General features: G+C 39.4%; 2 protein-coding genes across 2 annotated transcripts; one reads left to right on the top strand and one right to left on the bottom strand.

The window, feature by feature from the left end:
• Positions 1-1120: 1120 nt before the first annotated feature.
• Positions 1121-9564, bottom strand: LOC120246958 (cytochrome P450 7A1). Its single transcript, XM_039254620.1, has 6 exons — positions 9485-9564; positions 6701-6941; positions 5228-5805; positions 3569-3699; positions 2016-2191; positions 1121-1420 (listed from the first exon to the last, which is right to left on the bottom strand). The coding sequence occupies exons 1-6, from the start codon at positions 9562-9564 to the stop codon at positions 1121-1123; spliced, it is 1506 nt and encodes a 501-aa protein (XP_039110551.1).
• Positions 9565-44549: 34985 nt separating this feature from the next.
• On the top strand, positions 44550-70705 carry LOC120246950 (syndecan binding protein). Its single transcript, XM_039254608.1, has 6 exons — positions 44550-44652; positions 62050-62115; positions 68316-68394; positions 69593-69702; positions 69828-69839; positions 70544-70705. The coding sequence occupies exons 2-6, from the start codon at positions 62065-62067 to the stop codon at positions 70703-70705; spliced, it is 414 nt and encodes a 137-aa protein (XP_039110539.1). The 5' UTR covers positions 44550-44652; positions 62050-62064.
• Positions 70706-72089: the final 1384 nt, after the last annotated feature.

Genomic DNA, 72089 nt, shown 5'->3' with positions numbered 1-72089 from the left:
AAGATAAAAAGGATTTAAATAAAACCCAATGTCGAGCAACATTTAACGAACGCTTTGCATGCTTTATATCCAAAGCTTTTTAAACAGTCATTTTCATACAGTTTTCATTGTAAAAGCTATCACATGAGAGCTGCATTCTCTTCATTGATGGATGTTTAGTAATACCAGAAACATTGCCTTCTCTGAAAACAATCTTCTCATTAATATGAAATCTAATGAAGATATAGATAAAATAGTTGGAACCGGATATAGACATTAGAGTTTCCAGCAAAAATACCTTGAAACATAGAAAATATTAAAACCATCTGTAATGTGCTGAGGACCACAAGGTCATCGTTTAAAAAGCCCTGAATAGTATAGGGAACACTGAAAAAAAAAATTCTTTTTATTAAGAAGCATGATAAAAATCATTTGAAATATGTACATAATATACATCTACATTTGACTGTGGTGGGAGCTTATCAGGTGTGTGCTTGGTCGTATGAGCAGCACATTTACCGTGTGTTAAGATATTCACTTCTACGTGTGCCACTTCCTCTTCCTTTAAAAGGGCTGATGATGCTCTAAACTTCCGGTATCCTTTAGAAAGACATAAAACTGTCACAGGTGCTGGACAAATGAAAGGGTTATATTCTCAAAAAAAACAAACACATCCCATATCTTCCCAAAATATCATGTGGTTTCACTAAAACGTGAATTTGTACCTTATTCTACATAATTGTCGGGTGGTTTTTATAAAAACAAAACTATTTCCTTAGGAAAAAGAAAAAAAACATTGCCAATCAGAATATCTTCATTCTGGGAGAAGAAAAAAAAAAAAAACTTTTTCCTTTGAAAATAATGAACTTCAGTCCCTGGCCCTCTGAACACTCACTGACTTATTCAAATGAAAACAAATTGTTGTGCTTCTAGAAGCTAGTGTTTTGTCGCTAGCTCGGTCTGAGATAGCACCTGGGAACTGTCACCCAAATGTTCAGATTTACAAGCAAGCATCGGTGCGCACAGGTGAACTTCTGGGACAGTGCCGCCACGCCGAACATGACTGTCCCAAGGGACAGATATGTGACGGTGCGCCGCAGGCCAGTCACGTCATCTCATGCCCTCTTTTTCAACCGTATGTTCACAAATGTTTGAATTTATATTTAAACTCGACATCATTCAGCGGCGGTAAAACGCCCAAGCCTGCGCGGGACTGGTCCAAAGGGGGACATTGAACGTGACTGTCCACAAGCTCTAGTTCAAAATAGGAAAGCATCAGAATCAAAAACTGCTTGATTTCCTGCACAGCAAAGAGTCTTCCGGGACACATGGTCGCTCCGGACCCAAAGGGCATGTAGTAATACTTTAACTTGATTCCGTTACTGTAGAAGGCGGTCTTCATCTTCCCATTTTCATCAAGATATCGATCGTGTTTAAAAGTCTGCAATAAAAATACAAAGAAAATAAATCTAGCAGCTAGTTTTAAAGGAATGTATCTCTTTCTTGACCTGGAAGCTCCAAGAAGTAATTTTTGTTTTTAATCCGATCTGTTGGTCATTTAGCAAATTCCCTACCTTGACCCAGGAAGTAATAGGGAACAGGAGCTTAACAAGAACTGATGGGAACAGAAAAAGCTTTATAATACCTTCCATCCTGCCTAGGAGGCTAGTTCCTCTATTAGGCAGAACAAGAAGGGAAAGGTCAGATTAGAAACTAGAAGAGCCAGTGTATATATTAGCCTCTAATTTCCTGGATTCAGGAGCAGTACTGGTTAAGGAAAAAGAAAGGCAGCAGCTCTATTATCATGACTGCAAATGTCACTGAGCAAAGGTGATGTGATGACAAATACCAGGAATTTTAAAATTCAGGCCATCCCCCAGGTTTTCCAAAATACATGAATATCAGACATGACTCAGGGGACAATGCCTATCTGTTGTTTCAGTGGTTAAATCAATTCCGCAATGACAAATTTCCTCCTTATTTCCATGTGGGTGGGCATCAGCTGGATATGGAACTTCAGATGAACAGTCACTTACCAAGGGGTCTGGGTAGATTTCTGGATCTAAATGCATTAACTGCGGATAGAGAGCAATGATGTCGTCTTTGCGGATGTTATAGGAGCCATCTTGAAGATGCAAAGTGAAATCCTCTTTAGCAGTCCGGATGTTTAAGGAGGCACTGGAAAGCCTTAGAGACTCCTTGATGATACTCTCTAAATATTGTTAAAGAAGAAAGAAGGAGAAGGAGGGAAAGAAGGATGAATGGAAGAAGAAATCATGTATTCAAATGCCTCATAATATGGAGCCTGAAATACTGCTCGCAGCCTATTACACAAACCTGAACAAACTAGCCGGCCGGATAAAACTTTCCCAAACTTTATTCTGTTGCCTCTATGCTGTAGCCAGTGATTCACGTGTGTCTGAATGTACTCTTTAATCTGATCACCTGAGTTTATGATAATCATTTGATAAAGATATAATCTTCTTGGTCATCAATGGGAACTGGACTTCTATAATTTTATAGATAAAATCATCTTATCTTCTACATGACACTAGACATCCACTCCAATTGAAAACTCAGTAAATCACTTGTATGTGAATTATTCAAAGTTAATTACTTTTGAGATTTAATATACTACTAACCGTTTATATGGAAATATTTTCCCGGATGGTTAATGCCGCTTTAGTTGAGTGTTTCCAAGAACTCATTGTAATCACTACACTATCTGATGTTGTATGATATGCCCTGCTGCCTGGTAAAGATGTAGAGGGACAGAAAGAACCGCCCTGCAAATAGCTAAAATATGCAGATCTATGAGAAGGTTTAGCCTGATCTTCTAGCCTCTGTCCTTTGAACTGTCATGCTTTAGGTGTTCATCACATGGTTGTATATAAAATCATAGCATATTGGCACTTTACAAATGAGAAAAGCAAGACCCCGTCCCAAAATGAAGTGATATGTCTGGGGTCATCCATGGTGGGCAGAACCCAACATAGAATCTATGCTTCTTGCCTCATGGTCACTTCCACTAAGACTTGTCGCCCCTAATTACGTACGCTGGCTTCTTTCCTCAAGAGAAAAGTAACAAAACCAAGAAGAAAGCTCTTTACCACTGCAAACATAGAATACTTTTGTATTTCCATAAAACACAGAGAAGCAAAAATAAGCAAAGTAAAATCACCTTCAATCCCCTCACTCAACCCATGCAGCTAATTGCGGTTTCTTGATGGTACTTTTTCTTCCTTTGTTTCATGAAAATCAGGAATATGCTCCCATTAATCATAACATTAGTGGTAAGAGTCATAATGAAGAAGACAGAATAGGGCAGGACAGAGAAGCAATGGAGAATGTAGCGAAGTCCCACGTGAACACTGTATCTGGTTCCACCATTCTATCCCAGGTAAGACTTAAATATCAATTTCCTTACTTATTATATAGAAATTAGTCCCCAGTCATTGGATTGCTGTGAGGATCAAATAGGACAACATGTGAGATACTTTGCTTGATGCTTACAAAGTAAGTACATAATGTACATGGACGATTACTGCTTGTGGGACACAGTCAATAAAATATAACATAGTAAACATACCTAGCACGGGCATGTCATTCAGTTGCGTTTGAGTCAGACAAATAGGACTGCCTTCAAAGCTGATTTTTTGGCCCGCACTCTCTAGTGTTTTATTCACTTCTTCAGTAGCTGCTCTCAATGCTTCAGGGCTCCTATCAAAAGTTGAGAAAAAATGTACAGAAAATAAATGTTTTCTATACCAAAAGAGCAGCCAACGGATAGGAGTTTCCCCCTTCTTTGAACGAGGTGGTCAGGATACCAGAGAAGGTGTGGAAGGGGCATTCCTAGTTATTCGTTACTCCATTTTGTAGTTGTGTTTAGGTCCTTGGATATTAGCAAGAATCATTGCCTTACAAGGCCTTGCAACATAGAAGTAAAACTTTGGGCATACGTTTATAAATAAATGATTCTAATAAGGGTTAAATGGTCAAATTGGTCATACACATAGCAATGGAGAAGGAAAATTGCCTGTAAGATAACAGTTATAAAGTATTAGCTAACATGCAAATGGAAATCTAAATTTATTCTTAAAATCCATACCATGATTTCAGGTAGAACAACAGCTTTTCGATTCATAGTATAATGTATTGTTCTCACATGTTGACTTGTGAAATGAATGTTACTTCATTTTAGTGCATGGACATTTAGTAGACCCTCGCTGACATGGGAAAGGATCTATATAACATGATTGCAGTAAATTGAGTCTCAGAAATGTTTGACTCATAAGTATATGTGTGACTATCATAAAATGGCTACTATTACCTTTATGATATTATGTTGATATTGTAACCTTACTGTAAACACATGAATTTATTCTGGACAGAGCTCTCTCAAGTACAAAACTTTGGAAGACATATAACATCTGAGACAGATTTGTAATGGGTTTTTATATCTGAAATTGTTTCTAAGTATTTTTTATATTAAAAGCATAACATAATCAACCGTCAATGGAAATTTGGCATTCCCAATGCTACAGAATAGTAATTTTGTGTCCATGTAACACTAAACACTGAATTTAACTGGAATAATTCAATAAGCCATTGAATGTCAAATTTCTAAAAATACTTGGGAAGAAAATCATGTTATGTAAAGCATATAATACATAGAGTGTTTTTTATTACATAATTTAAAAGGCAAAATCTAGCTAAATCCCATCAGTAATGATGAATAATAATATGATTGATCCATAACTATCAAAGTTGGTCAAATAAACTCTAAGACAGAAGTTATAATGGAGCAAAACAAAACAAAACGAAAACAACAACAAACTGGTAAGCACAAATGATTAAGGCATAGGTACTGCCCTCTTCCTGTCCAGAAGTCAGAAGCACTTACATATATTTTTGTGATTATAAAGACAGAATTCATCAACTTAAGTAGGTGTCATGAGGAGCAGCTTGGGGTTGAAAGCCAGGGTTCTGGGCCCAGGCGGCCTGAACTGACCCTACATCATGTATTCTTTTCCCCGGGAAAGGTCTCTGCTTCCACAAACGCATTTACCAGTCACATTTACTTATGTCATTGTGAGGATTGGATGAGCCGATACATGTTAAGCACGTAAATGTCACACTCTTGATTGAAAGCATGACAAAATACAAGGACTCTTTTTTTTTAAGTGAAAATAGTAGATTGTCTTCTTTCTATTAAAATAAAGAAATAAATGGATACATTGGTAGGTACCTGATCGTTTGAAATAAGCTCCAGAAAGTTGCCGGAATGGTGTTTGCTTGTGACGCCCAGAGGACAGCAAGGTGTGTCTTAGCCTTCTCCACATCGTCTAAGGTGGAAAGCATGTCATTCAGAAACCTGACCAGTTCTGAGATATGGTCTCTCTTTCCCAGGTTCTCGTGGCGCAAGCCCTCTGCCAGTTTCTCCCGAGCATGGTGTGCGGTCTTGAACACGTGAATGGGGAGCCCTGCTACCAGAGCTGGAAAGATTTTGTCAAACTGCTTGAAGTGGTCAAGGTTGTTTAGAATAATCCCTTTTTGTGCATCCTGCCCTGTAAGATCTTTGCCAAAGAGAGTTAAATACCCAGCCTCAAACATCATACGGTAGCAGAAGGAATACATCCCTTCTATCGCCCAGGCAGGCGTTTTTGATTTGGCTACCAGCAGACGTCTCATGACCAGTTGGAGATTCTCCATCATGGTTTCTGTGAGGCAATTCAAGGCATCACCCTGCAGGGTTTTGATGAAAGTCTTATTTATGTTTTCAGTGGTATTTCCGTCACTCGGGTCAATGCTTCTGTGCCCAAATACCTGGCGGATAAATGAAATGTGTGAAAAAAGAGATGAAACTCGATGCAGTGCCAGAAAGTGGCTGAAGAACAGATCAGATACTTTCATAAATCTCTACTTGTTTAAAAAAAAATGGCAGGAGGGAAATTGGCCTTTCCACATTCGGTTTCAGAGCACTTTTCAAATATATGGCCAAATCATACCTTCCTGGAAATTCTACTTCTTAAGTGAAATATTCCTCAAACCACCACAGGTTGTCTATTTCTTACTTGTCTTATGCTACTGCATAGGTTTGAATGTTAATTTGGTACTAAACCATATTTGCTTTAATCGTCAGTTCTCTTTTATATTTTTTGTAGATGTTCTTTAACCAGACTATAATCTACTTAGAGCCAATACTGTGTCTAATAGTTCCTTGCAGAGACTCACTAAATATTGACTAATGCCTTTCTCTATAAAAGAGCCTTTTAGATTACAGCTAAGTGGCACCAAAACGTCTGATCAGTTGCTTAACAAAATTAAATGATCAGTGTGGCGTAAGTATGGTAAAATTGTTGATCAGTGTACGTTTCCACCACATGTGCTCTGGGAGTCACATAGGCATCACTGACATGAGTGAGTCTGTACCTACCTTACTGATGCAGTGCCGTCTGGCTCAGTAAAATATTTCATTTTTATCTCACCCTAGGTGGTTAAGAAATGACAAATCTATACGTATTTTGACTTTTGAAATGATTAGAACCAAGAGGTTATGTCTAATTGGATTTATTATATTTCTAAGAGTCTCCATGTAAGGGTAGCCCTCTTCAGCATCTCTGTTTTTGAAGTCTAAGGACCTCAAAATGCTAAGTAGACTGACACATTCAGAAGCAGAAAACATACGAGCAGAATGCTGTATAAATGGGAAGCTGTTTACCTTTGCAGAAGTAGTGAAGTGAAACTTTTTCCAATCCAAGTATTTTCCATGGCACAACACTCTCTGGTATGACAAGGGATCTGTGAGGAAGTGGACATAGTTTCCCATCAATCTGCAGGTGAAAACAGAACCATGCTTCTTTTGACTTGCTCTTAGGAACTCCAGAGGGTTAGCACCAAATTGGAGAGCACATCCCAGGAATGGAATCAATCCATTCTCCAGAGGCGGTTCACCCATTTTTCTGTAAGACACAAATATATGATAGATATGAGGAATTACACATTGTTTTTTATTTACACCTGGTCTTTAAACTTTTACCACTGACTATCAACTCCAAATCTCTACAGTTCTAGATAGTTTTTTTGTTCACGGGGCCCTCACCTTTAACTAAAATAATGGGTTATATTAACTTAGTAACATGATATCTTGGTGAAAATTGCCGGAGTCGGGCTCTAGCAAGTTCAGGGGTCCCTGAAGGATGGATGGTGTCGGTGAGAGAGAATGAGAGAGCCATGGGATTCTTTCTAGTCACCAGGCAGGCATCTCTGCTCTGACTGAGACTCAACTTTATTTTATAAGTAAGTGTTTGAGGGATGGCACAGAAGTGGCATTTGCCTTAGACAATGATTTTTGATGACAAATTTCTTTGATATGTAAAAATTTCCCAGAACATAGATTTGTAGAAGACTCATGCATACCCTTTATCAATAGTGATGATATAGGTGATTTAGATGCTTTCCTATGGAGAAGAAAGGTATCTTTAGCATTCGAATACAAGACAATGTTTTTAGCATAGCAAAGGCAAAGTTAGTTCTTTGTGAGCAGGGGTCAATAGCCTGTTTGCTTAAGGGGAAGTATAAGGAAAAACAGGTTCCTCAGGAAGCACAATGCTTGCTCCCATAATCACAAAAGAAGAAGTTCCTACAATGAGTTTGTTCACAAGGTGCAATCAGCATATCAAGGCCAGAACAAGTCACTTCAAATACCAATCAACAAAGTGCTTGGGGGGGGGTCTCAGTGCTCAAGCAGAAACAATTAAGTGAAGGTGGATATCAGTCATTATCTGACAAGAGACCTTGAAAACTTGCCTTAACTTCACAAGGACTTTTCTCAACTAGTGAGTTCAGAATAGCTCCCAACAGAAAATGATTTGCTAAATCCATCCATCCATCCATCCATCCATCCATCCATCCATCCATCCATCCCGCAAAGACTCATTGATTGTCCACTGATAGTCATTTTCCCCAGTGATGAGGATAAAAGATTCAACAAGGCCAACGAGGTTCTTGCTCTCAGTACAGACGAAACTACCTACATTTTAGTGTTTATATTTTTTCTAAACATTGTTGGCCTGAGTATCTCAGAATGTTTTCTTTTATTGTTTTCTTTCAAGATACAGAATACTGGATTGCAGAGAAGATGGCAAAATTGAAGGTTTCAAAATCTTCATAATTTAAAGATTTTATATTCTTTAATGATATATGACAATAGGAAGAATCTCATTTTAAAAAATTAGCTGATTATAAGGTGAAATTATGTAAGTATTGACAAGATCATCAATTGTGATTCAACATTCATTCAATTTTTTTTGTGTTTTCTTTTGAAGTATAGTTGACACACAGGTTTTTTTTTTTTTTTTTTTTTTTGAGAGAGTGAGTGCGAGTGAGGGTGGGAGAGAAGGAGAGAGAGAGAGAAAGAATCCCAAGCAGGTCTCATGCCCAGCGCAGAGTCCGATGTAGTGCTCAATCTCACAACCATAAAATCATGACATGAGCCGAAACCAAGAGTCAGATGCCGAACCGACTGAGCCACCCAGGTGTTCCGACACACAGTCTTTCATGCTATTTTAAATGTTTTTCCTAAATAATATAAACATTAATTTCCCAGCATAAATTCCTATCCCTCTTGACAGAATTACTTAGCATAAAATAATTATTGTCATTGTATTAGTTCAAAGATAAGTAAGGTTCACTAAAACTAGAAATTATCAGGCCTGAATTAAAATACCTTAAAGTGCGTGTGTACACGCACACACACAGACACACACACAAACTTGTAAGAGATAGACAACACACAGCACTCTACATAGCTGAAGACATGCTGTGGGTAATTCTTTTGGAGATTGATGTAACAGAATACTTACATGCCCCTCCCCCAAATACTCTTTGAGTCAATCAGAAGATAAAGAAATATGGCTAAGTATGTGACTCTATTTGTATGTCTTGTACTCTTGAACCAATTATAAATAAATGACACACAAATAAAAGTGATAGTATATATATTTAGCAGTTTCCCAATTTAGCATGACTGATTATCATTAATGAGAAGAAAGCAATAGAATGATCAATGCAGGCTCTGTGCTCCTGTCCAAACCTAGGCTGAGTCTATACAATGCACAAGAACTAACAGAGCGTCTGTTTAATCCTTTTGTTAGAAAGATTCTAACCCCTTCCACTGCAGCCCCTTCTTATCACTGGTATCCTTACTAATCCAGACTTAACCTTTACAGACACGCATAAACATACAAAGAGACCTTATAAAATTTGTCGGTTATGTTAAATAAGTTCGTACAGTTTTGCATTACTATACGTGTGTGAAAACTAAAAGGGAAACGCTATCATTCTATCTTTTGTTAGATACAAGACACCACTTGAAATTTAAATGTAATGTTTTTGACTAAAAAAAGAATAAAATGCTAGTGAGTGTACACCACATATTTATATGAAGGTAAAAGAATATTACAGAATGAACTAAAATGCAATTTAAAGGTAAAACTTTCCTTACCTTCTCCTCATTCCAAGAATAAGCCATAAACAACAGCATACTGCTACAACAATCCCCCAGATCAAAGATATGGTCATCATTTTGCAAATGTAATGCAGACTCTGATCTGTTCTCTGATTAGAAAGGGGGGATGTCACTAAACAGAGACTCCAGCTAGACTTTTATATAAGGGGAGATCCCACACTTGAGTGACCAAGGCAAACAATTAACCATTTGTTCATCTTATTAGGAAAAAAAAGCCTGGCCTTGAACTAAGTCCACGGGTATCAGAAGAGGTTCCAAAACAATCAGAGACCTGCAATACTTGATAAGTTGAAGGTCTCTCAAACATACACGGACTTAACATTCAGACCTGGTAACAGCAGCTAATATTGCAAGTTTAGTACGCTCATAAAAGGACAGAATATAAACATGTTCAGGATGAACATATCAAATAGCAATGCAAAATGTAATGATTGAAAGAAAAATAAGTGTACGTTATCATCCAACTAATGAGTGGATCTTGTTACCTTTTGAAGAAGAAATCAATTTAAATGATTTACAAGAGATATTGTGGTCAAGTTCAAAGGAAAGAGAACTGGGTGAAATGTTTCTGCTGCTTTGCATTTCAGTGCTTTCACAAAATCCTAAATATTTTACTATATATTGTAACATGTTACTTACCTAACATTCTCAAGAAATCATCTCACATAAGTCCACCTGCCGATTAAACGGTTTATTTTAAGCATCAAAGTTTTATCAACCATTTTTGCTCATTGAAAATACATTATTACTTTTTCTAATTGTTAAAGTAATGCAATTTCATTTCAAATAATCTAAGACTAACTGAAACATATCTTGGTAGAAAGTGAAAGTCAATTCATAACTAATCTGCCCTATAATTCCCGGCTCAAAGCCAACAACTGTTAACTGTATGGCACGTATCCTTCTAAATTTTATTACAACACACACATATATATTACCTGCACCCCTAGTCTATGCCAAGAATTCCTCAAAAGTATTCTGGTTGTAGGTGTTAACAAGATGGACAGATTTCCTAATCTAATGGAGACTCTCTTTCAGCAGAGAGATACTAAAATCTAAGTGTTATGAATAAAATAAAACATGGCGTAGAGGATACTGAAGATCAGAGTAACTTTAGATATGGTGTTCAGGGATGGGCTCTTGGAGGAAGTGACATTTGAGATCTGAGTGACAGGAAGTGATTCATCAAGTGAGAATCAGAAGGAAGAGACTTTTAACTTTTTTTTTAATGTGTATTTATTTTTGAGAGACAGAGCACACGCAGGTGAGGGGCAGAGAGAGATGGAGACACAGAATTCCAAGCAGGCTCCAGGCTCCAAGCTGTAAGCACAGAGCCAACGCTGGGCTCAAGCCCACAAACTGTGAGATCCTGACCTGAGCTGAAGTTGATGCTTAACCGACTGAGCCACCCACAAGCCCTATAAGGAAAATAATTTTAGGAAGAGTAACACCAAATGCAAAGGTCCTTTGTCAAGGATTGAACTTGGTATGTCTAAGAAGCAGAAACAAACAGAGGCAATAAGGTCAAGAGGCAACTTGGTCAGGATATAAAGAGCTTGACATAGACAAGGGCTAGTTCATATACAGTGATGCTTTAGAGTAGAGAGAGACAGATTTGGGAGGGCAACAGGTCAGAATACAATCTTTAGCTCTATAGATTGCTGTGTGTTGTCAAGTTGACAGTTGAACTTGGAAGAGTCTGAAGCTAGGAAGAAAAAACATGTTGGGAATAGAGACCTCAAGTCTTCAGCATTTGGATGGTATTTAAAGCCAAAAGACCTTATAAGATCACCAAGGGAGACCAGAAAAGCCAGGAAAATAATAGAGTCCAACACCAGGCCACAAAGCATTCCATTTATTGAGGCCAGTCAGAGAGCAGAGGAGGAGATAGGTGAGGAAGTACCAGGAAGAAAATCAAGAGAATATGGTGTCCCAGGAAGCAAGAGGAGAATGCATTTGAAGCAAGGTGGGTGATTAACTATCACATACTACTTTGAGGTTATAAAAAAAATGACAAAGAAACACTGGATTTGACAACATGGAAATGGTGGATGAGTCACACATAAACACACAGAGACGGGTTCTATTGAATGTCACAGCAAGGTATCACAGAGAAATATCTGAACAATTTAACCCTTTAGAAATACCTCTCAAACAAACAAAGGAAAACAAAACACCTAAAGGAGAGGGGGGCGTGGGGCCTCTAAGTGTCATCTTGCAACTTCCTATGGCATCTATAATTATGTCAAAATTAAAGATTTTCAAATGGTGAAGGGGAAATACATTCGCAACCCTAGGCAAACTCTCTTAAGTTCTGTCCTTGCCACCACCTCTTAGAATGCTACCGACTCCTTTCAAATACAGCCTGGTTAGTAATCTCCATTTTCCTTACCCTGATCTATCCTTTTTAGTCCTTTGCTTACTATTCCTCTTCTCAACAATAGCTGCCCCAGAAACACACACACACACACACACTCATACACACCACACTGAGCCCCTACCATTTGTGTCAGGTGCTACATCAAAACTGGGGACACAGCGGTAAACAAGGCAGCTGTGAGCCCTGACCCTGCGGGATCCCCACTGCAGTGGGGGGCAGTAAGTGCCCTGATGCACAGTAAAGGATGTTCTAGGTGCCAGAAGGCCAGGTATGATAAACTGAGTTATCTAAACTTTCTAATCCCTCCATTGCCAATTTCATCTTTCTTTATAGAGAGTGGCGGAGAGCACATGCTTACTGATGTGTAGAGGAAAACCTTGTTCTGAGCCTGAAAAAATATATGGCCTGAGTCCGATACCCCATCACCACCAACAGATGTATACAAAACAAGGAAACTCAGACTAGAGGAACAGAGAGTAAAAAGGACAACTACAGCTATCAACTTCCGTGAACTGGTGACCCATTTAAGTGGCTTCTATTAAGAAATGCAGGAAACCTAGTTTAGGTAGAACTGGCACAGCAGTATGATCGCTTTAAATAAAATGAACTGTGAATGTGGCCAGACAATTGAGTCAAACCAGTGGTTTTCCAGAATTTACAAGTCAGACCAGCTCTCTACGGTGGAACAGAAATTGCTGGAATTAATGCAATGCTTTGCACGTCTTCAAGAGCATCTCATTTCCCACGGATCAAGACTGCACATCAGATTCCTGATTCAGGCTAAGTCAGTGGGAGAGGAAAGTGGAATGAGCCAGTGCAATTTTGTTATGATTAATTCAGGGCTTTTAAAGAAGCATTTAGGAAATATGTCTATGCACATTTGAGCCACATCATCTGTTCTTTTCCAGAAAATAAAAAAAAAAAACAATTTCGTTATGACAGATATGGAGTATCTGATTCTCAAATATTAGTTTTGAATCTTAAACACGTGGTGCTGAGGTTGTAAATGCCTAGTATATCAAAATGCATCCATTGAACAAACACAGTTCCAGGAGACAAGAGAATAAGAAGGTGTTGATCAGTTGTGTTTCAGAAAATCACAACCATTTTTACATTCATTTTGAAGTTTTTACTTTTTTAAAGATTTTTTTAATGTTTTTTATTTATTTGTAAGAGAGAGAGAGAGAGAGAGCTTGAGCAGGGGAGAGTCAGAGAGAGAGACACAGAATCCGATGACAGGCTCCAGGCTCTGAGCTAGCTGTCAGCACAGAGCCCGAGGAGGGGCTCGAACCCATGAACTGTGAGATCATGACTTGAGCCGAAGTCAGACGCTTAACCGATTGAGCTGTCCAGGTGCCCCTGAAGTTTTCACTTTTTAAAAGCTTCTGCCATATCATTTCTCCTTGAACAGAATAATCAGTTCAGGTGGGCAGGGCAAGTATTTTAGCTATTTTAAACATGAGGAAATAGAGGCGTGATGGTTTAGTGGCTAATGTCACACAGCTTGAAATAGTTCAAATACTTCAAAGCCAGCATTAAATCTAGGTTTGCATCTAGACTCTGCCACTAAGTACATACCTTTGAATAAGGCGCTATCCTTTCCAAGCCTTTGCTTTCTTATCTGTAAAATAAGGAGGGTTATAGTGCACAACTCCTAACACAGATGTCAAGGTGAAGTAAGGCAACGTGTGTAAAATGTTTGGCCGACGGCTTGGCACAAACTGTGCTCTCGAATGTTTGTCGTAATTAGTAAGTGGCCAATCTAGGACACGACCCTGGATTTTTCTGCAGTGAAGCTCCACATTCCTCCCTCACAGCTCAGACCCCACAAGAAGTCTGGTACAACCACAGGGCACCTGACCACTCATTGAAGGAAGAGTACCCAATGCACCTACATGTTCAGACATGAAGATGATTCATCCAACATGTTTCGAACCCTGGGTACATAGAAGGTGCTGTTAAGTGAGAAGGGAGAGAGATGAACAGATCATTTAGCAAATACTTGTTTCCTGCATCCATTTGTAATAACTTAGCACCGACTTTGTGCGAGGCACTTTTTAGGTGCTGAAAGTACAGAGTTGGCTAAGACAAGCAAAGTCTCTGGTTTCGAGGGGATATTGCCAATTAGAGGAGTACACATCTGCTGTTTGATTTCCGATAAAGAAAGCATTGTGTCTGTTATCAGAAAAGGTCAGGTGATGCAGTCGTGCTTTGTGCCGAGATCTTCACAGGCTTGCCTCATGTGATCCACGCTATGACATGGATGCTGCTGTCTCCATTTGTAGATGACTCAAAGCTGTGAAGCATTGGCCCCAAGGCCACATGCAGCCCCCCTCTGCGGCACTGTATCACAGGGAGAACTCCTTTCTCTTAAGTTAAAGGCAGGCCTGAGAACCGAGAATCAAAGAAGGCTAGGTGGCTGCCTTGTTTTTGTGATGGGTCTCACCTTAATCAGAACCTTCTGGACAGTGAAAGAAGAGAAGCTGGGGTTCAATGGGGCTCATGGGGCCCAACCAGCCTTGCCAGGAGGTTAAGAGCTCAGAAAGAGAGAGAAAGGAGAATGCAGCCAGAGGAGGGAGAGTGAGCTGAGCCTTCTTCCACTTTTTTTTTTCATCTTTTACTCGTTTTGAATAGTGCTACCATGAAAGTTCATGTTCAACTTTTTGTGTGAATGTATGTTTGCAATTTCCTAGGTATATAACTAAGAGTGGATGTGCTGGGTCTTGGGTACCTACATATTTCACTGTATGAACTACCAGACTGGCTTCCAAAGTGTCTATAGCATTTGACATTCCCACCAGCAATATATGAGAATTCCAATTTTCCTATGTCCTTGTCAATACTTACTACTGTCTTTTTTGTTGTTATTATAGCCATCCTAGTAGGTATGAAGTAATATAATATTATGGTTTTTTTTTAATTTTTTTAAATGTTTTATTTATTTCTAGGAGAGAGAGAGAGAGAGAGACAGCATGAGCAGGGGAGGGTCAGAGAGAGAGGGAGTCACAGACTCTGAAACAGGCTCCAGGCTCCGAGCTGGCAGTCAGCACAGAGCCCGACATGGGGTTTGAACCCACAAACCGCGAGATCATGACCTAAGCGAAAGTCGGATGCTTAACTGACTAAGCCACCCAGGCGCCCCTATCACATGATGGTTTTGATTTACATTTCCCTAGTAACTAATGATGTTGAGCATCTTTTTATGTGATTATTTGCCCTTATCCGTCTTTGGAAAATGTCTGGTTTTTGCTCATTTTTTAACTAGGTTATTTGCCTTTTTATTGCTCAGTTGTTATAATTCCTCCCGTATCTTGATTACTTTACCTTTATCAGATACGATTTTTAAATATTTCTTCTGACCCATGGGTCGTCTTTTCTCTTTCTCAGGTCTTTGGATATACAAATGTTTTTAATTTTGATGAAGTCCTGTTGGGAGCCATCTCTGAACTCATAAATTGAGAAAACAAAACTCCTCGTGAGGTTAAGGTAGGTTGCACGGACTCTTACCGTCAGATGGTGACCGATATCCACCCCCATTCAATTATTTCTGCTTGGGCGTCGACCCCCAAGACACCTTGTTGATTGATATTCAGAGTGACTCATTCTGGCCTTGATATGCTGATCGCACTTTGTGAAGGAACTTACCATAGGAACTTCTTCTTTTGTGATTATTGGAGCAACACTGCATTCCTGAAAGACCTGTTTTTCTTAATACCTCCCATTAAGTGATAAACAGGCTATTGACCCCTGTTCGCAAAGAACTAACTTTTGCCTTTACTATGCTAATGCCACTTCTGGACTGTTCCCCATACACCTGTGCATATCAATGTTCTGGAAAGTTTTTACTGATAAAAGAATTTATCATCAGAATGCCACTTCTGTGCCGTCCCCCAAACACTAAATCATAAAGTTGAGTCTCAGACAGTGAGGAGAGGTCTGGCTGGTGACCAGAAAGAATCTCATGCCTCTCTCATCCCTCCCTCGCTGACACCATCCATCCTTCAGGGACCCCTGGACCCTGCCGAGCGGGACTCCAGCAAAGTCCAGCTTAACCATTTATGTATTGGTTACTTCTACTTTTGGTGTTGTAGCTAATAAACATGGCCTAATTTAAGGTCATAGAGACATAACACCTATGTTTTCTCCTAATGATTTTATACTTCTAGCTCTTCTATTTGGGTTTTCTATCCATTTTGTATTAATTTTTGTATATGATACGAAGAAGGGAGTCCAAATTTTACTTTTTACTCTTTACTCTTTTGATATCCAATTATCCTGTGCAATTTGTGGAAAAGAACGTTCATTCCCGTGGAAATCTCTTGGCACCCTGGTTGAAACCCCTTTGCCCATACATGTAAGGGTTTATTTTCTAGACTCTCAACTCTATATTCCAGGGATCTATATGTCTATCCTGGTGCCAGAACCTTAGAGTCTTGATTATTTTAGGCTTGTAGTAAGTTTTGAAATTGGGAAGAATGAATTATCCCACTTTGTTCTTTTTCAAGATTGTTTTGGATATTCTGGATCTCTTACAATTCCACATAAATTTTAGAATCAGATTGTAAATGTCTGCAAAAAAAGCTACGATTTTGATAGGGATTGAATTCACTCTGTAGATCAATCTGAAGAATATTGTCATCTTAACAGTCTTAAGTCTTTTAATCCATGAACATAGGATGACTTCCCATTTATTTAGGTCTTTAATTTCTTTCAATGATGTTTTATAGTTTTCATTATACAAATCTTACACTTTTTTGTTGTTGTTAAATTTATTCTTGTCATTTTATTCTTATTGGTGCTATTGTATAGGAGGTTGTTCTCTTCATTTCATTAGCAGATTGTGTATTGCTAATGTATAGAAATAAACTAATTTTGAGATGTTGATTTTGCATTCTGTAACTTTGCTAAACTTGTTTACTGGCTCTAAGAAATTTTTTTATGGATTCCTTAGTATTTTCAATATAGAAGATCATGTCTTCTGAGAAGAGAGGTCATTTTCCTTTCAAAAATGAATGTCTTTTATTTCTTTTTCATGCCCAAGTGCTCTGGATATAACTTCTAATACAGTTTGAATGGAAGTGACAAGAGCCGATGTCCTTGTCTTGTTCCTTACCTTTGGGGGAAAGTTTTTAGCCTTTCACCCTTAAGCATGATGTTAGCCGTGTTTTTTTTTTTTAAGATACTTTGTATTGTGTTGAGACAGTGTCCTATTTCTCAGGGATTTTTTAGTGATTTTATCATGAAAGGGTGTTGGACTTTTGTTAAATACTTTTTCTGCATCTATTGAGATGACCATGTCATTTTTGTCCTTATTGCATTAATATGGTGTACTTCATTGATTAATTTCTGTATGTTGAACCATCCTTGCATTCCTAGGATAAATCACATTTGTTAATGGTGTATATGCTTTTCATATGTTGCTGTATTCAGTTTGCTAGTACTTTGTTAAGAATTTTTGCATCCCTATTTTTAAAGAATACTGGTCTGTAGTTTATTTTACCTGTAACGTCTTTATCTGATGTCAGTCCCAGATATTACTAGATTCATTGAATAAATTGGGAAGTGATACCTCCTCTTTTAATTTTTGGAGAATTTGTGAAGAGTTGGTGTTATTTCCTCTTTAAATGTTTGGTAGAACTCACCAGTGAAGTCTCTGGTTCTGGTATTTTCCTTGTAGGAATTTTTACGAATTTTAGTGTCAACCTTCTCTTGTTATTGGTCTATTCAGATTTTTCATTCCTTGAGTTAGCTTTGATAATCTGTGTCTCTCTGGAATACCTCCATTTTACCAAGGTTATCTGATTTGTTTGTATACAGTTGTTCTTAGCATTCCCTTATTTTTCCCCTCCTTTTTACTTCAGTAATGTTAGTAGAAATTTTCCCTCATTTAGTCTTCATTTTAGTAATTTAAGTCCTGTTTCTCTCTTTTTTTTGCCCAGCCTAGCTAAAAGTTTATCAATTTCATTGATCTTTTCAAAGACCAGCTTTTGGTTTTGTTAATTGTACTTATTGTTTTTCCACTCTCTAGTTCATGTATTTCTGCTCTGACTTTTATTATTTCCTTCCTGATGATTGCTTTATGTTTATTTTGTTCTTATTTTTCTAAGTTCATAAGGTGGAAGTTTAGGTTCTTAATTTGAGATCTTTCTTTTTAAAAAAGTATAAGCAGTTATAAGTTTCTAAGAAACTGCTTTTAGTGCATCAATTTTTGGCATGTTGTGTATTTAATTTCATTTGCCTCAAAATATTTTCTACTTTCCTTTGTGTTTTCTTCTTTGATCCATTGGTTATTTAGAAGTTTGTTATTTCATTTCCACACATTTGCAAAGTCCCCAAATTTCTTTTTGTTATTGAATTCTAACTTCATTCCATCATGATTAGAGAATATACCTCACGTGATTTCAATCTTTTAAGTTTTTTAAGACTTATTTTATGGACTAATGCATATCTGTCCAGATAATGTACCATGTGTACTTGAGAAGACTTTGTATTCAGCTGTTCTTGTGTGAGATGTTCTGTATACACCTATTGACTCTAGTTTATTTATAATGTTGTTCAAGTATTTTAGATCCCTTTTGGTCTCTTATCTACTTGTTCTATTTATTATTGGACGTTAAGTATTGAAGCCTCTGTGACCGTTGAATTGCCTATTACTCCCTTAGATTCTGTCAGTTTTACTTCATATATTTTACAACTCTATTGTTGGGTGCATATATGTTTATAATTGTTATGGTTTCTTGATGAGCTAACCCCTCTCTTATATTCTAGAATGTCTCTAAGAATTTTCTCTTACATTTGCTTGATTTCTCCCCCAATTAGTGGGCAATTTTAGAAAATATTCAGTATGTTCCAACCAGAGGTAATATGAAAATAATTTAAATTTTGGTTGTTTTAGAGTTCATTATATTTTCCTTAGTGTACAAACACATTTATGTTAGAAATCTGACTCAATGCCATGTTTAAAGAAGTTAATACTCATATTGCTCTCTAGTGGACAACCACGTACACTGACACTTCCTCTGTAGTGAAGGAAACCAGAAGAAACACCCATAACTCTCATTCTATGGACTACAGTCCTAGGAAGCTTTATAAATCCAACCCATAGAAACAGAGCCCAGTCTCCCACCCCACATTTTGAAGCTAGAAAAACCTGGACTTGGGGAAGCCTCCATTTTGTTATAAGCCAACACCGTGAGATTTACAAAAGCAGTAAGACCACTAGGGGCAGTGTAACCAAAACAACATGAAATTTGCTCCTTTGGTGAACCACAGAAGCTATACCAGGTGAGTTGTCACACAAAGGAAACTTTATTTGCAGCAGATAAGGAGATCATAGGGAATGACTTCCAAAGCCATGATGCCTCAGCAAGGGTGATTGGGTTTCTTTTGTTTACGGTGAAAATGAATGTTTAGATAAGGAAGGCTTGTCATCATACATAGAGGTAGGCATAAGGTCATGCATATGCCTTAAAGAAACATACCTTATATATGTATATAATATTCGTATATATTTCATATTATGTAGATAAGGCTGGCGTTCCCTCCTTGAATGGAGATGTTAGTATTATAATGAGATAAAGGTGATTGTTGGTCATTCCAGAGGTTACTCCATGGCCCCTCTGTGCAGGCGCAAGTCAGGAGTGTAGTCCAAACTGGTCTGGGTGGTCTGGTCCGGCCGAAGGTCTGTCACAACATCACTATTGCCTATGGGGTGCTTTTGCTTTCCATTAGCTTGAGTTAAGAGATAAGCTGGAAAGAAGAGCTTAAGAAAAAAATGGATGACAGAGGTCAATGAATACAAGCAGGTGGGAAGGAAAGGTCAGGTCTTGGGGTCTGGCTGGTGATAGACGGACCCTGGAGAAGCTCCAAACCCAGAGATACTAGAATAAGTCCATGTGGGTTTTCCTGTTTTCATAGCATACAAAGAAGGGAAACCCAGCAGTGGGTCAAATGGTGGGTCACAGCTTCTGCTTGACTCATACTCACCAAACGGTTGTTCGGGGAGACTGTGGTGCCAGGTCTGTATGTAATGTTTTTCCTCATTTGCTTGTCTTCAAGATCTCTTTAATTTTGGTTCTTAGGAGTTTGACAATGATGTTTTAAGGGTTTTTTCTTTAATATGTATTTGGCTTATATTCTTCCATTGACTTTGGAGAATTCTTGGCTATTTATCTCTTCAAGTATCCTTCACACTTTCTCTCACTCTCTTCTGCGACTCCAATTACATGTGTGTTAGTTCATTATCCCACAGTTCCTTTCCCTCCCTCCTCCTCCCCTTCACCTTCCTCTTCCTCCTCACCTTCCTCCTCCTCCTTCTTCTACTTCCTCTTTGTGTTTCGGTTTGTATGATTCCAATTGACTTATTTCCAACTACGCCGATTCTTTCCTCTGTAGTTTCCAGGCTGTTAGTAAGCTTACTGAAGAAATTTTTCACCTCTGATCCCATTTTTTAAAATTTTATTTCTAACATTTCCATTTGACTGATAGTTTTTGTCTTTCTAATGCAATCTGTACCCCATCTGTTAATGCCCATTGTCCATTGGTTCCATTAACTCTTTTAACATTTTAATGGTAGTTCTTTTAAATTCCCTGTCAATCTAACATCTTAGTCATCTCTGAGTCTGAGTCCATTGAATGCCTTATTCCTTGAAGATGGATTGATTTTTCTCACTTTTTGTAGAAGCTATCTGGGATGATATTTAAATTCATCTGTGTTGGCTAACAGGAAATAAAAACTCACTGTAAGAGAAGGGAGAATCTGTACTGGGGACTCCGGTCCAACTGGATGTTTCTGGTCAAGAGCTGAGTCTGGTTGAATACATGACTGAGGCAGAAAGGGCCTCTGAAACCAGGCCTCCACATAAGGCAGCTGGGCTTTGATAAAAATAACTAAGAGTGTGAATATAAACATTTTAAAAGCCACAGAATAAAATATCGAGTCTAAGACATACCCTGCTGCCTGCACAGGGATTCGGATAAGTAGCAACAGGACAGCAGGGATACCTCTGGCTGTATGCAACAAAGTTTGTTTGTTTTTTAACTAATAGGTTTCCATTTTTAAGACAATTTTGGGGCTACCAAAGAAATGAGCAGAAAGTAGAGTTCACATATACCCCCTCCCAGTTTCCCTTATTATTATCTTGCATTGATGTATATTTGTTGTAATTGATGAACCAATGTTGATACACTATTATTAACTAAACTCCTTGCTTTACATTGGGATTCACCCCATGTGTTGTATAGCTCTAGGAGTTTTGATGAATGCATAATGTCATATATCCACCATTAGAGCATCATATGGAATAGTTTCATGGCTCACCTATTCATGACTTCTTCCCTGATAAATCCCTGGCAACCACTGATCTTTTTACTGCCTCTACAGTTTAACCTTTTCCAGAATGTCCTAGAGTTGGAATCATATCATATGTAGCCTTTCAAAACTGGCTTCTTCACTTACAATATACGTTTAAGATTCCTCTGTCTTTGTGTGGCCTGTTAGCTCATTACTCTTTACTGTTGAAAGATATTCCATTGTATGGGTGTTGTGATGGTTGATGTTTATGTGTCAATTTGACTGGGCCATGGAGGGGGGCTGGAGGAGGCAGGGAGATAGTAGGTTAAATGTTATTCTGGGTATGTCTGTGAGGGTGTTCCTGGATGAGATGAACATTTGAAGCGATAGACTGGATAAGGCAGCTGGCCTTCCCTCGTGTGGGCAGGCTTTATCCAACCCACCGAATGCCAGAATAGAACAAAATCTGAGCAAGAGAGAATTGACTCTCTTTGCCTGGAGGTCTTCAAGCTCGGACATCAATCTTCCCACACCTTAGGATCCTGACTGGAACTTACATCGTCAACTCTCCTCATTCTTAGGCCTTTGGACTGCAGATCTTTGAACTTTTTAGTCCCAAATATATATGATATATTTAAGAGAAGAACAGAACAGCCCAGAGAGCCAGACTAGCTTATACTCCTCCATATGGAACAACCTAGAAACCGAATATTTACAAGACCAGGTGAAAGCGGGGCAGATGACAAGAAGTGTCCCTCATCCTTTGGGACTTGGAAAATACCCTCCTGGGACATGTTCTACTTTTGTTCCCAGATACATAATCAAGGTTTCTTCCAATGGTCTAGCTTAGTGCCTGGAACACAGCGTTGGCAGACCCGAAGGGATTTGAGATGTATGTGGAGCTGGGGTGGGTGGTGTTGCAGAATGAAACAGGGTGGAATGTGAAGCAGGGACACACTGTTTTACTATTGTTATTGTTTGCCTACCGAATTCCTAGGCAAGTGTAGCCTGGAGAAACACAGATTATATGTAGAAATGTTGAGAACAATGAAGAAGCACTCCATGCCCATCATCCTACCACATAAACGTAACCATTCTTAGCTTGTAATTTACATGTCATCCTTAATTTACTCAATTTGTTGGACACGTTATTTATCTGAAAGTACTAAACATTGCTAAGGTATTTTCTCCTCCTATTTTCTTCAATAAATGGGAAAGGGAATTTAAAATCCCAGTTTAAAATGCTCATAAAACTTTAAACTAAAAAGCCAAAAGTCTAGGGTGAATCTGTGTTTATAAGGTCATAAGTGTCTAAGAATTGGAGTTATATAAAACGTTTATACTTCTTTTCTCTTTCCCAGTAGTAGGGAGTGGAAGTGGAGGGCCAGGAAGCAAAAGAAAGGTAATCATGATTTCACTTGGCCTTCAGCTGACTAAACCATCAGGTTTTAGTTAGATTCTTTGCTTTTTAAAGTTTATTTTATATTTATTTTTTGAGAGAGAGAGAGAGAAAGATAAGAGAGAGAGGCAGAAAGAGAGAATCCCAAGCAGAGAGAGAGAATCTGTAAGTGCAGAGACCAATGTGGGGCTCGAACCTATGAACGGTTAGATCACGACCTGAGCCGAAACCAAGAGTCGGATGTTCAACCAACTGAGCCACCCAGGCGCCCCATAGTTAGATTCCTAAAGAAGAAGATTTTCAGTAGATAAAATATCTTTCCAAGTCCTTGCCAGTGCTTTATAACACATTACCTTCTACCCTAGCTTGAGGCATAGTTATGCCAATAGGACTTTGAAGTCTCCAACTAATTGCTTAAGTGCCCACATGTCTAAATTAGAGGGATATCTAGTACCTTCTTGTAAGCTCTTCTGATCAAGAAGACGTAAGAGCCCAAGGGACCCACTTAATCCAAAAGGGTCAGTCTTGTTCCCAAACACCACAAAGAGAGGCAAGTACAGAATCCCATCTGTTCACTAGTGGATTCTAGTTTTAAAAGTTGTTGCCACACATTATTGACACTATTAAAAACAGGCTCCTATTGATAACACCAAATGCTGACAATGGTTGCGAAGTAACAGGAACTCCCACACATTGCTGGTGGGAATGCAAAATGGTACCGACACTTTGGAAGACCGTTTGACAATTTATTACAAACATCATCCACCATATAGTCCAATAATGATGTTCCCAGGTGTTTTCCTAAATGAGCTGAAAAATTATGTCCACACAGAAATTTGTACGCAAATGTCTCTAGCAGCTTTGTTCATAATTGCCAAAAATTGGAAACAACCAAGATGTCCTTCAATAAATGAATGAATAAATTAACTGTGGTACAGAGAAACAGCTAATAGAAAGGTATATATACATAACCTTTAGTTTAATGTAGTCAAATTTATCAGTGTTTAAAAACGATTTTTGTACTATTTGCAAGTTGGTTAAATGAATCTATCCTATCCCAACATTATAAAGGTATATCTATAGTACGGATAATATATCCTTTATATTTTCTTTCATAAGCTTTAATATTTGGGGCAATAATTTTTGTCTACTTTAGTTATCACTATATTCAAATGCCTGGAACAGTGTTGGCACAAAAAAGGCAGGCAGTATTTGTTAAAAGAGTAGAATGAGATTGGCATCTGGGTGGCTCAGTTCATTGAGCGACCAACTCCCGCTCAGGTCGTGATCTCGCAGTTTGTGAGGTCAAGCCCCCACATCCAGCTCTGTGCTAACAGTACAGAGCCCACTTCAGATCCCCTGTCACCCCCTCTCTCTGCCCCTCCCTGGCTCATGCTTTCTCTCTGAAAAATAAATAAACATTTATATATATTTAAAAAAAAAAGAGCGGAAGGAGAGGAAATGTAGGGGAAAACAAAGTAAAAATGGAAAATCAGATGGTGGGGGGATCTGGAAGGTCTTTGATTTGTGTGACATACATCAGGGCCACAAGCCATACTTGTCGGGACTTCTGATTGATTGGAAATAAATGGGTGCCCAGGTCGGGAATGATCAATCCTTGTATCTGGCCATTATCCAAGACAAAGTTAAAGACGATAGCTACTGTCTGACTCAGCCACAACGTCAAACCAGGAAATAATGACACACAAAGGCGATCCTGTCACGCACGGGTGGCTTTACCCAGCTGCTTCGAGATCACCATTTACGAGTTCTAAGCTGGTTACTAACTTGACAATGTGTCCACTCTGTTGTTAGGCTTGCTTAATGAATCACTTTATGGTGTCTTTCTATTGTGTTTGCTTTCCATACAGCGTTAGATAACACTGTTTTATTTTGACTTCAAACCGATAATGATAATCTCAGTTTTAAGCTGGTGGACTCAATGATGTTATTTCTGGCTTTCAAAAATTTTAATCCAGACATCAAATTCTCCTCTACAGGTATTCTATTTTCCTTCAGCTACTGAGGAGATACATTCCATAGCCTCATAGGCTATGACCTTCAAAGCAGTATTGATAATGACCTCCATTGCTTTCATTAAATCAACATTCACTGTTCTTTGAGCCAATCAATGTAAGAACTGCCTAGTATTTTCCCACGACTAGCGACTAGCAGTACGATATGGTCCCCGTCGTCTTTAGGTGAAGAACAAAGGCAGATATTTCTCAGAAACTGCAGTGACAGAAATGTGGCTTCCCAGACTGAGCCAGTATAATCTCTTGCTGGATTAGCACCATAGAAAGGGAGGATGTGAATCACCAGGATAAGTTAAAAGTTGACATCTTGTTAGAAGAGAAATAGAGAACTTCTGTGGACGTGAAACTTCTGGGCAGGACTTATATCTTTATGTACCACGGGACTCTTGATAGCATGCCTGAGAACTGAGGTATAGTTTTTGACTCTTATTATCTTTCTTTTATCAATTCTGCTTCCTCTGTGACATACATAGTTAGCATACCATGACTCATTATAAAACATTACTTCCCGATTTATCTGAACATGTGTCACCATGTTACTGGTTGTCTGTATCTGGTCCACAAGGTCTTTGGGTTGGACACAAGTGTCATGGCAGATAACTTATAAGGATAGCTAAATATCGACGGCTCCGACACACGCACTGTGAGCTGTGCCTAGCTGCAACCGTGTCCCCAAATTCCCCCAGTCCCTAGCGCTGCTCCCTACTGCCCCACCCATCTCCCTTTCCTCAGTTCACCTGGATCCCAGCCCCTGTCCTGCCCCACATCCAGTCTGACAGCCAGCTCAGAGTTTATGGTTTTCTATGCTTTCTGATTCCAGTTTGCGTGCTTCTCTTGTTCACAGAGCTTTCAATGATTGGAGGCAGTGAAGCCTCTCCACATGGTATTCCTATTACACCACACAAATATGAAGTTAAAAAAGAAGAATTTCTTTACAAATTATATTACTGTATCAGCGAGCACTTAGTGAATATTTTGCCTTGTGGATGGAAATATTTAACCTATACTCAAATATTGTTGGCTATATTCTGGTATACTTTCTCACTCGGTGCACACGGCAGTCATCTAGATATTACTTTATTATTTTTTTAATTAAAAAAAATTTTTGAGATAGAGTGGGAATATTTTTTAAAATTTTTTATGTTTATTTATTTTTGAGAGAGAGAGAGAGAACAGAATTGGGGGAGGCGCAGAGAGAGAGGGAGACACAGAATCTGAAGCAGGCTCCAGGCTCTGAGCCATCAGCACAGAGCCCGACGTGGGGCTCAAAACTACAGACTGTGACATCATGACCTGACCCAAAGTTGGACACTTAACAGACTGAGCCACCCAGGCACCCCGAGAGAGACAAAGAGAGAGAGAGAGAGAGAGAGAGTCTCAAGCAGGCTCCACACTCAGTACAGAGCCCAACACAGGGCTCAATCCTACAATCCTGGGATCACGACCTGAGCTGAAATCAAAAATCAAACGCTGAACTGACTAAACCACCCAGGTGACCCTAGACGTTGTTTTAAAGTCAAATGTGTAGACCCCGATTATCATTATTTATTTCAATACATTGATTGCTTTCATCAGTTGCTTCAAAGAAGAGCGTGACCACTTCTCCATAATTTGATCTGCTCCTATAGAGCTCAGCCTCTTCCCACAGATCACTCCCAAACATATTACTGGGCATTTTAAATCCCTGAAGTCCTTGGCCAGGTGTCTGAATGGAGGCCACTCCTCAAGAGGACGCTGGGAAGACATATTCAGTCTTCCCTAGATGTCAGGGTTTATCAGATAGTTGTAAGCCATGCCACTTATCAGTACAGGGAAACGTCTCTTGTTCTCGGTGCTTTATGTGCACAGAACTCCAGCTCTAGCATCAAGAGCAACAGGATTGGGGAAAACGTACTGGAAAAGGAGAATAACATTAAAGGATAAACTTAAAAAATGGATGGATCTTAAGTTATATTGTATTTACCGCATATCCTTCTGTCAGTATTGCTTGACTGTGAGCTCTCCACCTGTGGCTTAGTTCCTAGATAGTTCATTTCGACAAAGTTAATCTTCCTTTTTTACCTAAATCCTTTGTGACATTAATAAAGTTGTGGGGGCACCTGGGTGACTCAGTCAGTTAAGTGTCCAACTGTGGTTCAGGCCACGGTCTCACGGTTCGTGGGTTCAAGCCACACATCAGACTCTTTGGCAACAGCCTGGACCCTGCTTAAGGTTCTCTCTCTCTCTCTCTCTCTCTCTCTCTCAAACTAAATAGTCTTTAAAATAAACTTTAAAAATAAAAATAAATAAATAAAGTTGCAAATTCTTATTCTGGTTTGTGCAGTAAATTGCTATCACATTGTTTCCCCAGTGTATGTAAATAGGAACTTATAAAGACTAAGCAAACAAGTAAAGTTTGATTCTTTTTTTAAATTTTTAAATGTTTATTTATTTTTTTGAGAGAGAGACAGAGCATGAGCATGAGCAGAGAAGGGGCAGAGAGAGAGGGAGACACAGAACCCAAAGCAGGCTCCAGGCTCTGAGCTGTGAGCACAGAGCCCAGTGAGAGGTTCGAACCCACGAACTGTGAGATCGTGATGTGAGCCAAAGTCGGATGCTTCACCGACTGAGTCACCCCGGTGCCACAAGGAGAGTTTGATTCTTTTTTTAATTTGTTTTTTAATGTTTTTTAAGTTTATTTCTGAGAGAGAGAGAGAGAGGGAGAGAGAGAACATGAGCACACGAGCAGGGGAGAGTCAGAGAGAGAGGGAGACACAGAATCTGAAGACAGGCTCCAGGTTCTGAGCTAGCTGTCAGCACAGAGCCTGACGCGGGGCTCAAACCCACAAACTGTGAGATCATGACCTAAGCCGAAGTCGGGCACTTAACCGTCAGAGCCACCCAGGCGCCCCAAGTAAAGTTTGATTCTAGTCTGAATAACAAACGATTAAAATCAAGTCTATCAATTCTGCTAAAAATGGTTAGTAACTATCAATATTCGGTATGTGTTTTGTTTTTATATTTAATTGATATAGGAAAAATAATACCCTCAGATAGTTAATTTAGAACTCTTGTTTCTATTTTTTCTTTGCTCATGAGTAATTCAAAAGAGTGATTATACATTTCCAAATGGGAGGAATGTATTTTGTTTTGATTTTTAAATTATTTTGTTGTGAATTTCCACATTTTCTGCATTAGGGTCCAAGAATGTGGTCTTATGTGAATTCTGATTTGGGGACTCTAAAATTCTTCAATGTGGCCTATCATCAGTTTTGGTAAGGATTCCATGTGGATTTCAGTATAGGGCTCTCTATCCTTTCATTAGTAAGAATTGTTAATTACACTAAAATTTTTAAATGTTTACTATTCTCAGTTTGGTATTTTTATTTCTCAGTTATAATTAACCTTCTTACTCTAATTGGAGATTTCTCATTTTCTCCTTGTCATTCCACCAAGGTTTGCTTGCTATATATTTGAAGGTATGTTGATAGGTACATTAGTGGTTCGTGAATAAAGAATGCTTTTCTCACTAATAAAGACTTTTCCATATAGTCCAGTTATTTTTACAGTTAGACCTTTTTAAATTTTTTTAATGTTTATATATTTTTGAGAGAGAGACAGAGCACAAGCAGGGGAGGGGCAGAGAGAGAGGGAAACAGAGTCTGAAGCAGGCTCCAGGCTCTGAGCTGTCAGCACAGAGCCAGATACGGGGCTTGAACTCATGAACCATGAGATCATGACCTGAGCTGAAGTCAGACACTTAACCAACTGAGCCACCCAGGCACCTCAGTTATACTTTTCTTTATATTAGTGTTTGCCTTGTACATCTTTCCCATTGTTTTTGGTCATTTTTTTTTTTTTTTATTCCAGAGAGAGAGAGAGCATGACTGGGGCAGAGGAGCAGAGGGAGAGAGAGATTGAGAGAGAGAGAGAATCTCAGGCAGGCTCCATGCTCAGTATGGAGTGCAATGTGCAGCTTGATCCTGTGACCCTGGGATCATGACCTGAGCCAAATTCAAGCATCAGACACTCAAGAAACTGAGCCACCTAGGCACTCCTTTCTGGTCTCTTTTTATTTTTAATGTATGATTTTTGAATACCAAAGAGTTAGAATTTGTTTTTCTCCCACTATAAGAGCTTCTGCCTTTTTAAATTTTTTTAAGTAGGATCTACGCCCAACATAGGTCTCAAACTTATAACTTGAGGTCAACAGTCACATGCTCTACCAGCCAGGCACCTCTGAGAGCTTCTGCCTTTTAATGGGATGAAAGTATTACATGCTTATTTTTGTTTCTTGTGTCTTCCCATCCTCATTTTTATTTGACAATTATCACTCTTTCTTATTTCTTATCTCCTTCTTGCCGTTGTTGGACTGAGGATTTTTTCTCTGCATATTTAATTTTCATTCTGTCTTGTGGCACATATAGAGACAGATATCTGTGTCTATATAGTTAGATAGGTATAGATATATATCTTCCTAGCACCTAATGTATACATACATGTATTAATAGTGCTTATACTCACATTTTTAATGCCTGTATTTAATTTGTATCCTTCTAGTAACATCTAGAGACATATTCAATGTCTTTTTATGTTCTCAAACATAAGAAACACTGAGCATGATTTGATTTCCCTCCTCACATTGGAGATAATGTGCGATGTACGTTCTAGTTTGCTGCTTCAACGTTTCGGCTCTTTTCACATTATACGCCAATAATGCGACTTTGTGTATTTTGCTGGTATTACCACTGTTTTTCACATCCCGCATATATATCCCTCATTTTTCAAGTCACTGTTTAATTTTCTAGAATATATCCCCAAACAACCCTTTGAGGAAGAATGCGCAGCTATGCCCTTGGCTTGCTTATCTATGAGGGCTTCTCAGTCTTTCCAGGAATCACGTACCTGCAGCAATGTCTGGCTTGTCTGCTCCAGTTTCCACACTCAGCATTCTGTCTGCGAGGAGGCCACCACTGCCCTTTGTCCACATGGGAAGAAGGAGAAGAGGAAGTGTGCCTTGAGCTGTACGCAGCTCCCCATGGATAATTCTGCCAAATATTCCAACCAGTGTCTCTTGCTTCTTGTATCTACTTATTTGGCCTTGGAGTTGGTGTAAAACATTCATGCCTTCAAACTGAAGCTCTTCTGCAGGTCTTTGGGGCTATAGTTTTCTTCGGTATTATTTTCTGGTAAGGGAGCATGCTGCTTTAGTACCTCTGTCCATCACTTACGTGTTTCCGAGTGTCCTAGGGGAAGAGTCTGTTTTCGTTTAAGTAGGACCTGCCTCGCTGTGCTCACAACAGCAGACTGGTCTGCCAGCTGGGTCAGATATGGGTCTGGTGAGCTGTGTCAAAAGCCCGAAAGCTACACAGCATCGTGTTTTCATAGTGGCCATATGGACACGGGTGATGGAGTAGACACAGGAGTGAGTTTCCAAGGATGCCCAGAATTTGCAACACTGTTCATGTACGTGGTGAGAGGAGCACATGAAGTTGGGAAGAAGATTCTGTACAGGACTAACAAGGTAGGCCCAGTGTAGCCGCGAGACTGGGGGAAGAGCTACAGTCAGAAAAGCGAATGTGGCCGCTGGAAGCTAAGTTCAGAGAGATGAACTTTGAAGATGGAGGAAGGGACTTGAGCCAAAGAATGCAGGCAGCTTCTAGAAAAGCAAGGAAATGGGTTCTCCACTATAGCCTCCAGAAGGGACACAGCTCTGCCGACACCCTGAGTTTAGCCCCTAAAACCCGTTTCGGACTTCTGACCTGCCGAACTGTGAGGTGATACATTTGTGCTGTCTTAAGGCACTAAGTTTGTTATGCTTTGTCACATCGGTAGTAGGAAGCTAATACAGGGGCACCTTTATCCAGCAGTAGCGATTCTTTGGGTGTGAGTTCTCTATTCCCAGTTTTGTCTTCAAGGTAAGGTAGTCAAGGCAAAGCTCTTCAGAGAAACCTGTTTCTTCTTCGTTGCCCTGGAGTCAGAATGGACAGGCGCCAGTTACCTCACGAATGGGAATCTGTGGAGGTTTGCACTTGGGTGGAACAATGCTACCGGGTTGTGTTGGCTACTGTAAAGGCAGAACAGCCCAGGAAGCTCACTGGGACTGGTGAAAGATAAAATCAGGGATGTGGGGAGGAAGAAACAAGTAAAAAGAAGGTCCTCTTCCCTGATGAGCCACTCTGGAGAGCTGGGTAGAAGGCACGGTCTTACTGGCTAGATTCTCTACTCTGGCTGTGAGTCTGCAGGGGAGAGAAATCTCCAGATTATGTCCTGAAAGTCCTTCACCCCAGCTATTACATCTAGAATCAACCTGTTCTTGCAGATGTGTCGATGCTTCACAAGCACAAGTTGACCCCTGGTCACTGGGTCAGGTCAGTCCCCGGACTTGACCTCCCAGACCCAGACACGCAACCCTTCACTTCTCTCTCTGACTCAGTAGCAGAGCTGACTCACCTCTACCTTTATAGGAACTCTGTTTCAGGGGCCTCATTCCCCGTACCTAGTCTGCTTGATTCTGCGAGATCCCCATAACTTCGAATCTTAGAGAACAAGAATTAGAATATAGCTTCCTTTCCTCCAAAAAAAAGTCTCTGAACTCTTTAATTGCTTCTCCCCCCCCCCACATAAGAAAAAAATCTGCTTCAAGGTGATTTTTCTGTCCCTGGAGTTGACTGCGAAGCAAGTAACAGTGACAAAGAGAAAAGTGAAACAAATGTAATATTTGGCTGTGTGCCCTTCTATGGTTAGACTTGAAGCCATATTCTCTGACTTACCATGAATTCTTCTAACTGCCCATTACACTGTCATGTATCTTTAAATGATTTTTTTTTTAATTTCTGAGAGAGAGAGAGACAGCATGAGCAGAGGAGGGGCAGAGAGAAGGGGAGACAGAGAATCCGAACCAGGCTTCAGGGTCTGAGCTGTCAGCACAGAGCCTGACACAGAGCCCGAACCATGAGATCATGACCTGAGCCGAAGTCAGACGCTTACCCGACTGAGCCACCCAGGAGCCCCTGTCATGCATCTTTTATGGTAGAAATCAAGTGACACAGCTTCTGGAGTATTAAAAGTGCCCAATACTCATGAATTATTTTGAAGTAATACTGTAGCAGAGAATACTGATGGCTTTACAATGTCCATTCTCCTTTCTTTAATAACAGATCCCTAGGAAGCGTGTTTGTAAGAGGATCTCTTCGACCCTTTTGCAATTAGATACGGCCAGTGAGATATAACGTAAGTGTTCTCTAAGGCTTCATAAAAGAAGGGGACTGTACCTTTTGGCTCTCCCTCTTTCCTGTGTTTGGGCGGGAATGTCGTGGCTGGAGCAGGGCAGGAATCTTGCGTCATTTACTCCTGGATTATTTTTATATGAGAAAAGTTAATGGCTCTATTTTTTTTTTTTTTTACAAATAGTTTATTGTCAAATTAGTTTCCACATAATGGCTCTATTGTTTAAACACTTTACTTTGGATTTCTGTATGCAGCTAAATATAATCCTGACTAAACCAAGCATATTTTTCCTTGCTTGTAGAGGACAGAAGAAAAGAAACATGGAGCAAGGATTGAGGAAATGGGAGGGGGGGCGGTGGAAGGCAAACAAAACAGTGGTTAAGATCCTAGGGGTGGTGTATTCCCTGAAGTCTTGCAAAGAACAAAATATACGTATGTATGCGGCCGTTACGTGTGTGTTGGCGATGTGAATTAGCTCATACACGATGGGGAAGCAGAGAAACGAAATCACTGAAATAATGCTGAAGTCAGTTTGGTTCATAAACAATTTTTCCTGCATGTGATTTCCAAGAAATCAGGAGCAAGCTTTCTCCACAAAAAGCAAGCCTTAGCACTATATGAACGCTGTAGGAAAGAAATCCTACAGAGGTTCTCTAAGAACTGCCACACATTTCCCAGCATTAACTTTTTGATGAGGTTGTGAAGACAGATAAGGAAGTTGCAGCAATATTTCCTTCTATATTAAAAAGAGAGAGAGAGAGGCTGCCTGAATCAGATGTTTAATTTCGATAATCTGGTCTCTTGCAAGCAAATGACCCTATATTTCAAGGAAGAAAGTGCAAGCCCCCAAGTTCAAAGGCTACTTATCCCATATGCCTGTTATTTTGAGCACCTGCTTTTGTAGAGTGCAAAGCTTTAAATGAATGCATACACGATTGTATATTAAAAAAACAATTAGCTGTATGAAGAATAAGAATAGCTCTAGAGCAAACTGTAACTGATACAGTATTCCTCTTCCACATCTTAGCACCAATTCTTCAGCCCAAGTTGGCTTTCCAACCAGCTTCCTTCTATAATTTCATTTCTTATATCATCTAGAATAAAATCTTGAAAACTGCCAGGCTTTAAATATTTTACCCTTTGTGCTCCTTTTCTCAGGAGGCCTCTAGGGGTTATGCTCTTCCAGATGGTGAGTGTGAATGGCAGGATGAAAGAGTGAGGAGCTCAGGGCAGGAAAGCAGTGGGGTAAGGTCTAAGGCGATGGTGATGGAAGGTCCCGGAAAACCTTTGGGGCTGACAGAAGACATTGCTCAGCTGGGCTTTCCGGAAATGCAGAGGAGGGGATACACTTGTGCATATAGAAAAGTAACATCTCATGGTATCTTGCAGCTCTACTGGGAACACCAGGAAGAATCAGCTGGAAGACCATAGAGAGCCAGTCCTAATTTGATTCGAGAAACAAGAGACAGGACCGTACTTGCCCTGCCCACTATATAGTGTGGATCACGCAGCCTACACTGGCCGTTTGGACTGAAGAATAAAAACATGGCTGTCTTCCTATTAACATTTCAAGAGTTCTAGTACCAACCCTGTACTTTTAATAGGAGACTTGCCCTAAGCACATGAAATATTTTGTGCTTTGGGGCCTGTGCACAGCCTAGCTCAGAGGGTTTCTCTACCTCCTAAAACCCTGGTCAGGAAGCATCATCTCTGCAGTTTCCAGAGGTATAAAATTCTGATCATCTACTTGATTTTTTTGAGTGTCCTTATCTAGACCTTTGGCTTCAAATAGCAACACTACACCCATCTCTCCCAATTTCCTATGCCCAGCCCCGATCTTGCTCCTGAAAGACTTCTTGCTTATCTTATACACCTCTTTGACAGATACTAGGTCTATTGTGATGTAGCCCTCCTTTGCAAAAGGTGGGCCTTCATCAGGTCAGTCACTGAAGAAAAGTCTGATTCAGAGAGGAAACCACCTCTTAAAATATATGCAGGTAAATACCTATTCTTCTCAAACTATTCCAAAAAATAGAAGAGGAAGGAAAACTTCCAAATGTGTCCTATGAGGCTAGTATCACCCTGATACCCAAAGCAGATAAAGACACCACAAAAAAGGAGAATGACAAGCCAGTGTGTCTCATGAATATAAGTACAAAAATTCTCAACAAAATAGGAAACTGAATCCAACAAGCCATTAAAAAAAATCATACACCACGATCAAGTGGGATTTATACCTGGATGCAAGGGTGGTTCTGTATTTGCAAAGCAATCAGTGTGATCTATCACATCAGCAAGAGAAAGGAGAGACACCATGTGATCATTTCAATAGATGCAGAAAAAGCATCTGACAAAGTACAATGTCCATTTATGATAAAACCGTCTGCAAAGTAAGTCTAGAGGGAACATACTTCAATATAATAAAGGCATTATATTAAAAACCCACAGTGAACATCCTATTCAATGGTGAAAAATGGACAGCTTTTCCCCTAAGCTCAGGAACAAGGTAAGGATGTCCATTCTCACCACTTTTATTCGACATAGTTCTGGGAGTCCTAGCCACAGCAATTAGACAACATTAGACAATAATAAAAGGCATCCAAATTGGTAAGGAAGAAGTAAATTCTCACTGTTTGCAGATGACATGATACTATAGATATATAAAACCCTAAGGACTCCACCAAAAAACTACTAGAACAGATCAATGAATTCAGTAAAGTTGCAGGATACAGAATTATTGTATAGAAATATGTTGCCTTCCTATACATTAATAATAAAGCAGCAGAAGGTGAAGGCAAGAAAATAATCCCATTTACAATTACACCAAAACAATAAAATATCTAGGAATAAACTTAACCAAAGACATGAAAGACCAGTATTCCGAAAACTATGAAACACTGATGAAAGAAATTCAAGGTCATGCAAAGAAATGGAAAGACATCCCATGCTCATGGATTGGAAGAACAAATATTGTTAAAATGTCTATGTTACCCAAAGCAAGCTACAGGTTTAATGCAATCCCTATCAAAATACCACCAGCATTTTTCACAGAGCTAGAACAAACAATCCTAAAATTTGTATGGAACTACGAAAGACCTTGAATAGCCAGATCAGTCTTGAAAATAAAAAACCACACTGGATGTAATTCCAGCCTTCAAGTTATATTACAGTGGTAATAATTAAAACAGTATGATGCCGGCATAAAATAGACCCAGAGATCAACAGACTGGCAGAGAAAGCCCAGAAATAAACCCACAATTATATGCTCACTTAATCTTCGACAGAGGAGTCTTTTCAACAAATGGTGCTGGAAAAACTGGACAGCTACCTGCAAAATAACAAAACTGGACTACTTTCTTTCACTGTACACAAAAATAAATTGAAAATGGATTAAAGATCTAAATGTGAGACCTGAACCATAAAAATCCTAGAGGAGAGCACATGAAGTAATGGCTCTGATATTGGCCTTAGAACATTTTTCTTTTCTTTCTTTTAAAAATTTTTAAATGTTTATTTATTCTTGAGAGAGAGAGAGAGACAGCATGAGCTGAAGTTGGACGCTTCAGCAACTGAGCCACCCAGGCGCCCCTATAGAATATTTTTCTTAGGCAAGGAAAATGAAAGCAAAAATAAACTATTGGGACTACCTCAAAATAAAAAGTTTCTGCACAGCAAAAGAAACAATTAACAAAACTAAAAGGCAACTATGAAGATATTTGTACATGGCTTCTCCAATAATGGGTTAATATCTAAAATATATCAAGAATTTATATAGATCAGGGCGCCTGGGTGGCTCAGTCGGTTAAGCATCCAACTTCCGCTCAGGTCATGATCTCATGGTTTGTGGGTTCAAACCCCGCATCGGGCTCTGAGCTGCTCAGAGCCCGGAGCCTGCCTCAGATTCTGTATCTCCTTCTCTCTCTGACCCTCCCCTGCTCACACTGTCTCTCTCTCTCTCTCTCAGAAATAAACTAAAAACATTAAAAAAAAAAAAGAATTTATATAGCTCAACCCCCCAAAACAAATAATCCAATTAAAAAATTGGCAGAACACATGAACAGACGTTCCTCCAAAGAAGACATCCAGATGGCCAATAGACATGTGAAAAGATGCCCAATGTCACTCATCATCAGGGAGATGCAAATCAATGCTACAGTGAGATATTACCTCATGCCTATTGGAATGGCTAAAATCGAAAACACAAGAAACAAGTGTTGGTGAAGATGTGGAGAAAAAGGAGCCCTCTTGCACAGTTGATGGGGATGCAAACTGGTACAGCCACTCTGGAAAACACTATGGAGGGTCCTCAGAAAATTAAAAATTGAACTCCCCTATGGTCCAGTAACTGCACTACTGGGTATTTACCCAAAAAATACAAAAACACTAATTCAAAGGGATACATGCACCTCGATGTTTATAGCATCATTATTTACAATAGCCAAAATATGTAAACAGCTCAAGTATCCATTGATTAAGTAATTGATAAAGAAGATGTGGTGTATATGCATATATTATAAATATTATTAAAAAATGAAATCTTGCCATTTGTAACACCATGGATAGAGCTAGAGAGTATAACGCTAAGCAAAATAAATCAGACTGAGAAAGACAAATAGCATATAATGTCACTCATATTTGGAATTTAAGAAACTGTATTTGGAATTTAAGAAACAAGACAAAAGATCAAAGGTAAACGAGAGAGAGAGAGAGAAACCAAGAAATAGACTCTTAACTAAAGAGAACAAACTGATGGTCACCAGAGGGGAGGAGGGTAGAGGGATGGCTGAAATAGTGGATGAGAATTAGAGAGTATGCTTATCTCGATGAAAAATCAAATCAAATAAAAATATGTATGCAAGTGAGATCATGAAATACTCCTGGCCTTGTTCTGTTTCTTTTAATTGCACAATCTGCCGCTTAAATTGTGGTTTTGAGTTACTTCACTGTGTAATCTTTTTGAACGCATTCTCCGTGACAACAAAGAATCCAAACTTATGTTAAGAACCTAACAGCTGGAGTGGTTAAGAATGCAAATAATACAGCCAGGTGACAAAGTGTTCTGAGCCTGACGACATGAGCAGGCAAAAAATAAAAAATAAAAAATAATTTTAAAAGCCTGTCTTAACTTCCTTTTTGGCCCAGCAGCTGAAATATCCTATCGACCCTGATGACGGCAGAACTCTTTAAGTTCTGACTTGTTAAAATGTGAACAACAATGTGCACAACATGGAACAAAGGAACTGAAAAATACAGTAATTCTAGAATTGTAGAAAAATTGCTGTTCCTCAGGCACGGTGCCAGGCATCAGAGACCATTTCCAGCATAGACCCAGCCTTCAGGAAGTTTCTATAAGATGAAGGAATGATTACATAGAAGAAACGGCAGGGAGGGGCGCCTGGGTGGCTTAGTCGGTTAAGCGTCTGACTTGCTTAGGTCATGATCTCGCGGTTCATGGGTTCGAGCCCCGCGTTGGGCTCTGTGCTGACTGCCAGCTCAGAGCCTAGAGCCTGTTTCAGTCTGTGACTCCCTCTCTCTCTGACCCGCTCCTGCTCACGCTGTCTCTCTGTCTCCTAGAAATAAATAAAACAAAAACAAAAACAAAAAAAAAAAGAAGAAACGACAGGGAAGAAAGGCAAAGAGAAGGCCCCTTCTGATTACATGCAAGATTACCTAGCAAGAGCTGAAAGATGAGGATGCCATCCAAAGGTCATGTTAATACAACTGCCTCATTATCTACACACGAGAGACTAAATGATTGAGACTATGGTAATTTTCCATATGAGTACAGTTCCAAAACTATGCATTTTCCTGGCTGTGTAAATGCAACGGATACGGTTCATTCTGAACATCTGGAATGCTTTTGGCCATGTGGAACTTGGAGCAGAGTATTTGGCATCCTTTTGAAGGGTGTGTGCTTTCACAATTTAGGGAGGAATCCCAGAGAGAATTCCACAGTTAAAAGCAAATGCAGTTTGTAATACACTGAAAGAGTACTGGCCTGTGAGGTAGAGGAACGCCCAGCTGATAACTGATAGAGCCCAGAGTAACCTCAATGTCAATGTGGCACACCTCCCGTGGAATGTGGATGCATTTGCAGACTTTAATGATTTTACTTTCTTATTAGAACCCAGATGCTGCTAAATATTCCAGATATTATTAAACATTAAACTGAATATATAAGTGGATACAAAATATTATAGTGTTCCTTTAATAACCATTTTGGATACTTGTGTAAAAGAGCTGTGTCCTGGGGCGCCCGGGTGGCTTAGTCAGTTGAGCGTCCGACTTTCGCCCAGGTCATGATCTCGCGGTTCGTGGGTTCGAGCCCCGCGTCGGGCTCTGTGCTGACTGCCAGCTCAGAGCCTGGAGCCTGTTTCAGAGTCTGTGATTCCCTCTCTCTCTGACCCTCCCATGCTCATGCTGTCTCTATCTCTCTCCTAGAAATAAATAAAATATTTAAAAAAAAAAAAAAGAGCTGTGTCCTTTTATCAACATGGCTATTTCACATGTGCTACAGTAAATTTTTGTATATTACTGATCATCTCTTCATATATTGTTATAAGAATTCTGTATCAAGTGCACTACAACGTGTTTAAATTTCTTTCCTCGTAAGTGTTATTCATCATGGTCAGTGAAAGAATATAGAAAATAGAACCGTGAAATAAAGCAAATGACCCAGTTGACAGTTGAAACTCCTTTTTTAAGTCACATTTCACTTTAGCTTTGCTTTAACATTTTTCAGTAGCCCCCTAGTATATTCCTATTTTGTGGAGGGGAGGGCTTTCCAAAGGAGGTAACATGTATTTTAATTTTTTAGGGAACCAAAATTCAACACATGCCTTTGATAGGAAAGTCAAGCACCATTATGTAAGTTAATATAACTATATTTACAAGTTATGTTTGGTTATGTCATCCACCCGTACTTTTATTACCTGTGAAAGGTGTGGCTCATGACTGTGATGGAATTTATGTATTTATGTATTTATTTATTTATCTATTTATTTATTGGCAAGGAGTGTGGGGAGAGAACTTAAGCAGGCTCCATGCCCAGCGCAGAGCCCCAAGTGGGACTAGATCTCACAAGTATGAGATCATGACCTGAGTTGAAATCAAGAGTTGGACGTTTAATTAACTGAGCCACCTAGGCACCCCTATGATGGGATTTTCAGTACAGATGACCACTTCAATATGGCAAAATAATCTATGATGAATGAATTTTAAAAATAGCTTTGTAAAAGAATACAAGAACACCAATCCAAAGGGATACATGCACCCCTATGTTTATAGCAGCATTATTTACAATTGCTAAGATATGGAAGCAAACCCAGTGTCCATCAGTTGATGAATGGATAAAGTAGACGTGGCATATACTCACCACGGAATATTATTCAACCATAAAAAGAACGAAATCTTGCCATTTGCAATGGCACGGACAGAGCTAGAGAGTATAATGCTTAGTGAAATAAGTCGGTCAGAGAAAGACAAATACTATATAGTTTCACTCATATGTGGAATTTAAGAAAACAAAACAAGACAAATAAGCAAAAAGAAAAAGAGAGAGAGAGAGAAAGAGAGAGACAAACTGACTCTTAATTATACAGAATGGATAGTCACCAAAAGGTGTGGGGAAAGGGTGAAATAGAAGGTGGGGATTAAGGAGTTCACTTGTCCAGATGAGCACAGGGTGATATATGAAAGTGTTGAATTACTATATTGTACACCTGAAACTAATATATAACTGTATGTTAACTAACTGGAATTAAAATTAAAGCTTAAAAAAGTAGCTTTGTAAAAATTATAAATACCTGGGAAAATGGTAATTTAACAACAGAGATGATTATTATTTACACATCAATGTTCTATATTATACAATAACCAGTCACACTAAATCCAAACTTAAGAAATAATATCTACTAAGGAATAATTATTTGCTTGTCACAAGTGTCTTTACGTGTACTTCAGTGTTCTTTTGAAATAGGGAGCACCCCTTGCATATTTAAGAAGTAACTGAATTGACAACATATTATTCACATATTTGTTTTCCAGGAAGATAGTCTCTTTCAAGTGAGATTCTCTAGAATGTACATAAACAACTTTGTTCCAGAAAAGTCAGCTGAGGAGTGTTTTAAGTGGTGGTTTCACTGTTCAATAAAACATTGTTCATAATCTTGTTGATGCAAAACCATGAGGAAGGAAATGTGTTCCGGAATGAAGGCCAACATTTAAAGAGTTGAGGGCAGTCTGGTTAGTCATGTGGCTGGGATTTTAAAAAGGAAGAGGAAGTTACATAATTCAACAGAGCAAGTGACCTGTAAGTGGTCAACTTTTTTGTCTTTATGGGAAAATTAAACCTTTAGAAATAGCAAGAATGCTAATGAGGAGAGTACTATTCATTATTAGTATTTCAAGAACCTTAAAAAGACAAAGTTCTCAGGTATTAAAATTGAATAAAAATATGTCATAATCATTTTTATCTTTACTCCTCCCCATAAGCAACATTATAAATCAGGAAGAGATCCAAGAGGCAATTTTTAAATAAGAGAATTATACTTTAGGCATTGCATGGAATATAAAGAGATTTTAATATATAGTAATATCTTTGATTAGGCATACCCTACCATATCATTGTTAGGGTATATTCATATTTGTGGATCTGTTTTTGTACCAAACCACTCAAAGCCCAAAGAAAGTTAACATATTCTGGAAAATGACTACATTATTGCCTGTAGCTACCCTGTGATCATGGTTTGGGCCTAAACTAATCAACAATATGGTGATCCTACTATGTCTACATAAATATTATTCAAAGATGAGTCATGTAAAGTGATATGATTATATTTTTTTCTTGGTCAATTTGCCTCATTTTTTCCCACTGGTCTGTACTCTGATTTCTTATGAATTCATCTCCCTTCTCCCAGAAGCAGGAATCTTTTGCCATGTTCAGATACATTACTTTGCTTGGAGACACTCCACCTAGAGCCTGCTATCATCCTTTGCAACGGTGTTCCCCCTCTCTGGTCCTGTTACCTAGCTGCCACCGCAGGCTCTGCCTTCAACAACATCTTTCAACAATGTCTGCCTCTTACTGGTGCGGAAGCCTCTGCATTATGGGAAACTTCTTGCCCCCTTTGCCTTGTTATATTCTTAAGTTTGTGCAGAAAATGCACATTTAATTTGTCACTTCCTGTCACTTCCTGTCAAAGAGAGCATGAGAGATAAACTTTATGATTGATTCTTTATAGGATATACAAAAAAGTCTTCATTCTATCACACTTGAAATGGTCTTGTTTGGCTCGGTATAGACTTTTTAGTTAGAAATCACTTTCCCTTAGAATTTTGAAGATATGGCTCCATTGTTCTCTAGCTTCAAGCACTTCTGTTGGGAAGTCCAATCCATTCTGATTCTCAGTCATGAGCACAGGACATGTTTCTTCTACCTGGGAGCCTATGCATGAACTCAGTCTTCAATGCCCTCTCCTCCTTAGACATTGGGAACCAGGGGCTGAAAGTGCCAACTCTCTAATCACAAGCTTGGTCTCTCTGGCAACCAGCCTCCATCATGAAACTATCTAGGGCTCCTTCCCCATCCAGCCATTAGCCACCTCATTAGCATAACTAGTCATTAGCATAACAAGGCACATATCACTCATGAAACTTAAAGGGTTTCTGAAGCTCTGATCTAGGATCTGGGGACAAATACTAAATATATATATATACACACTACATACTGTCCTATGGCTTTTGACCAATGCAAAGTGTCATTGTCTACCATTATGGTATCATACAAAACCACCTGTGTTTTACCCACTTATCCTTCTTGTTATTCCCTAAACTTCTGGCGGCTAATATTTACTGCCTCGGTAATTGTACTTTTTCCATAATGCCATATAGTTAGAATCATACAATATGTAGGCTTTTTAGACTGGCTGCTTGAATTGCTATGTGAAGGTTAGGTTTCCCCTACATGTTTGCATGACTTGATAGCTCATTTCTTTTTATTGCTGAATAATATTCCATTCTATGGATGTGCCACAGTTCATCTATCCATTTCACTTATTGAAAGATACCATGTTTGCTTCCGGTTTTGGGCAATTATGAATAAAGCAGCTCTAAATATTCACGTGTAGGGTTCTGCATGGGCATAAGTTTTCCACTCATTTGAGCAAATATCCACAAGTGTGATAACTGGTTCATATACCAAGACTATGGTGATCTGTGTAAGAATATCCAAATGGCCTTCCGAAGTAGATGAACCATTTGGCACTCTCTCTAACAATAAATAAGCATTCTTGACGCTCCGTGTCCTCACTGGCATTGGGTGTTGTCGGTAATTTGGATTTTAGGCTTTCTAATGGGTCTCTAGTGCTATTTCATTGTTGTTTCAATTTGCATTTCCCTAATGTCCTAGGCTATTGAGTCTCTTATCATTCACTTACTTGCCATTTACATATCTTATTTGGTGAAGTGTCTGTTTCAGATCTTTTGCCCAGTTTTAAATTGGGTTGTTTTCCTATTATTGAGGCTTAGGTGTTCTTTCACTATTTTGGATACCAGCCCTTCATCAGATATGTATTTTGCAAATATTTTCTCATAGTTTGTAGCTTGTCTTTTCCTTTTCTAAAGGGTCTTTCACCAAGAAGTTTTCAATTTTTATGAGGTCTAACTTGTCAATTCATTCTTACATGGATTATCTTTTGGTGTTGTATCTAAAAACTTAGGACCAAACCCAAGGCCACCTAAATTTTCTCCAATGTTATTTTCCAGAAGTTTAAAGTTTTACGTTTTAAATTTAGGTCTATGATCCATTTCAATTTAAGTTTTGCAAAAGGTGTAAGGTCTATGTCCAAAAAATTTTTCCTTTGTCAAGTGGAAGTGCAGTTGTTGAAGCGCCATTTAAAATTTCTTTTTAAATTTTAGAGCACAAGCAAGAGGAGGGGCAGAAAGAGAGATAGAGAGAGAGAGAGAATCCAAAACAGGCTCTAAGCTGTCAGCATGAAGCCCAACTCAGGGCTCAAACCCATGAACCGGGAGATCATGAGATGAGCCAAAGTCAGCTGCTTAATCAACTGAGCCACCCAGGCGCCCCTTCCAACACCATTTGCTGAAAAGACAATTAGCACCTTTGGCAAAGATCCATTGAACTTATATATGTGAGTCTATTCCTGGCTGTTTTCTGTTCCACTTTCATCTATTTTTCTAGTCTTTTGACGATACTACACTGTCCTGATTACTGTAGCTTTACAGTAAGTTTTGATATCACGCACTGTCAGACCTGTGACTCTTCCTCTTCTTTGATATTATTGGCTCTCCTGGGACTTTTGTCTTTCCATAAAAACTTTAGGATTAGCTTGTTGATGTCCAAAAAATAACTTGCTGTGACTCTGACATCATATCAAATTTACTGAGTTGGGAAACACTGAAATCTTACAATATTCAATCTTCCCATTCACAAACATGGAAAATATTTCCGTCTATTTGGATCTTCTTTCATCAGAATTTTATAGTTCTCCTCATATAGATTTTGTACGCATTATGTTAGATTTACACCCAAGTATTTCATTTTTTGTGCTAGTGTAAGTGATATGATGTCTAATTTCAAATCCCAATTGTTCATTGCTGTAAAACATAAAAGCAATAGGCTTTTGTGCATATTAACCTTGTATCCTGCAGGTTTGTTATAATTGCTTACGTTTTAGGGGGTTTCCTTGGTTAATTTTTCAAATTTTCTACATAATCATGTCACGTGTTTATTATTACGAAACAGATAGATTTCCTCCTTACCAATCTATTGCCTCATTATTTTTAAATGTGTTTCATTAGCTAGACCATAAACTCTCTGAGGGCAAGTTTTCTCTCCTTTACTGACCAACTCTTTTATGCTCAGATTTTTATTAGTTTTACCAGAGATGAAAGTATTGTGGCACTAAATAACTTGGCTAGCAATAAAACGCTTCTAGGTTAATGCTATGTTGCCAAGTACTCTGCTCCTCTACGGGAATACGGCAGGTAACTTGGTGCCTCAGTTTCTCCGTCGCTAACAGGGATTAGTTCCGTACAGACTGATGTAATTGATGGACTGAAGACCACAGACGGCAGGTTCTTTGGACAGTGCCCGGAACACCGCCCTCAGGACACACGGTTTTTAGTCCCTGCATTCAGGTACGGGTTTCCACCTTCACGCAGCGCCACACACAACCGTGAACGCCACTGAACTTTCGCTCAGACGGACAAAGAGTAAGAAAAGCCAGAGAAAGAAGCGGTAACAAGGAGGGCAGGCGTTGCGAAGGGTAAACGGAAGCGAAGCTTCTAAGCCTGTGAGCGGCGAGGTGAGGCGAGCGGGGAGAGACGAGCAGGACTCCGGCGGCGGAAGCCCACACGGCGCCGGCCAGGACGTCTCCAAACGGTGCGTTCTCTTCAGGACGCCGTCCGGACTGGAGGCGACGCGAACCAAACGCGCTGAGCGCGACGGACGCAGCAGACAGCAGGGGGCCCCGGTCCCCGCCGCTCTGCCCGTCGGGACGGTGAAGGCGGGAAGCGTAATCCGCCGCAGCGGGTGGGCCGCCGGACGCGCCCGCGTCCCCGCGGGAGCCCGAGCAGCCCCCGCCGCGCCCCGCGCCCCGCCCCCCGCCGCAGCCCCGTTACCATAGGAACTGGACCACCTGACCAGGGGCCGCGCGCCTGCGCGGGCGGAAGGCGGGGGCGGCACCGTGACGCGCCTCGCGGGCGGTCCTCGGGCGCGCGCCGCTCTGCTCTCTCCGCGTCTCGGAAGTCGCTGCCAGTTACCGAGGCGGCGGCGACGAAGACGACGAGCGGGTCCTTGTGGGCCAGGTGAGCAGCCTGGGTGGGGAGAGACGGGTGCCCGAGCCGCGTCCCGGGCGCCGGCACTGGGCGCGGGGCCGAGGGGGGCCCCGGGTCACCTAGCGGAGAGCGTCTGGGTCACGGCGGTTTTCGAGAATCGGCGGCGCCGCCCTCCCCTCAGGGGTCCCCGCGCCCCTCCTTCCGCCCCGCGGGGCCCGGGGCGAAAGTTTGCGCGGGCGGCGCGCTCTGCCTTGCCCGGGACCCGGTCGGTCTCGGGGCTCCGCCTGCGAGCGGGGCGAGGGGGCGGGGGTCGGTGGGGGGCTGGCCGGCGGCGGCGGGGTTAGGGACGAGCCCTTGAGGCCCGGCCGGCTCGGCGACGCCGCCTGCGCTCGGGCTGCGGGTTCTGGTCCCTCCTGGCCGAGCTCCCTGGGGACCGGGGCGGGCCGAGCCGGGCTGTGGACTGTACTCGGTCACCTTCCTGGGTGGCTGGGTCGGAACGCCCTGGATGTCGGAGGAGGAAGGAGGTGTTGGTTGAGGGGGGCCGGGCCTTGACTTTGTGGAAGGGGGCGGGGAGAGGTTAGGCGCCGCGCGTATTTCTGGAGAAGTTGGAGGAACGGGAGAAACGTTCCAGCTGGGTGTGTTCGGAGGGAGCCAGCCCTCGAGACGGCATGACTCATAGTTTTCATTTGAGGATTTCCTTGTAATAACGGGAAAGTGAGGGATCTGTGGATGTGGAAAGTTTCCTGTGCGCTAAAGTGGAGTTAATTAATCGTGGAGCCTTCCCGCCTGCCGGTTTTCGGAAGGGATTTCTAGGATGTCTCGTCTGCGTGTACTGTCTGCACACGCGTTTATCGTGATCTCGTTCCTTGTGCAAGCACACGGCTGTGGTTTACCAAATTCTCAACATCTGTTTGTTTGGGGGGGCACCTGGGTGTGTCAGCCCGTTAATCGTGGGACACCTGATTTGCGCTCAGGTCGTGATCTCTGTTGGTGGGAACAAGCCCCTGGCCCTGCTGCGTGCGGACGGCGGGGAGGCTGCTTGGGATTCTCCCTCCCCCTCTCTCTGCCCCTCCCCCACTTGGGCACTCCTTGCTCTTCTTCCTAAATAAATACATTAATTAAACTTAAAAATTTTTAAATCTGCTTGTTAGAGAAAACAGTTGATCAAAAAGGAAAAAGTTACCTTGACAGCAGCTGCGGGCTGTTAGCTGTCTCTCCAGTATATGTAAGCGATTAGTTCAGATTTTTCCAATCTTTAGCTTTTCTGTTGAGGGCAAACAGTAAAGAAGTTTTGTTTTGTTTTGTTTTTAATATTTTCTGTTACCCATTTAGTTCTAACAGCTTTTGTTCGTTAAATAGTACGTAAATATTATGGATCAAGTGGTTTTTGCCCCAGAATGAAATGCTCGGGGAATAGTCCGTTAAAATCCAGATTTAACTTTGACAACGTTAATTTTTAGTTATTTTGAGCATTAAAAGGATATAAAAGTCATGACCAGAAGAGGATGAACTTACTAGGAGTTGGCAGTTGAATGTACTCTTTAATAGAGCCCTTCCTTAAATTAAACATGAGTCAGCTAGTTTCTTTCCTGTTTTTGCCAGATTTAGGTACCGTTTTTAGGTGGTAAATGCCAAGATTTTCTTTAAAAAAAAAAAGTGTCCCCTGAACTACTTTATTTTTAAAAGATTATTTTGAGAGAGACAGACATTGTGAGTGGGAGAGGGGCAGAGGGAGGTGGAAGAGAATCCCAAGCGGACCCTGCACCGCCAGCACAGAGCCCAGGTCAGGGCCTGAAACCACGAAACTGAAATCGTGGCCTGAGTTGAAACCAAGAGTCAAAACTTTAACCAGCTGAGCCACCCAGGGGCCCCTTTTCTTGAGCTTTCGATTATAGCCATTCTGATAGGTGGTAGGTGATGTCGTAGTTTTGATTTGCACTTCCCTATTGAGAGTGATGTGGACTGTCTTTTCATGGGTCTGATGGCCATCTGGAAGTCTCGGTTGGAGAAACGTCTGTTCACGTCTTTTGTCCATTTTTTTAATCGGATCATTTGTTCTTTGGGCTTTGAGTTGTATGAGTTCTTTATGTGTTTTGGATACTAATTTTTTTTTTTATCAGATCTGTCATTTGCAAATATCTTTTCCCATTCAATAGGTTGCCTTTTAGTTTTGTTGATCATTTCTTATGCTGTACAAAGACTCTTTGTTTTGATATAGTCCGGATAGTTAATTTTTGCTTTCGGTTCCTTTGCCTCTGGAGACGTATCTAGAAAAATATTGCTATAGCCCATGTTAGAAACCATTACTGCTTGGGCTGTCTTCTAGGATTTTTATGGTTCAAGTCTCACATTTAGGTCTTTAATCCGTTTTGAGTTTATTTTGTGTGTGTGGTGTAAGAAAGTGATTCCGTTTCATTCTTTAGAATGTGTCTGATCAGTTTTCCCTCAGTACTTGTTTTTTGTTTTTGTTTTTACAGCAGCTGTCCTAATGGGTGTGAGGTGGTATCTCCTCGTTTTGATTTGCATTTTTGTAATGATTAATGATGTTGAGCATCTTTGCATGTGTTTATGGCCATTCTTGTATCTTATTTGTAGAAATGTCTCTTGAAGCCCTTTGCTAGTTTTGTTGGCTTTTTGTTGAGTTTTAGTAGTTCTCTAAATATTCTTGGTATTAATCCCTTACCGGATATATGATTTACAAATATTTTCTCGCATTTTATGTGTTGGCTTTTTTGCTCTGTTGATGGCATCTTTTGATGTACAAAATCTTAAAAGTTCATGAAGTCTGATGTGTATATTTTCTTTTGTTACCTGTGCCTTGATATCATGTCCAGAAAATTACTGCCATATCCAAATTCATGAGTCTTTTGTCCTATGTTTTCTTCTAAGAGTTTTATTGTTTTAGTTCTTAAATTTAGGTCCTTTATCCATTTTGAGTTAATTTTTGTAAATGGTGTTAGGTAAGGATTCACCTTTATGCATTAGCACACAGAGATCTAATTTTCCCAGCACCATTTGTTGAAAAGTCTTTTACTCAGTGAATGATCTTCGCACTCTTGTCAAAAATCTTATGACCATATATTTGAAGGTTTATTTCTAGGCTTTCTATTCATTTCCATTGATCTGTATGCTATTTTGCTGATACCCTGCTGTTTTGATTACTGTAGCCTTATAGTAAGTTTTGAAATCAGGAAGTGTGTCTTCACTTTTGTCCTTTTTCAAGATTGTTTTGGATATTTGAGTCCCTTGAGATTCCATATGAATGTTAGGATGGGTTTTTCTATTCCTGAAAAATATTCATTTGTGATTTTGATAGGGATTGCATTAAATCTTGAGATCACTTTGGATGATATTGACATTTTAAGAATATTAAGTCTACCAATCCATGAACATGGGATGTGTTTCATTTTATTTATATCCTCTTTGATTTCTTTCAGCAGTGTTTTGTAGTTTTCATTGTACAGTCTTTCATCTCTTGATTGACAAATTAATTAAATTGCTAAGTATTTTATTCTTTTTGATGCTATTGTAAGACAATAACAATCTTCAGATTGTTCATTTTTCATGTATAGGAATGTAGATAATTTTTGTGCAGTGACTGTATCTTGCTACATTGCTGAATTTATTCTAACAGCTTTTTCTTGTGTGTGGAGTCTTTAGAGGTTTTTATACCCTACACATATACATCATATAATATGCACAGATCATTTTCCTTCTTTTTCAGTTTGGATGCCTTTTATTTCTTATTTTTGTCTAATTGCTGTCCTAGAACTTCCAGTACTATGTTGAATAGAAATGGAAAAAGTGGGTTTCCTTGCCTTGTTCCTCATCTCAGAGGAAAAACATTCAGTCTTTCACCACTGACTATGGTGTTTGGTGTTGGGTTTTCATGTATGGCTTTTAATAATGGATGTAGTTTTCTTCTATTCCTAATTTGGTGAGTGTTTTTATCAGGAAAGCCTGTCGAATTTTATCAAATTTTTTTTTTTTTTTTTACTGCATCAGTTGAGATGATCATGTTTTTTTTTTTCTCCTCATTTTGTTGATGTGACCTATTACATTCATTAGTTTTGGTATGTTGAACCATCCTTGGATTCCAAGAAAAAAAATCCCACTTATTGAAAGGTGTATAATCCTTTAATGTGCTGTTGAATTTCATTTGCTTGTATTTTGAGGATTTTTGCATCAGTTTTCATAAGGAATGTTGGTCTGTAGTTTTCTTTTTTGGAGTGACTGTCTGGCTTTGATATCAAATTAATGATGTCCTCAGAGAATGAGTTAAGAAGTGTTTCCTTCTCTTCAGTTTTGAGAAGGACTGGATTTCCTTTTTAAATGTTTAGAATTCACCAATGAAGCTTCAGGGTTAGGGCTTTTATTTGTTGAGAGATATGAGATTACTGATTTAGTCTTCTCACCTGTTACAGGTATATTCAAATTTTGAATTTAATTGTGATTTAGTTTTGGTAGGCTTTTATTTTTGCAGAATCAATGTTAATAGTCCCATTTTTTGATTTTAGTATTTTGAGTTTTCTCTGTTTTTTAGTCTGTCTAGCAAAAGGTTTGTAAGTTTTGTTGATTTTCTTCAAAGAACCAACTTTCTGGTTCATTGATTTTTTTTCTTTTCCCCCTCCCATTTTTTGAGTTCTCTAGTTCACTTATCTCTATTCTGATCTTTATGATTTCTTTACTTCTGCTAGCTTTGGGTTTAGTTTGTACTTCTTTTTTTAGTTCTTTAAGTTCCCTCTGACTTGTAACACATATGTTAGTATATTTTATACACTGCTCTAAATCAGTTAATGATATTTTAGACCTCTTTCAATGTTAACGTATATATAGAACTTCCTCCTTAGAAGTCTTTTGCTAATGCAGTTGATGCTTCAATGAATAAGTTTTTACATAAGTCATTCTTTATATGCAAATATTTTTGTGGACTGAAGACGTGAAGTGGTATTGCACTCTGTTCATAATTTTGGTAGATACTGCAAATTTCTGTCTGGAAATTGCCCTAGTTTACACTTCCACTAATAATGTATGAGTGTATCTCACTTGATTTTAGCCACAAGACTGAGAAGCAATGTATCAGTGTTTCCCAGAACCTTACTATCAGAGTGTTGTCAGACTTCGGATTTTTGCCAATCCAACAAGTCAGATATGTAACCCTATGGGTAAGAAAAAAGTATTCTACATAACAGTAGACTTTATATGGCCACATTTCACAGTGGCTTATCATGAGAATCTCCTTGGATAATTATTAAAAAGAAGAGTTCCTAAGTCCTCCCATGGTCTGCGTCAGCCTGGGAAGCTCTTTTTACCTATTGCCCAGGTAATTCCATCTGATGATTAACCAAGTTCGAGAACCATCACTCTATAGCCATTAAGGACTTTATCAGAGTGAGTTCATTGACACCATTTATGAACCATATATAATACTTATTAATCCTCAGTGTACTGTAGTACATGGTCATCGCCATTTACCATCTAAGCCCAATGCACACTTCTTTTATTTTTTATATTTTAGTTCACCTTATGAAAAATTTGTAGAAGTAAAAGCAAAGGGACAGTGAAGCACAGTTTTACCAGAAACACGATTTTGCTAACAACTGGACATAAGAAACCCACATTTTATTCTAAATTTTCCTGGATTTGAAAGCATATAAAGCTGAAATGGGCAGCATCTTTTGGAATACAACCAATTGCTCATCAACTATCATGCATGAAATTAGCATGTGTCCATCTTATAAATATTGTTTCCATTTCAATATGTATGTGATATGTTCTAGCTTATCATTACTTTTGGTTCTCCTTCATGAAGTTTGTTGTCAAAACAATACTGATTCTAGATCCTAAATACATCTCTGATAGATTCTTTCATTGCCATCTGGTAATTTTTGTATTTGCATTCTCAAAATGCAGTACTTTTGCAAATATTAATGTCCCGTTATTTTATTGAGAGGAAGACCATCTTTGTTCTATATTTGCAGAGAATTTTCATTTATACTTTATATTATAACATCAATCAGGATAATTAATCTGTTGAATTTTATAAAGTTTCTCTACATTAGTTTCCTTCTAGTCATCTTTGTTTAAACACCAACCTTCATTTGGCCATTTAAAAGCCATATCAAGTAAATTTTGGTGCACAGATATAAAAGAGTTAAAAGATGGCAATATTTTAGTAAAACTAACTGAGTGACAAGTCACATTTCTTTATTAGAGGTATATGTTTACTTATTCTTAAATTTGAAGAATTGCTGTTAGGATATTGTCATCTGAAAACTCATGGTCTGTGATTTGCTTATATGATCAATTTCCTCCTTACTATAAGAGTCTATAGTACAGCTCCTTGTCACTTTGTGTTGTCTTCTGATTTGTCTAATAAATATCTTCCTCCTTCAGTTTCCTGCTCTTTTCCATCATGGGTGAAAAGTGAAAAATCCAAAGTGTTCAAGGAATACTTTTTTTAGAAAATAAGCTACAAATGTGGTGTCTAAAGAGTATATATATTTTTGAAAGAGGATGCAATACTTGGGCCAATACAAACTGAAGGATGAAAGAGTGCAGTTATTTTACTACTGCATCATTCTAGGTGATCTTACTTTTTATTACTTCAGCATAGTGGGGGATAACTGGTGAATTCTGATGAAATAATTTGTAGATTGATGAAATAGGTGTTTTAAGACAGGAAAATAAATTCACTAAAATCAGTTCACTAAAGAATAGATGTTAGTTTTATTAAAAAGTCCATGTGAGCCCTTATTAAATTTATAAGATAGAGTGATTTTCCTCCATTTAAAGGTTTTTCTTCCTCTTTGTTCTTTATAAGATCTGCATGAAACAAAAAAAGTCACTAAATAGAACTAGAAAAAAGGAACTCAGAAATTAAAATTGGGTCCATTGGACCCTGATGGTACACAGTGTTGAGGGCAGATTTCTGAACCCAACTCCAGACTTGACTGTTTCACTTTCTGGGCTAGGAATCTGGGATCTTTGTTAACATTTCTAGTTTATCATTAATGGACTTTAAACTTGAAGAAATGCTGGGTTAGGACCTTAAGCTGATTTTTATTTGCTGTTTTATGGTATTATAGTAGTCTCACCTTAATCTGCATGTTCAGGTGTGGTCTGGAAACAGATGATTCTTCTCTGATGTATTATCAGAAGGTCTGTAGTCGCCTAACATTAGGTCACAATGCCTGTGTCATTCACCTCACCTCATCCATTTTGTTACCTAACATCATAAGAAGGGTGAGTACAGTGCAAAGGATATTTAGAGAGCGAGAACACATTCATGTCAGTTTTGCAGTATGTTTTTATAATTGTTTTATTGTTAATTTCTTAGTGTGCTTGAGACTTTGTCATAGGTATATATGTGTAGGAAAGAGTGTGCTACATATAGCTTCAGTACTATAACTAGTTCACATATCCACCGGGGGTCTTGGAATGTGTCCCTTGTGGATAAGGGGCTGTAAGTGTACTTTAGGTGACTTTACTGATGTGCATTTGTTGTTTCTTGTGGTAATTAAAAATGTTTTGTACCATATTTTATTTTACAGTAATTGTAAGCTAATTAGGCTACTTCTATGTTTAAATAAGGGAATAGTTTGATATGCTGCCTTCCTATGAAAATAACTTATGGGACTAGAACATTCAAGGCCTTTGCTGTTGGCGAGTTCCAGGAATATAGTTTGTGGTGGCAGATATTTAAGAAACAAATGGGTTCTAAAAATTTGTTCCTTGCTTACAAGAAAGAGACTTTGTTGATACACTGTATCATACACTAAGTTGAGACCCTGGAAAGCAACTTAAGTTGGTGGCAGAGCTGAGACTTAAGACTTGGCTCCCCCCCCAACTATATTTTTTAATTTAAAAAAATTTTAAAGTTCAGATGCAGTAGACATATGTCATCGTTAGTTTCAGGTGTGTAAAATAATGATTCTATATTTGTACATAATGTGAAATGATCACAATAAGTCTGATTAACAGCCACCACTACACGTAGTTTTTTCCCCTTGTGGTGAGAGCTTTTAAGATTCACTCTTTTAGCAACTTTCAAATATGCAGTATAGCATTATTAGCTTCAATCATCATCCTGTACATCACATCTTCAGGACTTAACTTATTTTGTGCCTTTTGACTCCCTTCACCCATTTTGCTCATCCCTTACCTCCCCCCGCCTCTGGCAACTATCAGTCTGTTCTCTGTATCAATGAGGTTGTTGTTGTTGTTGTTTAGATTCCACATATAATCAAGATGATATGATTATTCACTTTGACTTTTTTCTTTCATGTAGCATAATGCCTAAAAGGTCTGTCTGTGTTATTGCAAATAGTAAGATGTCCTATTTTTTATGGCTGCCACATATCCATTGTGTGTTTGTGTGTCTTACATTTTCTTTTCCATTCCTCTACTCATGAATGACAAGATTTCCTTCTCTGTTATGGCTGAAAATATTCCGTTGTGTACATATACCACATTTTCTTTACCTATTCACCCACTTATGGACACTTACGTAGCTTCTGTATTTTGACTTTTAAATAGTGCTTCTTTGAACATGGAGGTACAGATATCTTTTTATGTTGGTATTTGTGTTCAGGTGTATACTCACAGGTGGAATTGGTGAATCATGTGGTAATTCTGTTTTTAATTTTTTGAGAAACCTCTGTACTGTTTTCAACCGTGGTTGCACCAATTTATGTTCCCACCAATGATGCACAAGGGTTTCTTTTTCTCCATATCTTCACTAACACTTATTTCTTGTCATTTTGATAATAGCCATTCTAACAGGTGGAGACGATATCTCATTGTAGTTTTGATTTGCAGCTCCCCGATGATTAATCATGTTGAGCACCTTTTCATATACTTGTTGGCCATTTGTGTGTCATCTCTGGGATAATGTTTATTCAAGTCCTTTGCCCATTTTTTAATCAGGTGTGTGTGTGTGTGTGTGTGTGTGTGTGTGTTGTATGAGTTCTTTATTTTGGATATTAACTTATCAAATATATGACATGAAAATATTTTCTCCCATTTTGTAGGTTGCCTTTTTGATTGTTGATTGTTATCTTTGCTCTGAAGTTTTTAGTTTTCTTCCCACTTATTTATTTTTGTATTCTTGCCTTTGCTCTTTGCTTTTGGTGTTACATCCAAAAAATCATCATCAAGATGAATGTAAAGGAGCTTAACATCTATATATTAAAAAAAAATCTTTTCCTAATGTTTATTTTTAAGAGAGAGAGAGAGCGCGCACAAATGGGGAAGGGACAGAGAGAGAGAGAAGGAGACACAGAATCCAAAGCAGGGTCTAGGCTCTGAGCTGTCAGCACAGAGCCCTACGTGGAGCTCGAACTCAAGAACCACATGATCATAACCTGAGCCAAAGTCGGATGCTTAATCGACTAAGCCACCCAGGTGCCCCTAACACCCATATTTTTTTTTTCCTACAGGCTTTCAGGACTTATGTTCAAGTCTTTAATCCATTTTTAGTTGATTTTTTGTATGATATAAAATACTGGTCCAATTTCATTGTTCTGCTATGTGTCTTTCAGTTTCCTTAGCACCATTCATTAAAGAGACTGTCTTTTCTCCATTGTGTGTTCTTGGCTTCTTTGTCATGAGTTAATTGACCATGGGTTTATTTCTGGGCTCTTTTTTCTGTTCTATTTCTCCATGTGTCTGTTTTTATGCTAATAGTGTACTGTTTTGGTCACTATAGCTTTGTAATGTAATTTGAAATGTGGAAATGGGGAAACCTCCAGTGTTCTTGTTCTTTCAGGATTACTTTGGCGTTTTGGAATCTTTTGTGCTTCCATACAGATTTTAGGATTACTTATTCTGGTTCGTTGAAATGCTGTTGGAATTTTTATAGAGATTCTGTTAAATCTGTAGATTGCTTTGGGAAATGTGGACATTTAGCAATATTCTTTCAGTCTATGAGCACAGAATATCTTTTCATTTATTTGTATCATTTTCCATTTCTTTCATCATTGTCTTATATTTTCAGTATATAGGTCTTTCACCTAATTTTTAGTTTCTTAGTGTATAGAAATGCAAGTGATTTTTGTTTATTAATTTTTTTTATACTGTAACTCTACTGGACTTGTTTATTCGGACAGTTTTTTGATGGAGTCTTTAGGGTTTTTTTTAAATATATAATATGTTACCTACAAATAGAGACAGTTTCAGCTTCTTATTTTCCAATTTTGATGGCTTTTTTTCCCTTGCCGAATTGTTCTTGCTAGGACTTTCAATACTGTATTGAATAAAAGTGGCAAGTGAGCATCCTTATCTTTACATTTTTACTCCCCCCATTTTATATTTTTGATGTCATAATTTACATTTATCTATTATTATACTTATATTTTTATTTTTTTAGCATTCATAATAGCCTTGTAAGTGATTACAGCTTTATAGCTTTAGATTATTCAGAATTTTACAATATATTTACTTTTACAAGTGAGATTCATACTTACATTTTCCTATAATTAGCTCCTTTTGGTTTCTTGTTAGATTGATCTAGTGGTGATGAACTACATTAGCTTTTGCTTGTCTGCAAAACCTGTTTTCTCTCCCTCAAATCTATAGGACAGTTCTGGTAAGTAGAGTATTCTTGGTGGCATTTTTTTTTCTTTTAGCACTTTATATTATGCCACTCTCTCTGGCCTACAAAGTTGCTGCTGAAAAGCTCTGTTCGTAGTCTTACGGGGACGCCCTTGTACATAACAGGTTGTTTTCTCTTGCCACTTTCAAGATTCTTTGTTAACTTTTGACATTTAACTATAATGTGTTTTGGCATGGGTCTCTTTGGGCTCACGTTATTTGGAACTTTTTGGACTTCTGGACTTGGATATCTGTTTCCTTCCCCAGCTTGGGGAAGCTTTTAGCCATTATTTTGTTAGAGAAGTTTTCTGCCCCTTTCTCCCTTCTCCTTTTGGGACCCTCATAATGGGAATGTTGATTTACTTGATGTCCTGTTCATTTCTTAAGCTATCTTCACTTTCTCTTTTCTTTCTTCCTTTCTTCCTTCCTTCCTTTTCTTTGTTTCTCTTTCTCTCTCTTTTTTATTTTCCACTCTGATTGGTTTAGTTCTAGTACTCAAGGTCACGGAATCTTTGTTCTACCTCATTTAGTCTGTTGTCGTGTTCAGTTCTTATGTTTTTCAGTTCTGTGATTTCTACTTGGTACTTTCATGTATTTTGTCTTGAAATTCTCACTTTTTCATCCATTGTTCTCTAGAGCTGGGTGAGCATCAGTATGACTTATTTTGAACTCGATCAGGTGAAGCATTTATCTGTATTTCATTAAGGTCTTCTACTGAGGTTTTATCTTGTTCTCTTACTTGGAACATATTCCATTTTCCTTGACTTTCTGTTGATTTCAGTGATCAGATTAAAAAGCCATCTCTTAGTTTTGAGTGACACTTCACTTTAAGGATGAACCTCATCAGTTAACTCTGATTGAGCTGTTCTTGTCTCTAATAGCTTTTCAGTTGTCCAAATGGCCTACTTTATTCTTAGTTGTTACTGGTAGTTGAGGGTGTGTCAAGATCCTTCAGTGTTCCAAAGGACCTCAGCGAGCACCAGTGGGAAGCTAGACCCTCAGGCAGCAGCTCTTAGTCTGCACATGTGTCCCCTTCGGGAGGAGATTTCTGTGTGCTCATTCTGTGTAGAGCCCTGTGGTGATAGCCAGCTAACTGTTTTTGCTTTTAGCTTTTTTGTATTGTTTTGTTTTTGTCTTTGTTACAGGCCTGTTGGACCTGTGACTGCAGCTTCCGGGCCACCAGTGCCTGCTTAGCCAGGGGTGTGCCAGACCTGTACACTAGCTCCTTTCTTGCAGACACCAGCGACCTGCAGTGAGGCGGAGGGAGAGTTCACACGTGGCATCCAGTGGCCTCCCCAGTCTCTGGAGAGAATTGTAGTCAGTCCTAGGTGTGTGTTTATTTAGAAACCTGTTCTTCAGGTCACAGCTGTGAAGATAAGCTAATAGACTTCTTTCCAAGAAACACCGGGGGTGCACTTATTCCAGTCTGCTGTCTCTGCGTGTGCCCTGGGGAAGAGCGCCTGTTAACAGCTGTTTCTGTTTGTACCAGTCTTACGGGATTCACGAGCTTGAGCCTTGCTGGCCTCCAGAGCCAGGCGGGCAGGGGCGTCTTCTGGGCAGCACCTACAGATGCTAGGGCCCCGGGCCTGCCGCACGGCAGTTTAACAGCAGTTATTCTGCAGTCCCGAATTTTCATCATCCTGAGATTTAGGGTAATAGCTCAGATTAAATAAAGCAAGCAAACGTTATTTTAACTTAAACAGTCACACCATTTTTGAAGATGGAGACCAGGTATGGAGATTGGTTTGATTGAGTGAGGTCAGCAACTCTGAAAATGGCGTGTGTTGCCATTCCCGGGGATATTATCTGGAAGTCCTTACTAATGTGTTTCCTGTTTTATTAACTAGAGTGTTGAAGCGAGAAGGCAGATTAACTAGCTGTTCTGAAATATCCGATATGGCATTTGAATTATGGAGAATTTTAGTCTGCACAAATATAACGACTCCAAGGAAGTTACCCTGACTTGCCCTGACGAGATGGAAAGTCAAATGGGAAACTGGATACTGAGGCAGAAGAGTAGGGTAGTTTTTATTTTTAGATGTTCTAAAAAAAACCCTGGCACTATCCCAAGCTCTGAGAAACCTCTTAGTAGAAACTAATTTTGGGGGTTATTTTCTAAGGCTTAGGATGCAAAGGATCCTTCATTATGCATGGAGAGAGGTCAGAGCCCGTGAGGTTGCATAGAGTGGGCCAACCCTGGTGTAGGGGTAAGTGGAGAACACCAGTTCTTTTCGGGCATCAGACCAGTGCAACAAAGCTGCCATAGTCGGGGATGTTGTGCCAGACTCTTCGAGTAGAACGATGGCAAGATGTTTTGCCTACAAATCTCAGTCAGTAGGATGTGTCCCAGTGGATTCTCAGCTGCAGAGGAGGCCTAGAAACAAAGTTGTGTAGTCATTACAATGATAGTGTGTGAGGGGCCTTTTAAGAGAAAGTGAAATGAGAGTTCACGTACTGATGTAATTAGAATTATTTTCACAATCCCCTTAAATCTCATCATTAGTCATTCTGAAATTCCAACCATACTTGAAAGGATTTTTCAAAGATAGCTTTGTAGTTTTTCAGTAAGAGCTACTTATTTTTGACACTTAACAGTAGATCAAAGATTAACTCAGTCAAGTTAATGGAGCCTTTCAGAAAAGCAATACAAGAATTTGTTATTATCTTGGAAAAATTTTAGCAGTGTGTGTTCAAATATGTAGACTCGCAAGAGAAGGAAATTGTACGTTTCAGTAAATGTTTGAAAGATATCTTTACTGCTATTTTGACAATATTGGTAAAAGTTTAGTAAACATTTGACTTCTTTTAGGATAAGACATCACGCTAGATGAATAAGAAATTAAAGGCCTGGGCCTCAAGAACAGAGATAAACATAAACTAGCCACATAACGAAAGGCAGAGTGAAACTGGTGCCTTGAGACAAACGGTGTCAGACTGAGGTCATCGAAGGGGTCCTCACAGAAGTGGCTCTTGACTGGGATTTGATAGAGGAGTCCTGGAGGGACATTCCGGGAAGAGGAGGCAGCTTTTGCGAAGATACAGGGCACCGGAGTGCCTGACCTGGATGGGGAACAGCAAGTAGTTTGTGGCTGGAAAGTTGTAATGCTTTAAAGGAAGTCATGTGAAATGAGGCCACAAAAATTGTTTGTGAAGGAAAATCATTGAGGAATCTTTTGTATTTTAGAAGAGTGGTGAGAGTTAATTAAGGTCAGCATACTTAGAGCAAACTTGAAACTAAATTTTAGAAAAAGCATAGACAAGGAAAATTTCTGAGGGAGCTCACTGAGTTTCAAAATGTACCACTCATCCAATTCATTTTTCATGAGGAAAAGGGGACCTTGTAGGTGGCCAGCGGCAAAACTAAAAGTAGAAACCAAAAAGAGAAATAGTGCTAGATTAAAAGTCAGCATTTGTTCCAGTAAATTTCGGATGATTTTATGATGTTGATTAAATGGTTGGAAATGTAAATAAAATGTGTTTAAGGGGGAAGCTGCTAGAGAAATGATTTAGTCCCATTTCCCCCTCCCCCCTGGATTAATAGAATTAAGCCATTTTTAAAATTGTGCTTTCTCATGAATTTGTATTTTATTCATAAACTAAGTTCTATTTTTCCCTTAAAAACTATCAGGCCATTTTTATTTATTTTATTTTATTTTTTTATTTTTTATTTATTTATTTATTTTTTTTTAAAGATTTCTTTTTTTTTAATTTTTTTTTAAGGTTTTTTTTATTTATTTCTAGAGAGAGAGAGTGAGCAGGGGAGGGTCAGAGAGAGAGGGAGTCACAGACTGAAACAGGCTCCAGGCTCTGAGCTGGCAGTCAGCACAGAGCCCGACGCGGGGCTCGAACCCACGAACCGTGAGATCATGACCTAAGCGAAAGTCGGACGCTTAACCGACTAAGCCACCCAGGCGCCCCTATCAGGCCATTTTTATTTGGCATTTTATTGGAGCTTCTATCCCAGGAAAATTAGGCAAAAAAAAAAAGAAAGTAATAAAGTACATGTAGAATTTGAATTGACACTTTCCCTAAGATATACAGATGGCCGGTAACCGAGTGGAAAGATGCTGCACATCATTACTGATGGGAGAAATCCAAATCAGAACTAGTGGGACCCGCTCCACACCCGCTAGGGTGGCTGTCGTAGGAAAGACACTAGCAAGCGTTGGCCAAAACAGGAGGAGCCGGTCCCCCCTTACTTGTTGCTGTGGGAGTGGCAGATGGTGCAGGCACTTTGGGGACCAGTTCGACAGCTCCTCAAAAAGTTAACCATCGAATTCCAACGTGACTCGGCAGTTCTACTCTTCTGCGTGTGACAGGGGAATTAAACATCTACATTTACACAAAAATTTAGATGGAAGTGTTCATTAGCATCATTAGCAGCATTGTTCATGATAGTCCAGGCGTTGCTGAGTGATGAACGGATCCCGGAAACATAGCGTGTCCATGCAATGGAATATTACGTAGTCATAAAAAGGAGTGCAGTGTTGGTACTTGCCACAGCATGGTTGAACTTGGAGAGCGTTATTAAGTGAAAGAAAGAAATACAAGAGTCAGCATATTTTGTGGATTCTAAATGAAATGTCCAGAGTAGGCAAATGAAGAAGCAAAAAGTAGATTTTTAATTGCCTAGAGCTGGTGGGGAGGGGGCGAATGGATAGGCATCTAGTTTCTTTTTGAGGTGATGGTAATATTCTAATACTAGATGGTAGGGATGGGGGCACAACTGGAAACATGACAGCTGTAGATTGGATCTTTTAAAAGTGAATTTTATGGTATGTGAAGGATACAGATTTTTAAAAAGTACGGTGGTTCAGCATCCATTCCAGCAGCGGAAATCCTATAGTAATTTAAATAGTGAAAGTTTCATGGACAGAATTATTAACTGTAACCCGGTGAAGGAACAGGAGGCGGTTAGTAAAAAGTAGAGAGAACGCTAATGACTGTCGGAAGAGCAGATTTAATCCGCATCTCCCGACCACAGGCTGGGCTAGCGTGCCTGGGAAGAGGCCGCCCTCTCCCTGCGCCTGAGAGCCGGCCCGCCGGAGCGTGCGGGCGCTGCCCGGGGGATGGGAAGTTGGTTTCTCAAAGGCAGACCTGCTGGCAGTTCTCCCTTAGCAGTGCTGGCTGCTGCCGCAGCTGGAAACTTGTCGCAGGCGAGGCGTGTTAGGGAGAGGTCTTCGTGGGCGGGTGCCTGGCTGGTAGGTGGCAGCAGGCCGGGACACCGCTCAGCACCGTGCTGGGCCTGTGCAGAGGCCAGTGCGGGGGCCAGTGCTGGGCAACTGTGGGGGCCAGTGTGGGGGGGCCAGTACCGGTTCCGTGCACCGCAGGACTCAGCGCTCAAGGAGCTGCTCCCTGCCAAGAGCAAGGTGCTAGAGAAGCAGGCGCTGCGGGAGCCTTGCCTGAGTTTGTCTTGGAACCTGGAAGGGAAACCCTTTCTCCTCCCGTGTATCTCCAGCTCCCTGCACTCACAGCTTAACCCGTGCTTGCTGGCCCCGGAGCCATCCTTAAAGGGGCCGTCTCCATTTTGCAGACCTCAAGGAATGCATGGATTTGGAGAGGGGAGGTGATAAGATGATAGCCAGCTCCAGAATCTCTCATACCTACCCTCTGCCAGTGTAGGATATATTGTTTTGTTGGCTTTAAAAAAGGTACCAGATAGGTATTTCAAAATAGCCAAACAAAATTTTAAAGTACATTTCCTTAGGGGCGCCCGGGTGGCTTAGTCGGTTAAGCGTCCGGCTTTCACTCAGGTCATGATCTCGCGGTTCGTGGGTTCGAGCCCCGCGTCGGGCTCTGTGCTGACTGCCAGCTCAGAGCCTGGAGCCTCTTTCAGAGTCTGTGACTCCCTCTCTCTCTGACCCTCCCCTGCTCATGCTGTCTCTCTCTCTCTCTCCTAGAAATAAAAAAAAAAAAACATTAAAAAAAATTTTTAAAGTACGTTTCCTTGTAATACTTCTAAGGAGCTTTGTTTTAAATTACTAGAAAAAGCAATTCATGGTCACTAAAAACATTGAACAGTGTAGAAACGTTTTAAACGTAAAAACTTTGGGGGGCTCAGTCAGTTAAATATCTGACTTCTGCTCAGGTCATGATCTCATGGTTCCCAAGTTTGAGCCCTGCGTTGGGCTCTGTGCTGGCAGCTGGGAGCCTGGAGTCTGTTTTGGATTCTGTGTCTCCCTCTCTCTGCCCTCTCCTGCTCATGCTCTGTCTCTCTCTCTCTCTCTCTCTCTCTCTCAAAAATAAACATTAAAAACTTTTTTTCATGTAAAAATTTCCATCTTCTTAGTCTCTTAATATTTGTATTATTCACGTGTCCTAAAGATAAAACTATTGTCAGTAATTGCTGTATATTGTTTGTTTTCAACTACGTGTGTGTGTGTGTGTGTGTGTGTGTGTGTGTGTGTGTATTTTTCCTAGTGATGGAGATTCTATAGATACTGCATAGGAACTCTTTTAGGGTTTTGTTAGGATATAATCCTTGCACTTTTGCTGAGCACTTGTGTATGCTAGGTAAGCCACATAAACTCTTTGATTTTTCTAAACTTCTGAAATGGACTTTTCCTGGAAGAGAAATTTAAAATCTGCAGTGGATTTAGTTTGGTGGTAGTAGTAGTAACGGAGGGAGAGATACTTTGATGACCAGTAATCAGTTTTTAGTGTAGGATAGATGTACATATTTTTCCATGTGTTTTACAGTTCAGGTGTTTCTTACTGTGTTAAAAATTTACAGATGTTCATATGTATTGCTGGTGTATATGTTGTTGGGTATGCATATTATATAAATTTCAGTGAAATTTTAATTACAGACATTTATTTTTGTTTTTCCTTTAGAAAAATCCTGCAAAAATGTCTCTGTACCCATCTCTTGAGGACCTGAAGGTAGACAAAGTTATTCAGGTATGTTTAAGTTGTGTATGTACTTTTAAAAAATTGTCATAACATTCTAGTTATAGGTGAAGTGAGCAAAAAACTTAAATAGCAGATGCATTCATTTGTACCGTTTATTAATTGCAGACTAAAAAGGTACAGAAAAACTACGATTCTTTTTTATTTCACTGTGAATTAATGGGCATGGGGTATTCTTTAAAACTGGACGTAAACTCTTTAAAGATAGGTTGATTATAAGACTAAAATTTTAATATTGTATAATTAAGTTGGTAAAATACACTTCAACTCCTTAGACGGTTCGTAGTTTTGTTTAAAGTTAGTACCTTGTTCTCTTGGATCTTCAGATATGACTAATTATTAAAATGATTCTTTGCCTTTTCTTCGAAGTTAAAAATTACAGAAATGGTGAATGCTTTTAAAAGTAGTGTAAAAGCACAATGAAAGTGAAGTGATTTATTTCCTTTTAGGTATAAGTGGCAGACATTTCACGTGTTTGTCCTCTAAATGCATTTCATTAAGTCAAACATTTTTGTAGTACTTGATGTGAGTATTCGTTTTCAAGACCGATGCTTGCGGGACAGGCCCCTGGGTGGCCCAGATAGGCAAGAGCCCATTTCTTGACTTTGGCTCAGGTCATGGTCTCACAGTTCATGAGGTCCAGCCTTGTTTTGGGCTCTGGGCTGACAGAGCAGAGCCTGCTAGGGATTCTCTCTCCCTCGCTCTCTGCCCCTCCCCTGTGTGCGCTCTTCCTCTCTCCCAAAATAAATAAATAAACTTAAAAGAAAATTTTGTTTTTGAATGAGGATCAAGGCTTCTGCTTAAGAAAGTTGGAAATAGGGCTCAATTCTTGATGTTTTTGTAAGTTTTTCTCTTCAACTGGTATAATTTGTAGTATTTAATGAACCTACCTTTGTTGCAGTTTATTTTCAACTTGATCTCTTATAAATAAACTGAATTTGTCAGCTGTTGTTTATTCTTTGAATTTGACAAGGTAAATCAAACTCCCTGTTTTCCTTCGTTAGTCCTAAAACCTTTTTAATAGGATAAATGTGATGAGATTTTTTTGAGTTGTTAATTACTTCAGAACTTCTTATCCTGAAGACCCTTGTTTACATAAGATATACTTCTTAATAATTATCTAACAGACATAAAAATATCTAACAGCAGTTTATTATAGGGGCACCTGGGTAGCTCAGCCGGTTGAACATCTGACTTCCTCAGTTTGGGATCTTGCTGTTTGTGAGTTAGAGCCCTGCATCAGGCCATGTGCTGACAGCTCAGAGCCTGGAGTCTGCTTTAGATTCTATGTCTGCCTACCCCTCCCTCCCTCCCTCCCTCTCTCTCTCTCTCTGCCTGCCCCTCCCCTGCTCCTTATCCACGCGTGCTCGCTCCCTCAAAAATAAATGAACGGTAACAAAAAATTAAAAAGTTTTTACACATTACAAGCCTGTGAGAAGTCTTAAGCAACCTCAAGTATGTAAATGTTTTTTAGGCAAAATGTTGGCCTTTCCAGGGTGAAAACCCCCCAACAATAATAGTAGCAGCCGTATGGCTGGAATTACTTTACAGCAGCAATGGATGGGTAGATATGGGTGGACATCATGAATACATATTTTCCATTATAAATCCACTTAGGATATTAAAATGTGGTTGGTAAAAATCTCTGAAATCTGTTTGGCTGCTAAAGGCTTTGATGCTTCAGTTCTAAGAAGTTTGTTCAGTCATGTAATACTCTATCCCTTCTGTCTTCAGGATTTTGTCAGTATTTTCCTCATATGGTTTTTATTTTTGCAAAATTCCTCTGAACAAGCATACGCTGTTTTTAAAAAGCTTATATCTGAAATATTTAGCCTTTGAGACTAACAAGCCATTAAGACGTTAAAGAGGATATGTAGATGGATCTGAAAGAGTGACTAGTCTGTTTTCATCCTTTTTTGTTAGTTTTTATAGACTTGAGCTCTAACCATAGTTGCCTTTGAGCTGAAGTTTTTGATTTTTAAAAAACAAACAGGAAAGTTGATATTTATAAATGTTTGAGTGGGAAATAAAGAGGGCCATGAACACATCACACCGACCTCTTTAAGGAGAAGCAAATGATAGGGATATTTCCATGAGAAAACCTTTTATGTTCTGAGCAGGAAGCTAGCTGCTCTACGAGAAGGCGAGAAGGCGGGGAGTAAGGAGGGGGCAACATGGGGCTTTACTCTTTCTGCATTTAAGAATATTCCTGCTTTAGGGGCGCCTGGGTGTCTTAGTCGGTTAAGCGTCCGACTTTCGCTTAGGTCATGATCTCGTGGTTCGTGGGTTCGAGCCCCGCGTCGGGCTCTGTGCTGACTGCCAGCTCGGAGCCTGGAGCCTGTTTCGGAGTCTGTGTCTCCCTCTCTCTCTGACCCTCCCCTGCTCACGCTGTCTCTCTCTCCCCTAGAAATAAATAAAAAACATTAAAAAAAAATTAAAAAAAAAAAAAAAAAGAATATTCCTGCTTTAGCCACAGTAGTCCTGGGCTGGTCTTCTCTTGTTTCATTTTCTAGGAGAGACACAGGTTTATTTTTGTGCTTGAGGTGCCGCTGCAGAGGCAGCGTTTATATCCTGATCTCCATACACGCTCTGCACGAAGCAAAGCTGAGTTGCAGCAGCGAGCCAGCAGTCCAGACCTTGTGAGCTGTTTTCCCGGAGCCGTTAGGCTGTTGTTCTTCGCATCGTATCAGCCCTCAGTCTCTGTCCATCATGAATCCCTAACAGGGGTCTCTGGTTGTTACATCTGCACACAACGGGCTTTTAAGAGACAGCAATACAGAGATCCAGTGCTCCTCAATCTCAGGCGGGGGCTGCAGGTTGACACTCGGGGCTGCACGTGCGTGCCCTGGAAGTGACTCTTTGGGGACCCCATTCCTTTTTTATTTAATAGTTTGAGATTTCCAGTAAGTGTGAAATAATTTGCTACGTTTAATGGCTTATATAGTCTTTAGGCCGTTGATGTACCATCTTTCTTTTGTTTTATTTTTATTAGAGGTTATATAATAATGAAGTACATAACTGTTAGCAGAGAGCTTTTTCTCTATAATTTCACTCATTTCAGTATTCTTTGGAATTTCACTCATTTCAGTATTCCTTGGATAAGATCAAAAGGAATGAGTACAAGAATAGAAAATAATAACAAATGTAAAATGAACAATATTTTTAAACATTAAGAAAATTATTTTTAAAAGTTTATATGAGAGTGAGGGAGGGCAGAGAGAGGGAGAGTCAGTCCCAAGCAGGTGCCATGCTCAGCATGGAGCCTGACACAGGCTCATGAGATCATGAAAAAGAACAAGTTTTATAAAATAGGGGTGCCTTGCTCACCAAGTTAAGTGTCTGACTTTACTCAGGTCATGATCTCCTGGCTCATGAGTTCGAGCCCAGTGTTGGGCTCTCACCCAAACTGGAGCAGCTTTGGATTCTGTGTCTCCCTCTTTCTCTGCCCCTTCCCTGCTCACACTCTCTCTCTCTCCTTCAAAAATAAACAAACATTAAAAATTTTTTAAAAAATTAGTAATTCTATTTTTAGAGCAGTTTTAAGTTCACAGCAGAATGGAAGGTTACAGAGGGTTAGCCTGTAATGAACTCCCCCCCCCCCCCCCCCCCCCCCACATACATAGAGCACATCTTCCCCCTCTAACCGTATCCTCGCTTGCATGGTACATTTATTATAATTGATTAGCATACAGGGACACAGTGTTACCACTCAGAGTCTATAGTTCATTTACGTTAGGGTTCAGTCTTGGTGTTATATACTTGGTGTTGTTTTGACAAATGTGTCATAACATAGCTGCCATGGTATTGTCCAGAATTTAGTGTCCTACAGAATTCTTTATTGTAAAATATGGCCCTAAAAATTCTTACCTGTTCCTCTCTTCCTCCCCACTTATCCCTGGCAACTGCTGGTCTTTTTATTGCCTCCGTAGTTTGCCTTTTCCAGAATGTTATACATTTGAAATCACACTGTTTTCAGACTTTTCAGGTTGGTTTCTTTCACTTAGTAATAATGCATTTAAGCTTCTTCCTCCATGCCTTTTCATGGCTTGATAGTTCATTTCCTTTGAGTGCTGAAAAACACTGTTTTTCCTTAGAGAAGTAGTCCACTGGCTCCTAGCTCATTTTGGCTGATAGCTGGTGAAAGAACCCTGAAAATTCAACATACATTGAGTTTGTGGACTACTATATAAAATTATAGAGATTATTATTGCATTTTATTTCAGTTTAGAATGTGACAGATGGTAAACAAGTAATACTAAAGTATGCAATAACATGCATATCAAAACATTTGCTACCCGAGTGAGTGAAGTACCCTCCAACACTTTTCTAGGCTGTACTTATTTAAATTAAGCTTCCATCACTCCAATCATCTTTGTGACTACTCTTGGCATTAATTTCAGGGTTAGGTATAAAACTTCATTTTTTTTATTACTTTTTTAAAAAATTTTTTAAAATGTTTTTTATTTATTTCCTGAGAGAGAGACAGTTCGAGCAAGGGAGGGTCAGAGAGAGGGAGACACAGAATCTGAAACAGGCTCCAGGCTCTGAGCAGCTGTCAGCACAGAGCCCGATGCAGGGCTCAAACCCATGAACCATGAGATCATGACCTGAGCTGAAGTCAGACACTTAACTGACTGAGCCACCCAGGCACCCCTTTTATTACTTTTTAATGTTTATTTTTATGAGAGAGACAGAGCATGAGAGGGAGAGGGTCAGAGAGACAGAGGGAGACACAGAATCAGAAGCAGGTTCCAGGCTCTCAGCTGTCAGCACAGAGGCCAATGCAGGGCTCGAACTCTTGAGCCATGAGATCATGACCTGAGCTGAAGATGGATGCTTAACCTACTTAACTGACTGAGCCACCTGGAGCCCCCTAAACTTCATTATTTAACCCCCAAATTTCCAATTAAGTAAAAAGTGATATTAGAGATGGACCATATAACCTTGGAAAGAGCCCAGATGTCCATCAACTGATGAATGGATAAAGAGGATCTATAATGGAATATTACTCGGCAGTCAAAAAGAATGAAATCTTGTCATTTGCAGTGTATTATGCTAAGCAAAATTAGAGAAAGACTAATATCCTATGACTTCACTCATGTGGAATTTAGGATACGAAACAGATGAACATAAGGGAAGGGAAGCAAAAATAATATTAAAACAGAGAGGAAGACAAACCATAAGAGACTCTTAAATACAGAGAACAAATGGGCTTGCTGGCGGGGTTGTGGGTAGGGGTTGGGCTACATGAGCAAGGGGCATTGAGGAGGGCACTTGTTGGGAGGAGCATTAGGTGTTATATGTAGAGGATGAATCACTGGATTCTACTCCTGAAATCACTGTTGTACCGTATGCTAGCTAACTTCAACATACATTAAAATAAGTAAATTAAAAAAAAAAAAAAAGATGGGCCACACAACTATACAATCTTGTCTCTAAATATACATGGCGATTTCAGAAAGTCAGATCTGTATTGGAAAAAGGAATACTTTCTGTGACCTGGGCTGTGAGGCAGCCCGAGAGGACTTCCTGGCATACTTGAGCATCAGCATTTTGATAAAGACATGCATTGCAAAATGACTTTGACAAGTTTGTGTAAAAGTTATAAATTATACTATTTTAATCACTAAGTATGCCTTTTTCATACTTTTAGTAATAATTTTGTATTTAGCACAGTGTATCCCCCTCCTTATAGTTTCTAAAATGAAGATCATTTCAGTGGGATATGCCAAAATGGCAAAATATTAGCAACTTAAGAGTATTTAAATTTTTAGGTGTTTTTCTGATGTGACTTTCTGTATAATAAGGTTGAGCTTTTTCTACAGGTAAAATAATTTTGTAGTTAATAAAAAGAGTAATAAAAGTATAAAATATGTAGCCATATATTTTATAATGCATTTTGAAAATACTAATTTATTTGCAACAGCACTGTGAAATATTGGTTATATGGCACTTATTCCATTTTATATGATAATGTTAAAATATTCAGAATATGAAATGTATTTTAGATTTGCAGGTTTCCTTTCAAAAATACATTGCTGAAGTATTTGAAATTAAACTTTATTGAATAAGAGTTAAATGTTTTAGTTTCTTTTTGGAAGTACTCAATTTAACTTATAAATTATATAAGAATTTTAATTAAGAATATATATATATATATAGCATTGTTAGAATCTTCCTTTCTTTTTCAGGCTCAAACTGCCTTTTCTGCAAACCCTGCCAATCCAGCAATTTTGGCTGAGGCTTCTGCTCCCATTTCTCAAGATGGAAGTAGGTTTATACTTTGGGTTCGTTTTTCTTGAACAGAAACATGTTTAAGCCTTCTTTTACTGAAACAGCAGATCCAAAAATTTTTTTAAACTGTAGCATAATATGTGGTTCAAGTTCCAGTAACAGAAAAAAATGTTTACTTCAGAATATAATCCTTTAATAAAGAAAGTGAACTAGGAATATGAAGATAGGTCTTATAATTTAATCAAAATTAAATGGATTAAGTTAAATCTCAGCCCTGTAAATCCCTAATTTATGACTGATTCATTTATGAAAAAACAGTATATGTGAACTGTGCCCCGTGCTACTGCTCTTGAACTTCATGAACTGTCCTCCATCTTTGTGGGGTTTGAAATTTCCAACCGACACATTTTGGGAAAGTGTGCCAAATTGTGGAACCTCTGCGAGGTCTGTATATAATTCTCATTGGTTCCTTTTCCTTCTGAGTTTATAGAGATTTAGGACAGGGCCCCTAAATAGTACGACTTAAAATAAAAAAGGAGTATTAAATAGGTTTTTGTAGTCATTTGTGTTATAACTCCTTATAGCATTGTTTCTTCTAGAAAATTCATTTTAAGTGACAAACCTTGTAAAAAAGAACTTAAGGAAATGTACCTAACTTTGCTACTAAGTTAAATACTATTTAATATATTGTTCCTATTTAATATATTAATATATTGTTCCTAAGATTTCATTAGAATGTGGTTAGTTTTTTTAAATTCTCTGACACTAAATACATTTTTAAGCTTTTTTTTTTATTGTAGTGCAGAAGAATCATTTCAAAACAGTGTTTATTAAATGAGTTGTAAACTAGCTGGCTCGACAATAAACATTTTAGTCAGTTCTGAGGTGGGGATCAGTTGTATGCTAACGAAATTCTTAAATAGGTTTATTTTAAGAAGAAAAGGCAAGATAATTTATTTGGAAAAATTACTTCCACTCATCACTATTTAGAAATCTGAGGTTATTTCAGTCCAAATGTATTTATATTTTATGACTTTTCACCTTAAACTTTTTCTGTATTTCCCATTTCTAATTATCATTACAGAGACAAGGAGATGATTTGCCAAACTGCTAATTTAAATTCATTATAGTCTGTAAATTAAATGTAGTTTTTAAACACAAGTAGAAGCCCATAGTAACAGTTTTCATTTTAAACATTCTGATGCCTTTTTCCTTATTCCTTCATTTATGTTAGATCTCTACCCTAAACTGTATCCGGAGCTCTCTCAGTACATGGGGCTGAGTTTAAATGAAGAAGAAGTCCGTGCAAATATGGCCTTGGTCCCTGGAGCATCAGTTCAGGGGGTATGTATAGTGTAATTAATTTTGAATTGTATAAAATCATATCATAGGCATAGACAAAAGCTCTCCTCTTCTGGCCAACTCACAAATTTGTAACTTCAGCCTTGACCTCTCTTCTCTAATTTTAGATTGCCTTCTGGGTACCGCTTCTTACATGATCTACTTTCATCCTTTTCCTGCTTTCCTAGCTTATGAAGAGTGCAAACTTCAGATGCCTTTGACTAGTCCATTCTCCTTAGTCTTCTGCATTTAGTCAGCTCCTAAGACCTAGTGATTTTGTCTTCACCATGATTGTTGTATTCACTTTACCCACTCCAGTGCTACTGTAACCCTGTTCAGGGTACTTCTAACCCACATTGTTGCAGTCGTCTCTTAACTTTCTCTAGTGACTTCTATCAGACAGTACTAAGCTGCTGCTAGAGTCATCTTTCTGAAGTACAGATCCGTCATATCTTTTTGGCCATGATCTTCTAACACTCTGAAGTCTAAAGCTCCCTGTAATAAGACCCCAAACTCTAGGTTAAATATAATGTATCTCATAGCCTCTTATTAAGGTCCTTGGTGTAAGGCCATAGCACTGAATAGCGCTTATTATAATTATAGTTAACGCACAAAGACAGGGTCCGTGTCTGTGTTGTTGCCATAACCCCAGTACTTAATATAGTACCTGGCATTTATTTATTTACCAAACACTTATTGAAAACTTGCTTGGATCAGTCAGAGCCCATTTGGTAGACAGTAGATCTCTCAACAGAAAATAAGAAGTTAGACAAAGAAGTTGAAGACTTGAAAAACGCGGGCATGGAACAGAGATGTAATTGCAGAAACGAGTTGCTGCTTCTAGGACTGGGGCTACAGGGAGGAGTTTGGAGTTTTCAGGACCAAACGAGCTTGGGGGAAGGGCCCTTGGCGCTGGGCCTCGGGCCTGGGAGGAGAGGACATTGCCGTCAGTGCTGGTTCTTCGGAGGGGCTGCGGCGGCGAGGCTGGTTCTGGGAGTGGCAGTAAACGCTGGAGAATGGAAGCCACTCCCGCCATCAGGATGAAGAGCGAGGCCCAGGCCGTGCTGCCCCCTCCAGCATCCCGGCCACCTGTGGTGGACGCTGAGAGAAGCCCCCAGAGCAAGGGTGTGTAATCCACACACTTAAAGCCGCAGCCTCACCAGGTGGAGTCTAGAAGGGGGGTTGGGAGCTGACAAGCCGTAGTTCCACAGAGATTGTCATTTCCTGGGCTGAATCAGTAACAGCTTCGTAGTTGCCTTTTAGAAGATGTGATTCTTGGTAAAACTGAGGTTCAGTCCACTTTCCTGTAAGGGAGACCCTCATGCTAAAGCATTTTAGCTTTGCTGGCCACGTAGGGTTTCTGTCGCATATTCTTGTGGTTTTGTTTGTTTGCTTACAACCTGTAGAGTCGTAAAAGTCCTCCTTAGTCCAGGGGCGTATAAGCCAAGTCCGTACCGCCCATATACGGAGGTTACTCCTACCCTCTCCGCAGCACGGGACAGCGCCAGTTATCCTGGCCGGGTCTGGGCCGCGGCCGTGGGCCCGGCCTCTGTGCGGTGTTAATCACTCCTTAGTACTCACGTCCCCAGCTGCATATTTGTAACCTAAAGACAAAAGTGTAAAGTTCACTGCTATAAAAATATTCATGTATTTTAGGTAAAGGAAGTAGGGGCGAACAAAAAGATTAATTGCTATATTTACAGAAGATGTACAGGTACAACCACAGAAGGGAGCCATAGCTACTGTGATTCTTATTTTGGTGACTGATCATGACGCTGCAGTTGGTGTTGTCTCCCTTTGCCTCCTACACATTCTGTACCCCCTTTGCCTTGGACCTAGTCTTTTCTTAATACCTACTGGGGTGACCTAAACCATTTTTGAAGTGTCTGTTTCTCTGGGTTTGTTTTTGTTTTTTAAGTCTATTTATTTTGAGAGAGTGTGAGCAGGGAAGGGGAAGAGAGAAATAGGGAGAGAGTGAATATCCCAAGTGGGGTCCGTGCTGTCAGCACAGAACCTGACACTGGACTTGATCCCACATGCCCTGAGCTGAAACCAAGAGTCAGATGCTTAACCATCTGAGCTGCCAAGTGCCCTGAATCTCTGGGATTCTTGAGCATCTTGCTTTTTTCTTTCGTTTTTGTTTTATTTTGTTGCTGCAGATTTCTTCTAACCTTTTCTATCTGGTGAATTTTTCATTCCAAACACTGTACTGTTATTCTTCGGAAGTGCCATCTGGTCCTTGAGTACACTGAGCATATTCATAGTAGCTCGTTTAAAATCCCAGTCTGCTAATTTTGATTTATTATTTCTGAATTTCTATTAACTGACTTTTCTCCTAATAGGTTACATTTTCCTGAGTGGTTTTTTTTTTTTAAGTCAGAACTGGATAT

The sequence above is a fragment of the Hyaena hyaena genome, unplaced genomic scaffold (assembly GCF_003009895.1).
Source record: "Hyaena hyaena isolate Hyena2069 unplaced genomic scaffold, ASM300989v1 scaffold_495, whole genome shotgun sequence".
NCBI classification, from domain to species: Eukaryota; Metazoa; Chordata; class Mammalia; order Carnivora; family Hyaenidae; genus Hyaena; species Hyaena hyaena.
The sequence above is the reverse complement of the archived record's forward strand: the minus strand, read 5'-3'. Positions and strand labels throughout refer to the sequence as shown.

Coding starts and splice junctions, on each gene's coding strand:
- LOC120246958 (XM_039254620.1), bottom strand. CDS start 9,564: ATGATGACCATATCTTTGATCTGGGGGATTGTTGTAGCAGTATGCTGT. Junction 5,806..6,700: donor ACTTCACTACTTCTGCAAAG/GTAAACAGCTTC, acceptor TTTATCCGCCAG/GTATTTGGGCACAGAAGCAT. Junction 1,421..2,015: donor AAATCTACCCAGACCCCTTG/GTAAGTGACTGT, acceptor TTTTTATTGCAG/ACTTTTAAACACGATCGATA.
- LOC120246950 (XM_039254608.1), top strand. CDS start 62,065: ATGTCTCTGTACCCATCTCTTGAGGACCTGAAGGTAGACAAAGTTATT. Junction 62,116..68,315: donor AGGTAGACAAAGTTATTCAG/GTATGTTTAAGT, acceptor TTTCTTTTTCAG/GCTCAAACTGCCTTTTCTGC. Junction 68,395..69,592: donor TCCCATTTCTCAAGATGGAA/GTAGGTTTATAC, acceptor CATTTATGTTAG/ATCTCTACCCTAAACTGTAT.